This window comes from Phalacrocorax carbo, chromosome Z (assembly GCF_963921805.1).
Source record: "Phalacrocorax carbo chromosome Z, bPhaCar2.1, whole genome shotgun sequence".
Classification (NCBI taxonomy): domain Eukaryota; kingdom Metazoa; phylum Chordata; class Aves; order Suliformes; family Phalacrocoracidae; genus Phalacrocorax; species Phalacrocorax carbo.
Genome location: NC_087548.1, coordinates 63,685,072 through 63,757,160, shown reverse-complemented (window position 1 = coordinate 63,757,160; position 72,089 = coordinate 63,685,072). Strand labels below are relative to the sequence as shown.

The window sequence follows — 72,089 nt, the reverse complement described above, 5'->3', positions numbered from 1 at the left end:
TTCCCTGACCAAGCTGGGCTTGGTCCTGCCAAACAGCAAGTGCCAACAAACTGGCACCGGCTGGCTGCAGGTACTGGGGGAAGTCCTCAACCATCACCGTGACACCTGTGCTGCATGGCAGTGACATCACAGCCTGGCACCCATGTCCTGGCATGCTGCAGCAGCAAGAGGGGGAAGGTGCTGATTAGTGGTTGTTGCTTGTCATTTCCAGAGCTGCAGGTGTTTGGAGTTGAGATTTGAGCAGTAAATCCAACTGTCTTGAAAAGCTGTAGGCAATGCCAGGGCAGTGCTGTGTCCCATTGGCTGCAGGAGCTGTTGGCCAAGGAGGAAGAGGGAAGGCAGCAGCGTTAGGTATCAAAGCGCCCCAGCTGTGGAGGTTATCCAGCTGGGCACCTCTCCCACATGCAGAAGTGTCCTCGCCCTCTTTGCTGTAGTGGCAGCTTTGGAGCTCCCACCTGAGAGCCTGCCTGAGCAAGAGTTGTGATGGGCTGGGCTGGGGCTGCAGCCAGAGCCCAGCCTGCAGGGTTTGTGGGGTGTCTGTCCTCTGGACATGGCTTGGCCTTGGCCATGTGGTGCCCTGAATAGCTGCCCTCTGGCCTCCTGTATTTCCCTCTGGGTTCTCCAGCTGTCTGTGGAAATGTTTTTCCTAAGTGCTGATCCCATGAGTGATTACAGGGAACACATCAGCCCAGCCTTGTTTCTATGCCCCAGCCCAGATCTGCCACCCAGAGGTGGCCCTGCACACTCCCGAACCAGGATGGCTACAAGACAACACTGGGGCTGTTTCTTATCTCATCACCAAGGGAAACTTCACTGCCTTACAGGGATTCCTTCTGTCTCCAACATCTGTGATTGCTGCCAGCTTAACCCCTTCTTGTAGTGAACCTTCTTGCATTCCAGGCCTGAGCAGTTAAAATTTTAATTTCCCCTTCATATTCCCTCCTTTCATGAGCAGTTATTACTGGCACATTCACCATTGCAAGCCTTTCAAATTTCTCCATATGCTTGCTCTCAATTACCATTTCCAAATTTGCTTTGCCTCATGTAGCTTTATTCCCATTTCTCTCTTTTTCATTTGTTTACAATTAATTCAGACACCTTCAGATAAGGATTTCTTCTCTTAAAGATCTAGAGTATGGTAGAAGGGCCACAGGCACCCAGACCAGGACTTGTGGGAGCCCAGGATTGATCACTGCATGGGCCATGCTGTCCCATCATCCATTCCTGCCACTATTTGAGAGGCAAGACTAATCATTTATAGTCATTAGGGCAAGCATTTCTTCCTTTTCATCTTCCTTACCTTCTAACATATTCATCATTTTTGTTAGAGTCACATACACCTCATAATCTTCCATTCCTTAAGGTCTTTACCATGTAACAATTCTTACAGGTTAGTAATAATATAAACTCAAATGCAAAATCCTGACCTGCAACTTCCAAAAACGATCAACAGGTTCAGATGACGATAATAGAGATATCAAAGACTATTTGCAGGGCTGTAGACTGTACTTCTGTTGACATTTGATTTAAGGAAGTTCATCCAGATCATCCAGCTCAGCTGTGACAGGTGATACTTTCTGCATTGTGTCTGAAGATGGTGTGACCCTTTTACCCTGGGAAACATAGATCCATCAAGCAGGCCCTTGCACATGACTACAGCATTAGTAATTACCGGTACCGATAAAGTCCCTTAAAGTGCAGCTGAAGCACGTGTTCTCACTGGTATACCTAAATGCAGACTCAGTCTCCTGATTTCAATGAGTGACAGGCTCCAGTGGTGTGTTGTGGTAAAACATCTTTCAGCAGTCTGTGGAAAGTCCTTAAACATTTCATTAATAGCTGACAATATTTAAGAAGAGCGTTATCTGTTAGTTTTATGTTTGACTGTAGGGAGTGCTGGGTGAGACAGTCACACAGGTATGCCCATGAAAATCTCGTGAGGTGACAGCCCATATTTTCTCTTCACAGTGTTTCTTACATCAGCGGGACAGATAACACATCCAGACACTTCAGGCCAGCCTCTGCACAAATTTTTGCCAGCTGTGTTTTAAAATGGGAGTTTGTCCTCCCAGCCGCCCCACTGGATTGGGGATGATGGGCACAATGACACCTCAGTTCTATTTGTGGGGCTGCCCATATTCTTTGCATTACTTGACAGTAAAACGGGTCCCCTTATTGCTCTCTAGAAATAGGGGAATAATAAAGCAAGGAAATAATTCTCTCAGCAACATTTTTGCAACAGTTGTTTCATCTGCATGTTTACAAGGCCTCCATCCTGAGAACATATCTAAAATGACACAGACATACTCAAAATTACAGCATTTAGGCATATGAATAAAGTAAATTTGGAAATTTACAAAAAATGCTCACAGTTAAGGGTGTGCAGCTATACTTGTCTTCTCCTTCTGCCTTTTATTATTCTGCTGAAATCTTGTCCAAACAATATGAAGATTCCAGAATGTGAAGAGTTACTTTGCTGGCAAGCCTCAGTTGTTTGCACCTTAACTTCTGATGAAATGAAAGCCCCTTCCTAATCCTTCAAGCTATAGAAATATTTGACTAAATAAAAATGTGTCTAAATTATACAAACCCTAAATTTGTGTAGACTATGAAAGAAAAAGAAATCATCTTTCAATTCTTTAACTTCCCTTTTTCAGTATTAAGCTGTATCTTCAGATACACCAGCATTTTAATGGCGTAGTCATTAGCTCAGTTTGGAACGGCATTTGAAACTCTACATGTGGAACCGCAAAAACAATTGGTCTTTTAAGTACAGCAAGAGTGCATTTTTTCTCAAAAGAACCAGAACAACTGTACAGCGACTGAATAAGATAGCAAGAATAAAAGCCAAAGCCTCACAGGGCAAGCATGCATTTTAATGCTGTGCCCTCCAAAAATGAAAAGCAACAGAGGACCCAATGCAACCTTTGCCATGTACCTTCAGTATAAACAATGCAGACCTGGACAACTTTGCTTTCTTGGCTGCACCCCTTCCATCCTTGCACATTTCACCAGCAACCCCTTTAGCCTTTTAAAGACTGGGTAGTCTGAACCCTGGAATGAAAGCAAGGCACCATGAATATAATATGCCAGCTGAAGCTCCTCTGGGGATAAGTAAACACAGGCATGTTCAGCTAGCAGCTTTACCTATTTTTATAACAGGCCTTGGAGATTACAAACCACCACCTGCACACTTTGGATTTAATTTCCATGGTTCGGGACAAGCTGAAAGGCCAATTTTCCAACAGCACACAAATGCCTGCATTTTGATTGACTGCCTGATGAGGGAAGTTTTGTATTTACTAGAATGAAGTCCATTCAATAAGTAAGATGGGAAGCATTACCAAAATTAATAGTTCTTTTTTACCAATAGTGTTGATTGTTGCAAGGAGTGTGCTGACACCCTTCTACCTTCCTGCACACACAGGTTTCATACAATAAAATCAAGCATACTCTGAAATCAAAACATCTCTGAGTCTTTCCTAATGTGCATCACCACCACATCCAGTTGTTACCATAACAACGGCGAAAGACGCCAGGGATGAGACGTTATTTTCAACACTGAAGTATATTAAGAACTGCTTTCCTCAGGAAAAGAATCAAAAGGATACTGAATGTTCTCTTCTTCACTTGTGATGTGATTGTAAGCTCCTACAGGCTGAGAAACTGCTTTCAAAGTGTTCCTGTGTAGTTTTGGGTAGCACAGACAGACACCAAAAAAAAAAATCCCCAAAAATTAAAATATTTGAAACTGTACAAGTTTACTTATTTTAAAAATCCCAGGGTTTTTACTTACTGAAAAAACAGGATTTTTCCTCAGACACTTTTAACAACCAGATGTCAAAGTAAGTGCTATGCAGGCTTTCAGGAGATAGGCTACTAAATATACACTTTTTCAATGTAATCCAACCAGAAAATTAATTTGCTATTAGAGTTTAGCCAGTGTGCAAGCCAGGAATTCCAGATAGGCCTTTAAGTGCATGACAAACTGAATACATTCTTCATATCCCTAACATAACACTTAAGATCAAGTTAAAGCACAAAACCAAGCAGGATGAGTGTCATGCATATATAATCTTTTCATCAGTTAGATAGTTAAAAAGATGTCCCCCGAAGCAGTTCAGATTAATTTGAGAGCTGCTTCTCCCTCCACAGATGTTATATACAGATATGTTATAGACTGAAAAATACTCTCTTTTTCAAATTCCTTTTATAATTCACTGACAAACATGTACATTCCTCCTGGTCAACACAGCGCTTGCTTGTGTTAATTTTTAAAATATGTTTCTAAATACTCCCAACACATTATTCTTTTCAACAAAACTTGTGAAAAACTCTGAGAAGGAAACCTACAGGAATAAGGATGCAATTTAATGGGGGGTGGGGGGTGGGGCATAATATACTAATATATTAGGAAAACGTGCAGTAAAGTTTCCTGCAGCCTCAACACTCTTGCTGTGGTTAAGGTCAAGGGAACCATGCCAAGACACACTTAATGTCCACTAAAATGATGTGTGGTCCCACATCTGTGTAACTAAACCATGAAATTTAGCACTTGTGATGAAATAGAGATCAAGCACATTCAATCCTTATTTTACTTTGTGTAGTATTGTTTCTCAAGCCCACGAAGCTTGCTCTTACAAGCAAAAGTATAAAGTGTTAAAGGTAGATATGGTGCAAATACAGGCAGTCAGCAATTCTAGTGATACAGAACCCTGGCTATGGACTATGTGGCTATCCATGTGCAAGAGGCAGAGCTACTCGCTATTTAGAAGAGAAGTTGAGCGGAAAAATTCAGTCTCCAGATCAGAAGATTAAATTAGACACTGCAGAATTCTTCAGAAGCCATGGTTTCATAAACAGATAGATGTAGGAGAAGTAAAGGTAAACTAGAACACCCCCGCATACTTCATGGCAAAGCTGGTATTTCTGATCCCTCTTCTATTCATCCCCTTTGAGAAAGTGTAGAAAGTGTAATTTATAAAATGTTGTTCAGAGGTTTTTGGTTCCAAAGATGCTAAAAGCAACTTTGGGGCCTTCTTTTTCTCAGGGGGTGAGGGGCTCTTTTAAGCATATAAAACCCAAGCAAGCAAATCACACAAACATTTTTTTTTCCTCATAAATAATTCTAGTACATTTCCACTGATTTTTCAGAATTCAAGATGCATACTCAGTTCCACATGTAATTTGAAGTACTCAGTGAGTAGCACTCCTTGCTAATATCAACCAGCATTGTATACATTTCTACATCAGCTTCAGGACTGTGTCACCTCTCCTATTTTTCCAGCTTCAAGTGGGGCTGCATTCAGCTATGCAAACTCAATGTTTCCAGTAGAATATTGTTGCAAGACTGTTATGCAGGTTTACAGCCAGAGAATCAGTTTGTCAACATGTTCTACCACTATCACACTCCTTCACCTTTTAGCACTAAGGGGAACTAGGAAGGACACATGAAGTAACCAGAATAAGTGCATCTCTGTATACGAAGAAACATGAGATGGACATTCCATGTGAAACAGGTGAAGAGCTTCACACTGTTAGGTATATCGCTACAGGGAAATAAAGCAACAGAAGTCAGAACAATTAATTACTCCCAGAGGCCTCCCACCTACATAAAGTAGGCTCTACGTCCTGTTCACGTTTCTGCGCGCCATCCTGGCAAATGAAGCACTGTTATCATCGTGCCCTCTCCAAACGCAAGACTGGCAGCAGCCTTCACACCAACTTTGATCCGCTGTCAGACTACTGCGTTATCTGCAACTGCAAGCTTATATCATACAACAGGCAGTCTGGATTAGCGTTCATCATTTCAACAAGTGTATTCCAGAAAGCAGACAAGCTATGGATCACACAGTTATCAGGAAAGGTTTGTGACTGAGCATAAATTCCCTAGCATACGCAAAAACAATTCTTCTTTCTAAATCCAAATTCTGGAGCTAAACCTCCTTTGATTACACTTTTTTCCCCCATCATATTCAGGACGTACTCAACTCTCGCGTTTCACAATCAGATCAGATTAGGATATAGTATGTGTCACTCTCCATAATTCATTTCAGGTGTGTGATTTAATACACCAAACACCTAATATTTTAAAGCTCTTGCATATGAATTGGATTATGAGAAATACTCTCCCAGAGGACTGGGAAGAAAAAAAAAGCACATGGCAACTAAACCCTGCGAGCTGATGAAGCTAAAGCAGAGCACAGACTCCGCAGTTCTGTAGCTAACTAGCCTTCTCAGAACTATACGCTTGCCTGAATGTTTCCTTTCCCCGCCTTTTCTCTTTTTCTTTGAAGCTGAAGCTATTAATTCAGAGAAGATGGCTGCTATTCTCCACAACCACTATGCAACGTATGAATTATTCACCAAAACTTTTATAGCTTCCCTTATCATTAACAAACCACAAACATCCACATCACAAATGACCTACAGTTCCTGCAGGAGGATCTCACTAGTACTCACTCATAGCAGGTGGACTCGTGCTCTACTGTTATCCAATAATCTCAGATGTAGAAAATACAATATTGTCACAGAATGTAGACAACGCCAAGTAAGAAGCAGCATAATAAACATACTTTCAGTATACAGAAAACATATATAAGGCTTCCTTCAAAGGAAGCCTTACTGTCATTTTGCATCAAAACTAGCAAATAACTCACAATGGGTAAATAAGCACCTGTTTTGACACCTGGCTGTTTTCAGATCTCAACTTTCTCATTTGTTTCATCATTCTTGGCTCAACCCCTTAAAGTAGTTTTAAATTCTATTCTTGCAAAAATAAACTACATTTAGGCATCATTTTAGGAGAGCCAGAGGACTAATAGATCACAGCTGAGTAAGTTTTCTTTGGAAGAAAGACCATTGCTGAAAAGCTGTGTTAATAAGTGCACTGCAGAGATAATCAAGAGCATTCTCAAACGGGGAATATTTGTATGAGATGCTCGTTAACGGAAATGTTATCAGAATAATTTTTAGAATACAAAAATGGATTATTAAATACCCTGAACTCGCCCCACGCTGTCGAAAATCCACGCACTAAATTTCTGCAGCATTGTTTTCAAAACTGACTGCAGGGCCTGCAGTTTGCCGGTGGTACTGGCCGCCAGCCCGAGCAAACGGGACGCCGCCGCGGCGGGCGCGCGCCGGGCGCGCGGCGGGCGGGCGGGCGCGCGGCGGCGGGAAGGGGCTCGCAAACGCCCCCCGCACAGGCCGCGGCGGCGCCGGCACCCACTAGATGGTGCTGCTCCCCCGCGGTGTGGGGACATTCTGAGGTGGACTTCAAATTAAGACTACGAAAGTACTCACTGGGGGGAGCGGGCTTTTTTTTTTTTTTATAAAAAGAATAAAATACGATAAAGGTTCGGAGGAACATTTTATCCGCTTTCTCCTCATTACCCGTGTGAGCGGTACTGGCTCCATCACATCTTTTTCTTGAGGCAATGTTAAGAGCAGAAAATTAAACTCTGCCCAGTGTCACAAGCTTGTAGATGTGTTTTCTCTTTTTTAATTGTTTTCTGAAATAATTCAAGGCCTAGACTGGTCCAGTGATAATGTATATTATTCAAGCAAATACTAAATGGTTGTATGGCAGATTCTTCATACTTTATTAATTCAAAGAAATAATCAACGTTTGAAAATAATTTACACAGAAAAGATAATTTACATTGTAGGTAAAAAAAAAAATAATCAGATTGTAGGGAACAGAACCTAACCTTTTGTTCCCTGAACTTTTTTCCAGTTTATACACTGATAAATGTCACAAGTTCACTGCACACAAAGAGAAAGACTATTTTTTCCAGATGACCTACTCCATTTTGTCTTCATTTCAAAGTAATAGTCTATGCCCTTCCATACCCCTTGAGGGTATACTGGGTGAGGGGGCGACACACCAAACGAGGTAATATTTTCAGACAATTGTGGTGTAAAAATGGCAGTTGAACCACAAAGGGTGGTAATTTTCTCGTGGAAAAACAATGTTACACACAGAAAAAATGAAAAAAAAAAAAAAAAAGACTTATCCACATGTAGGATTACAAGGGGAGGAATAATGGGTTGAGTCAAAGGGAAGCTTTACTGAAGTGGGGAGGCAAAAAAGTATGGGAAGTACTAAGCCAACAATGCACAGCAGACTGCATCAGAAAAGATATGAGTCATAATAAAAGACAGTGGAGATTTAATCATTAGCCATCTCAACAGAATTTGGAAAATAGGTGTCTTATTGCTGAAGGCCTAAATAAAGTTAGCAGAGAAGAATTCAAGGCAGCAATTCCAGATGGTCAGTGAAGAATCACATTACAATCTACCTTTCTTAGCTTATAAGGGAAAGCTCAGAACAAGGCTGAACCCAAAAGCTAGGTGGAACATATGTTAGGCAAAGAACAAACCCAGTGCTTGCCTGAATAACAATGCACAGAAAGCAATCTGCTGATGAAAACTGCTATTATACGTGCAAAGTTACCATCACACCTCAAGAACCTAGTATAAGACAGTGAGTTTTAACAGCATTTTTAAGGGCATAGGATTAACATCACATTAGAATGGCTGATGTAAAACTAAACTTCTTAAACTAAGCAATGATTCTGATTATAAACCAAAGTTGATTCTAAGTACGACTGCAGAGCTTTAATTTAATCTTTTAGATATATAACTGACAAAAAATGTTACAGGTTACCAACAAAACTAGCAATTAAGAAAACAAATCCATGTATTTGTGATATTTTCTGTCTTTTTTTATCTAAAATAATTTACTGCCAGATTAGATCACTCAGAAAGGAAATTAATAGGTAATATTTATTATAATTAAAAATTGCTAGTAATTTAAAATAGTGTTAGAAATTTAAAGCTAGATGCTAAAAAGCCTAGTTGTATTGTTTCCAGGTCCACTGGGACACTGGGCTGTGTCTCCTGTTAAAGCACAAATAGACTTTGTTAATTTACAGTACTATTATGTTATCAATAACAAATGGATAGCTTGTCATAGTGAACTGATCTACTAATCTATATTTAGGCTTAAACATAAAAGATTGTTCTGGACCCATCAACTACTTATTTGGGCTTTTTATGCTATTAGCTTACAAGGTAGCTTGTTATATTTTTTGTTCACTGTAGAAGCTGTTTTTCAATACAGAATAATACAGAGTAATGGTCTGGATGGAAATCCTAATTTTAAATTATAACCTGTGTAACCACTGGAAAGTACAAAATGCTTGTTGCGTAACGCCAGATCTAGTAGAGATTTTAGAAGCGCTTCCTTATATTTTCAAATATGTTTCTGCGTACACTAGTGATTAATACAAATGTTTTTCTTGCAAGTTGCCAGCATTGCTGCATTAGTCTGGTTTTACATTTTGTTCAGTCTCATTCAAGGGATAGGAAAAATTGCTTTGAGAATATTAAAGCAAGATATGTAAAGGAGGTTGCTAAAAACCTAACCCCAGTTACCACCATCCGAGGAATGCAGGCAGAAGTGAATGGTCCAAAATTACCACGGTTCAGCTCCTTTAAGCAATGCTACCTACTGCAAATTGAGCCAAACAATAGCTTTAAGTAATTCATTTGAGGTATTAGGGACTCCAAGGACACGGTCCTGTATTGCTGGTCAAACTGAAGTTTTGAAGGCTCTCCCTACCTCACTTATCTGAATGACATGGGCAGCTTGAGTAGGCTTTTCAAACACTCAGCATTAATTGGTAACAGAGACTAGATCAAAATCAGCCGACTTCCTTTAACCTCTCCCAAATACCCTCACATCTTCAAGTTTCACTTAATGTAATTGTAAAAACAGGACTACTGTTATTCAACTCTCAAGGGTGGCATTAACTTCATTAGGCGCTGTTTGTACAGTGTTTTAAGCTCCTCATTAGAACATGCACAGAGGTATTCTAGACTAATGAGGCACTATTGTTATAACCTATCACTGCAAAACTGCAGTTTTTTTCTAAGTAGCTGACGTGGCGCAAACCCTCTTAAATGGTAAATACTGGCACAATTCGTTTTCAATGATGTGTACTTTAAAATAAACCTTCCCATTGGGCTGCAGACTGTATGCCTACTAGCTCCAGGTAAAAAAAAAATATTTTAAAAAGAAAAAAAAACCCACTACGCACATGTGACCCGCACCTCACCCACTTGCTAAAGAGTGCTGCAGCCTCCTTCCTGCTCTGGGGCCCCGGGCACAGCCTGATGTGCTGACACAGCAGCAGCAGCAGCAAGGCTCTCCAGCTCACCCAGCCCGTGCATTCTAGCAGCAGCCTTCATTGACACCCTCAGTCAGGTCTTTCACTGTCCCCTCTCACACTACAAGAGAAGCAGCCCCAGAGGACTGGATAAACAGCCTGCTCTCTCACAAGGGCACGGTCACAGGAGCTAAACCCTGTTACTGCAACTGGGCTCGCCGTGGCAGGAGGCACAGGTGGCACCGGTCAACTTGGCAAATGCAGCAACTAATGCTCTAGGCAGGATGAGTACGTACAACAACTCAGGGACAATGCTTAAGAGTGTCTTGAGATAGAAGATGTTAAGCAAATCAAGGGAAAAACAAAAGGAAAACTGAACGAATAAATATCCACGTTGCAAACAGAAAGTTTGCTTCTGAAACAGTTTGTTTCTGAACAATGTATTTCCATGCTCTTTTTTTTTTGCCCTGCAGGAAGAAAAGACACGAGGCTTATGTAATTCAAATCGTGTACATAGCTAAATATAATAAGACCTTCAAGGGAGAAGAGCCGTACCTAAGCCTTAGTTCCCCTTTTGCCCTGACAAGGCTCCTTCTAATTGCCATACTTGGGCAAAAAAGTTCTGCTTTTAGCACAGTTCCACAGAGAAAGACAGCAGATTAAGAGAGATACTTGTGCACACAGGGACAGAAATTTACCTCTGAAAAGATATTCAAAAAGGAAAAAAAGCTTTTAAAAAAAACATTTTTATTTCACTTTCAGGAAGCACTCTACTGTGCGATCGCATAAGATTAAACTTGTCTCTCCAACTCTTCCTCCTTTTGTGTTAAACACAAAAATATACGGTAGGAGATAGGTTTGCCCAGTGTGCAAAGCACCAAACTAAACACAGAGCAGAGGTATTTTATTTAATTCATGTTTGTACAAAGATGGGTGCTAGGTGGTAACCCACAAAGCTAAAACACTGCACCAAGAAACTACAAGGCATTTATACAGTTAAACGTGTCAGTCACAGCTAATATCCACATGCTTCGGCTAGTAATTGGTTAATTTCTTTCTCACTTTGATGTAAAGGTACACTCACTTTTAATTTACCAGGCATGCTCAGAGAGCAAGGGACTTATTGGGGGTGGGGTGGGGGGTTCCTGGCCTTTCGGCCTGATTTTTAGTATTATACTGAGCCTAGTTCCCCTAATGGGCACTTTGTTTTAGTTCCTATCATTATCCCACTTAGTTTTCTCCTTGACTCTACACTTTATCACCCTGTTCTCAGCGGCTTCTGAGAGGGGGTGTTTGCTTTGATCAGTCTCTTGGCTCTCCTCAAGGATATAGTCGTAAAACAAGTGCTTCTCTATCTCAAATTCTGCTTTTCCAAGCTCACCCATAGTTCATTGTTATGGCTTAGCAGAAAATTCCAAAAATTCCATTTTCTCTAGGATAGCAAGAGCAGTAAGTTGCCACTTTTTTACAAAGAAGAGAAAAACAGGTTTGAAGTGCTTAAATTTCCTCGATCTGTTTAGTTTCCTCATAGACTAGTCATCACTTCCTAAGAAAATCAAAGTAACCAAATCCATGATTTGTTCAGACCGTCTATTGGTTACTGTAGGCAAGTTTCTATCAAGCGAGGTTTCTTCCATACTTCCTACCTCAAAATTAAGTTCACCATTGCAGCACAGGGTTGTACGACAGGGATCTGGTTAGAAGTCTGATGAAGCTTCTGCTCACCTCAGTGGGGTTTTGTGTAATGTCTCAAATGCTCTTCCTGTTTTAAGGATTTGCTACACTGATATATCGGAGTTGGCCTTGTTGGAGTTTTATTCCTATTACCACTTTGTTGTTGTTTTACTGACAACTGCCTCACCAGCTGCCATCTCACTGACATTACTGTCTCATGCATATTCCTGGTGGTGCTACACTAGCTAAATGTCCCTGGAATTCCCTATTTTATTCACTAGTGCCTTTTGCCGTGCAGTCCTTGAGAGGGAGCGTCACTACACAGTCAGCAACGGTATTTTACATCTGCAGACCAGGACCTCGTTTACCAAGTGAATTGTTTAGTAAAGCAGAGGTCTAGATAGAAAACAGCTAGCATAAGCTCACCTCAGAGATGACGGTACTATAGGTAGGCAGAAATTTTCGATATTTCACAATGCTGCTAACTATATTTACTTTTTCTTTCATGTCAGCAGCCACAGCTTGGTAAGATTTGTCACTTCGCATTCTTAGCAACATTTTACTCCAGGCCTGGCTGTAATCCTAACCGTTACCACAGAAAGTTTGAAAACATGACCTTGACAAATCTATCGGCTTCAAATGCACAAATAAAAAATTGTTGGCTTTTTTTCTTTTTTTTTAATTATCTTCTTACACTACTCAGAGAAGAGAACAGAAAGAAAATCAATTCACATTTTTCAATGCTTGGACTGATTGTACTGCAAGCCTCTAGACATCACTTCAAGAATGAGAAATGCAGCCATTTACAAAGCTGATTTTTTTTTCCTTTTTAAAGCGTATGCTGCAAACATCCATAAGGCAAAGAATGAGCCATTCACTCAAATAAGCAGCACCCTGCAAAACTCAGATGCTAGTAGCCTATTTGCTTCGCATGCCTATGTTCTCTTGTTTACTTCCACAGAGTCTATACTCTCATTCTCACTCAAGGCACTCAGGCCAGGCATTATTAATAGCAGGAATCCTTCAATCAACCAGAAGATGTGGTTTTTTTGTTGTTACTAACAAAGCCAAATCTCTCACTCACACAGGGCAACAAACTCAGACACTTTTTGTCTTATATTTCCTCATCAGCCTCTGGTGCTCAAGCACTAAAGCTGTACATACACCAAATTTTTAGACTTCAGCATTTCCTACTGTTACAAGAAAATTTTACAAAACCCCACCTTTCAAGTCAGAGTTGCGTTCTGTAACCCCACCACACCAGACTCTCTTCTTCACCCCAATGGCTTTCTTCCAAATTCATTGGGTCTGGGTTTGTTTTTTAAAAAACTCTTTCCTGCCTGGAAGTAGAGGCTCCCAAACACAGATAAGCCGGAATACTCCAAGTGGAATAGTATCTCTCATGTATGTGGTCCCAGGAGTTGAGCATAAGGGAGCTCCAGGGGGAGGAAGCTGAGCATTCATGTGCTGGAGTAAGCACAACAGCATCCACTGTGTCACCACCATGCCAGAGAGCAAAAAAAGAGTTTTAAGTGCATGCTCCTGCAACAAGATTACTGAGAGAAAAACAGCCACTGGCTTCAACAACTATGGTCACCACACCATTCAGTTCATTCCTATATACCTCTAGGTGTCATTCTTCTATGCTACATTTTCATCTACCTCTTTCACCGCACCTGACCAGTTGAAGAAGTTTTCTGACTCGCTACTCTAATGTAGTTGTGATTCTACCAGTTCTGCTTTCATCCAGCATTCGGAGCAGCACAGAGGATGCTACAGCAATCCTAGGTATCTGCTTGTAGCGTCCCTCATACTCAAGAAAGTACTGGTGTAAGTTTAAGCAGAAACAGGCACAACTCAAAACTCACTGCATACAAGCAGAGTGTATCTCTGTGTTGCAGATTAAGCATAGGGTGGAGCAGATCAAACTCAAGTTCAAGAAGAAAACCAAAAAATCTAAGATTAGAAAGAGGAGCAGAACAAAGGAACCTAGATATAAAACTTATCTAAAAATGTCCAAACTGATTTTATAGTGAACTAGATCTGATCCATATTTCATTCTGGAATTATCTGTGGAAAGGTGCACTTTTCAAATGTACAATTCAGAGAAAAAATACTAGTTTTTGCACAGGCTTGGTCCAGCAAGCAAAAAAGAAAATAAAAACTGGACGCAATCCTAACCATGAAAGACAATGTCAGATCTGAATCAGAGCACCTGCTTCTTTATATACCATAGAGAACAAAAATTAGGTGAGCCAAATGCAAAAGCAGGAACTCTGTGCTTTAGGCTACTGGTTAAATGTTGTCACCTCCCCCCCCCCCCAATTATTCTAGGGATCATAACAGACTAATCATGCACAATCTTATTTCACTTTAGAGTCCTGTAAATTCTGAGACTCAGAACAAACTGATTAAACACCTACTCATCCATTCCCCTGCCCTCTATTATAAAATCTATAAGATTTTGTGGCTCACTCCAGCCAAGATGTTCTAAGATTGTACATAAAAACATTCACTACCATCTCAAATCCCAGGTATGACATTCTGCCACACGTACAATGGCTGGTTTGTTGTTGATTTGATTCTTCTTGGATAGTAATAAAATTGCATGTTTTGTTCAAACATCTTTCCAGCTATCTCTTTACCTTTTTTAACAACGCCTCCTACTTATCATCACATCAACCTGCGACGTCTATGTAGTTTCTTAGCGGTTACCTATCACAAGGCACAAAGGCTTTCCTAGCATAAATAAAGCCCTCACTCTGAATACCCAGAATCACTTTTTTCTTCCTATCCGATAACATGAGGTCATTTTAGTAAAGACATATGGACTTAAAATAGGTGCAACACTATTGGCATTGCTAATATATTTCCCGGTATCTCTATCTTCAGAGAAACATTTCGGTAATTGAGAAAGCAAAAATAAACTACCATTTCTTTTTCTGGAGTAACTCACTTGGAAAAAACAAATTCACAGCAGTCATGAGGATAAAGAAGAGAATCGTAAATTTTTCAGGACAAATTCTAGCCTTTCAGTTATGGCTGTTGTAGACTGAGAATAAAATTATATGAGGTTCAAAGGCACCAACAACTTTTTTTCCCCTGTCTGCTTATCAGAAACAATTGCAACAGTGCTAGACTCCACAAGATATAGTCTAGCAGGTAAGTGATAACAGAGTGTCAGTGACAAAGGTCAGAATTAAAGGGCATAGTTGAGAAAAATAAGGACGCACCTGGCCAAATACACATATGGAGTTCAAGAAAAGATTACAGGAAGAGAAACATGAAATAAAAAGCTGTTTTCATTATATGGGACAGCAAGAGACAGTAAAAAATGTATTAAAGCTTACAAGCCACTGAGCTACCAATTTCTTCAGAACATAAAGAACAATTCTCTGGGGAGATGTCTGTGTACAGCAGATAGCCACACCATCAGGAGTATCAACTTCTCCCCACACCTGATCCACTGCATCGGACAGAGAAAAGATATTGGTGTCCGTTAACTACTGCTAAGACATCTGAAGCAAGCAAGTACTGTATCTGCCACACGCCTCTGCAGGTGAAATTTCTGTAGGTATCTAAACCCCCATGAAAAATTTTATGGATACCAGTAACAGGGAGTGATTGACTGCTTTAAAAATTTGCATGGTGATTTATAAACTACAAGGTTTGCATATGATTGCATCAAAATAGGGCAATGCTGAGGATGATCATACAGCTTAGATCCCTTTCCAATAAAAATGGCATGAATTCAAGTCATATCATTTATACAGGCACCATCAGGTCAGTCCTTTGGGGCTCCTAACTTCAAATTACCATCTCCTTCTGTTCCAGCCCCAAAACAATCTGCAAAACATCTCAAGATAACAGTTGTGCAGAGGGACTAGAAATCAATAGTAAACTCAGTTTGTCTGAGCCTGGCAATACGAAGAGGAAAGGTCCATCCCTTGGGCATACAATGACATTGCTACCACCACTGTACCTCTCTGCTTCCACCAGAAATGTATCTTGTAGGCCAGGTCCTCTTCTTTCTATCGCTCCAGCAGTCACTGCTGCAACACTCAAGAAAGGTGAGCCTTCTTAATAAGCAGCAGCAGTGAGAGTCTCAGGGCACTCTCACACAAGCCTGTTTTGCTTCACATGGCCAGTGCAACACGTAATGCCAGTGTCACTGCAACAAAAATCAGGTGGTGGGCTTGGCAGCATTAGGTTTACAGTTGGACTTGGTGATGTTATAGGTCTTTTCCAACTTAAATGATTCTATGATTCTACATAGTCAGGTCTAAGCTGGTCCTAAACTAGCTCAGTAATACCAGCTGTGTAGCCACAAGAGCATTTAACTCACCAGCGAAGTACCTGACCTGGTTAATATAGCACTAGGATGGGCAAACCTAGAAGCCCTTCAGTACAGGCATACGTGGTGTGGTCATATAATTTCAGGCTGGAAAGCATAGACTTATTGTGTGGTAGAGGTTGATGGAATACAATACTTCAGAGGGGGGCACAGTGCTGTGTTTGAGAATTTAACTGTTTTGTGGACACCAGCAAAGATGCATACGCTTGAAGGAAGGAAATCGTGTCATGGTTGGTCCTTGCTAAAAATGTTCCTGCAATTACCCATTCAGGGAAAAATTCAATTGCCCACTCTATGTGCTTGCTCTTTAACAGAAGGAACAAAGTTGCCATTATGACTTTTAATGGAGGGTTTTCATTACATTTTACTGTACTAATAGATTGTTTTCAAAGATAAATATTACATATTAATGATTTATGAGCTCACTATGTCACTTAAGTTTTCTAATCAGTTTTAAGGATGTTTGTTTCTTTGAAAAGAACAGACTTCCTATCCTAAGTGGATAGATGTGAACAACGTAACAGAGCCAAGGCCAATTCTCCTTGTGACCAGAGGAGGAAAATAGCTTTTGTTTACTGTATTTGTTGAAGGTTATATTGCTTGTTTTATGGTGAAGGAATAAAGTACAGAGACTTTGCCTAGCTAGACAGCCCTGTATTTATAGACTATGATCGTGCAGGATCAAGGAGAATCAAAGTAACAAAAAGGCCTAGATAGCAGGAAACCAAAGATGTATAGCATAGCTACTGAAGAAGGCATAAATTCAGAACATTTAACTGGGGAAAAACAAGAAGACCAACCCAATTTCCAAGCAGCTTACATACTGCTCCTAAGTACAAGTGTTCCATTTTTTCCATTTCGCAGGGAATACCTAAAATGATGAAGAGTGTGTATTTGATTCCTTTTCTGCTTTTTTTCTTTCAAGGCGTTTCACATTTACTCAGGATTTTCACTTCCAAGGAAATTACTCTTTCATCTCTACCTTTGCTTCTTAGCTATTATGCTAATCCTATATTTTAGTAGTTACTGTTTCTCCTGTTGTTTCTCACACTTACAGATTTCATTACAGTTTTCTTAATACTGATCACAAAATAAATTTTATATTTTAAAAAGCAAAGTCCAGGTATTTAGTCATGTAAAGAAACGAGAGACAAAAAAAACCCCACAACATGGAGAAAGCCATCATAGTTTGACTAGGTGTCTTTGAGATTATGAGTAAACCTGGGAACAGTCCAAATGCATTTGTATTGTTTCACAATCTATTTATAGAAGCTGAGAACAGACAAAGAGCACTACATTCCGTGTGTTTTTTCAGTCTCATAGACTTTATTACCTTATTATTTACTAGCTTATTGCCATGCAGGCCCTAAATGAAGTTTAACAGAATTTCTGGAGGCCTTGAGGTGCTAATTCAGTACTATAAGAGGACTGGCAATCTAAAGAAACACCACTTATCATTTCCTTGACTAACCTAATCATTATACTCATCTTCAACAAACAGAAAACTGTTTAAGTTTGTAGTTAATGTGTGCCAATTCCTATGGAAAAAATGGCTAGGCAAACTGGTTTTGTTTAGTTGGGTTTTGGTGCACCAAGAATTAAAAGATTATCTGTATTTAAGCTGAACTGCAATGATGGCTTTATAGCGGCTCCATGCATAAATCTGCACCAATTTGTCAGTGGAGAAGTGCAATATAGTAATTTTGACATGTCAGGATGGGTGGATATAGTCACTGCTGAAAGATATACAATTATGTTATTCAAGCTTGGGTAATTAACGATGGGTAGATGATTCACAAAGCAGAATTTAGGACAGACCATGTTACAGTTTTTGGTACAAACCTGTCAGTGAAACTTCATTTGAATTAGAGTTCTTGTTTTACATTCTTACTTCTTCTTAATTCATCAAAACAAGTTATTGCTATTAATAATGACATTCCAAAGACACAGTGCACCTAGATTTGATTGTTTTTGTTTGTGAACCTTCCAAGTGCTGTAGATAAAAAAGAAAACCACCTTATGATGTCACATCAATAAGTTACTCATTAATTGATTTTAAAAACTAGCCTGAGCTGGATTCACATCAAGATTCCATAGCAGTGAAAGGCTTTGTGTTTGAAGGATCGCTCTAGAACTGAACTTACTTAACTCTGCGGTTAACTCCATTACAATGATGAGAAAGGGGAATTCCTTGGAGGACTCCGTTTTTCATTCTGAAAGTCAGAACAGCTTCCAAATGTCATGTAACGACACGCCAGTCAGCCCTACAGAGAGTTTTGGATCAGTATTTATAAGGTAAATCCTGATGTGTTTGAATGTTCAGTATGTACTTGATGCTGGGGGGGACAGGGCCACAACACAGGAGGGCACTGGTACAAATACACCGGTGAAAATAGCCTGAAGGGGAAGCTTAAAATGAGAAGGCAATGCATGCAGGAGTGATAATTTCACTCATGCTACCAGCTGCACTGGGCAGGGAGTGCTACTGTAAAGGAGAAATTTTTAAGGGAAGATAGGAGGGTGTAGTTCTCTCTTTCTTTATCTATTACACTGAAGTAGGGCTTTGATCGTGTATAGCACGGTACACTAATACGCTCAAGCCTTAAAATGACCCCTGCGAGGTCATAAAATACTATGTATTATATTTGAGTGGATCTCTCTACAAAACAAATGTAACGTTTGTTAGAATAGGGAATGTAACAAAATATTTTCAGGTGTGTTTAGGCCTACATGAATGCTTATTAAATTATATTTCAAGAGAAATGCTACTGTAATCACCAGGACTATCCGTGAACATTGAATGCTTGCATGAATGAACACTGCTACAGAGTTTGCTGATACAGCAATCACAATTTTTCAGGGGAAATCTATTTTCTTAATTTGGAAGGGTGGACTTGTTGGATTGTGGACCTAGAGTGAGGTGGAATTCATTGTAATGAAATGTTCTGGATAAATCATGCACATTTTAGCATAGCTAAATGAGGGGAGGCAGTATCAGAGGGTTAGTGGCACTTACAACTTACCCTTCACCATCTACCACAGGAGAAAGACAAGTAAACATCCATAGTATTTATGTCAACCCATTATCAATTAAATAACTTTAAAAAGCTATTCAGAGTACCTTTAGAGATATTGGTTCTTAACCAACTTGAAAACTCTTTATCAAGTGCTGTCCTTAATATCTGCTTAGTTCCCAGCCGCCCTGAAGAGTGATTTGGAGGGAGCACCTCTACATAGTCTTTCACAGAATTATTATTACTAAGGTTGGAAAAGACCTCTAGGATCATCAAGTCCAGCCATCAACCCAAAACTACCATGCCTCCTAAACCATGTCCTGAATTGCCACGTCTACCCTTCTTTTAAATACCTCCAGGGATGGAGACTCCACCACCTCTCTGGGCAGCCTGTTCCAGTGCCTGAACACTCTCTCAGTAAAGACATTTTCCTAATATCCAATCTAAACCTCCTCTGATGCACCTTGAAGCCATTTCCTCTCATCTTATCGCTAGTAACTTGGGAGAAGAGACCAACACCCACCCCACTACAACCTCCTTTCAGGTAGTTGTAGAGAGCGATAAGGTCACCCCTCAGCCTCCTCTTCTCCAGGCTAAAATAACCCCAGTTCTCTCAACCTCTCCTCATAAAACCTGCTCTCCAGACCCTTCACCAGCTTCATTGTCCTTCCCTGGACACGCTCCAGCACCTCAATGTCCTTCTTGTAGTGAGGGGCCCAAAACTGAACACAGTATTCAAGGTGTGGCCTCACCAGTGCCGAGTACAGGGGCACGATCACTGCCCTGCTCCTGCTGGCCACACTATTCCTGATACAAGCCAGGATGACATTGGCCTTCTTGGCCACCTGGGCACACTGCTGGCTCATGTTCAGCCAACTATCAACCAACACCCCCAGGTCCTTTTTTGCAGAGCAGCTTTCCAGCCACTCTTCCCCAGGCTTGTAGTCTTGCATGAGGTTGTTGTGACACAAATGCAGGACCCAGCACTTGGCCTTATTAAACCTCATACAGTTGGCCTTGGCCCATCGGTCCAGCCTGTCCAGATAGCTCTGCAGAGCCTTCTTACCCTCAAGCAGATCAACACTCTTGCCCAACATGGTGTCATGTGCAAACTTACTGGGGGTGCACTCCATCCCCTCATCCAGACAATTGATAAAGATATTAAAAAAGATGGCCCCAAAACTGAGCCGTGGGGAACCCCGCTCGTGCCCAGTCGCCAGCTGGATTTAGCTCCATTCACCACAACTCTCCAGGCCCAGCCACCCAGCCAGTTTTTTACCCAGTGAAGAGTACACCTGTCTAAGCCATGAGCCACCAGCTTTTCTAGGAGGATGCTGTGGGAGACAGTGTCAAAGGCTTTACTGAAGTCCAGGCAGACAACACCCACAGCCTTTCCCTCATCCACAAGGCGGGTCACCTGGTCATAGGAGGAGAAGAGGTTGGTCAGGCAGGACCTGCCATTCATGAACCCATGCTGGCTGGGCCTGATCCCCTGCTTGTCCTGCACTTGCCTGGTGAGCTCTCTCAAGATGAACTGCTCCATGATCTTCCCCAGTACTGAGATCAGGCTACAGGCCTGTAGTTCCCTGTATCCTTCCTTCTGGCCCTTCTTGTAGATGAGTGTCACATCAGCAAGCCTCCAGTAATCTGTTAACCAGGACTGCTGATAAATGATGGAGAGTGGCTTGGCAAGCTCCTCTGCCAGCTCCCTCAGTATCCTTGGGTGGATCCCACCCAGCCCCATAGACTTGTGAGTGTCCAGGTGGGTCAGCAGGTCGTAAACTGCTTCCTCCTGGACTATGGGGGTTCATTCCACTCCTGTCCCTGCCTTCCAGCTCAGGGGGCTGAATACCCTGGGGATAACTGGTCTGACAGTTAAAAACTGTGGCAAAAAAGACATTTAGTACCTTGCCTTTTCCTTATCCTCAGTGGCGATGTTCCCCTCTGCGTCCAATAGAGGATGGAGTTTCTCTTTGGTTCTCTTTTTGTTGTTAATGTATTTTTAAGAGCATTTTTTGTTATCCCTTACAACAGTGGCCAGATTGAGTTCTAGCTGGGCTTTTGCCTAATTTTCTCTCTGCAAGACCTTACGAGAACCTTGTACTCTTTTTGAGTTGCCTGCCCCTTCTTCCAAAAGTGGTAAACTCTCCTCTTTTTTCCTGAGTGCCAGCAAAAGCTCCCTGTTCAGCCAGGCCAATCGTCTTACCTGCAGGTTTGTCTAGCAGCACATGCGGACAGCCTGCTCCTGTGCCTTCAAGACCTCCTTCCTGAAGAAAGCCCAGCCTTCCTGGACTCCCTTGCCCTTCAGGACTGCCTCCCAAGGGACTCTCCCAGTCAGGGCCTGAAGTCCATGGTAGTGGTTCTGCTGATCCCCCTTCTTACTTCACCAAGGATTGAGAACTCAGTCATAGCTAAGCCCAAGATGGCCTCCAACCACCACATCTCCCACCAGCCCGTTTGTGAACAGGAGGTCAAGCGAGGCACCCTCCCTGGTAGGCTCACTTACCAGCTGCATCAGGAAGTTATCTTCCACACACTCCAGGAACCTCCTGGATTGTTTCTCCTCTGCTGTCTTGTACTTCCAGCAGACATCTGGTAAACTGTGTGACTGAATTGGACTTCTTTGTAGTGGCGCACAAAATCTTTATATGGGGTGATGGCTCATATCACTAATTGGGTCACAAGCATAAATAAGGCTGCTGGCCTCATTTTTCCTCTTTTGAAATGTTACTAGGTCGTTTTAATATTTTATCTGCGTAATGTCCTTTCTTCCAACTCAATGTCAGAGAGATAATGTCCAACAGTTTGAGCAGAGAAGAAGGAATCAGAAATTTTAGGTTTTAATTAGAGCTCTCAAAGGCTCTTACCTAATCATTTAGAGCCTGTTTTTTAAAACAACTTCCACATGTATTTTTGTATGCCTTTCTTGATCTCATTATCCGACGAGGCATGGGACATGAGTACATACAGTGGCATATGCAGTGTTCAGCACAAGGAGGTGATGTTTAACCATTTCTAATTTGGGCAACAGAAAGTTTGCTTTTTTTTCTCTGTCCAGCCAGGAACACTGGGCAGGCAGATTTGCTTACTTTGTTATTTACCAGTAGATAACCAGTATGCAAAAAGCTACCATATATGCTCTGAGAGCAACGTGATCAGACCTTACAAAGAACAGAGTCCTTTGCCTCAGATTTCTCAATAATCTACCTGCTGCCAAGTAGGAAGTGGCAGGGGCGGGCCTTCTAGAAATCCAGTTTGCTCACCTGTTGTTTCAGGAAGAAGGATAACATGATTTCAAAGCCCTGCTTTGAAACTATACCTCTATCAATAGCAAAGATGGAATAGCAGGCTGCAAATACTAGACAATCTAATAAGAAGAATGCAAGATTGCACACAATGAGGTAGTAGCTGGACTGAGCTCCCACTGAACTTGCTTTTCATGTGTTTGTCACAGTCATAATACACCTACCCAACATGAGACACATGAAAAAATCAGGGAAAATGCTTTTGGGAAAAAGAAATGCAGGCTCCGCATTTTTAGGTGCTATTTTCAACACAGTCCTATTTACTTAGAGCATATTTCCCATATATGAGGATGCATCCACAGAGAAAATTTACTATATTAATCATTGCTTGTTTATCATAACTATTTATGCCTGAGGACAAAAACTGACTATATGCCTAAGTTTTTATATATCTCTGTTTTCACCTCACTGTAATTGGCACCATGTGGATGAGCACAAATTTGCCAGAATCCAGGGGTTATTAACATTTCAGACAGGGAAGCTCACAGTTTATCACCATGGCAGCATGTTATTCCTGACACAGAGCGGAACTGATTTCAGAAGCAAATTAAGACTCTGGAGCTGTAGCTGAGGTGTCAGCCATGCATAATAGATCAGAGATTTGTACTGATAAAAGTATTGGCCACTGTATATACAGCTTTTTATCAGCATCAATGCATAGAGTTGTTCTGACATTAGAACAAAACATTTTCCAGCAGTCCAGATCAAAATATTGGGAAAAACAATAGAGACCTCAACCTCCCCTTTGGAGCCCTTCCCTATGATGTGAGTCAATACCCTGCATCCAGATCTCCTAATCTTTAGAAAAATCTCGAGCCTTGTGGTTTTGACCACTCTTCAGAATGACCCTGAAAAAAATATATTGAACACAAGAGAATGATATTTTTAAATAATTTAGATCAGGACTCCTGACCACCAGCTCTGCGAATGTCATACAGCTACATATGTTAACATCAGCCCTAGCAATAATCAAATGCAGATTGTATATCAAATGCTTGTTTAAAAAGGAAGAAAAAGTAAAGATTCAGCATTTGCCAGTAACATTGATATTAGGTAAAAAAATAAAATAAAATAAAATAAAATAAAATAAAATAAAATAAAATAAAAAAAATAAAATAAAATAAAATAAAATAAAATAAAATAAACCCAACCAAAAAGTACAGTATGGAGAAGTATGGAGAAGTCATGGAAATGGAAGTCAAAATGGTCCTGGACTCTAATCCTGGCTTGGTGGCTCATTTGGTACATTGCAATGTGTAAATCAATTAAATTTGGGGGCAGGCGCTGATCTCTTCTCTCTGGCAACTAATGACAGGACCCGAGAGAATGGCAGGAAGATGTGCCAGGGGAGCTTTATGCTGGGTATTAGGAAAAGGTTCTTCCCCCAGAGGGTGGTGGAGCCCTGGAACAGGCTCCCCAGGGAGGCATCACGGCACCAAGCCTGACACCATTGAAGAAGCACTTGGAAAAGGCCCTCAGAGACATGGTGTGAATTTTGGGGTTGTCCTGTGCAGGGACAGGGGTTGGACTTGATGGTCCTTGTGGGTCCCTTCCAACTCAGGGCATTTTATGATTCTAAATACAATACTTGTGTTTTCCATCTGTGATCTGGCATTAATATTTACCTGTCTTTTGCATACAGCAGAAAAACAGAAAAAGTGTGTGACAACTTATAAACTGTAAAGATTGTTGTGTTGCAGTTGGGTTTTTGTTTGGACACAAGAACGGACCTGTACATTCAGGTTTTCTCTCTGAAGATTTTTGGATGGGAATGTGAACTTTTTTAAAGAAAATTTACTTCTGCATTGAAATTATACCCCTCAGAAGCATCCAATGCACTGCTGTAAGGCTGAGGCTTAGTTCAGACTAATCCAAGCAGTCATGCTAAAGAGATAAACACATGCCTACTATCTTCTAAAAGGTGGATTGTCTTTATAGCTCAATTATGAGCACCTGAAACACTGGCAACCACTTTACTGCTTAAAGGCTTGCACCTGGGATTTGGTATTCACCCTACGTAGCCTTGATATGCAAGACGTATCTATGGGGTTTTTTTCCCCCAGAGTAAGGTAGCTCCTAGTTTTAAATGAGACAAAACAGTAAGTCTATCCAGCTTAGTAGAATAACTTATTATTCACAATAACATCTAATGTAAAGACTGTGAGAGAACTGATAGCATGATTCATTCTTTCACATTATCTTGTGTCCTTCACTTTAACCTTCCTCTTCTCAGAGTAAGAACAATCCTTTCCTAAGCTCCTGGAAAGTCTGAGCACTATTTTTTCTTGTGGAATATTTAATTTATCCTCAAAGGAGCTGTGCTAAGTTCCCCTTTCTTACATACTTAATGTACTATACTGCTGCTCTTCAGAGACTGCCAGATGACTAAAGGTTTCTCCCAATAAAATGATCACCATATTTAGATATATCATGAATGTTTGGGTGCATGCATGCATCTCTCATTCAAAGAGGTATCCATATATATTCCTTTATAATACACAGTTTCAATAATTACATACATGCATGCACATTATTCATTAGACACACGTAATCTGGCGTCTGAAACATACCAGTGCACCTGGACTAAAATCTTTGCCCATGTAATCCATATACAGAGATGTCACACTTGGATGTCACCCAGGATTTCCTCTGGACATTTAGAGGCAGAGAATGACAAATCAAGCTAAGCTGATCCATCAGGTTAGAAAAAGCAATACTTGTATTAATCTTTTCCTGCCTAGCTGGCCAATATATTAAATGATGGTTATAAATGCAGAAAAATGGATTTTACTGCCATGGGATTTGGTACTGTAATTAAAAATTACAAGATCTAGGCACCACAGCATTCTAACAATGCCTTCCATGAGGCATCCAGGGCAATACATTGCTTGGGAAGTATGGCATGACTGCTTTTTTTCTCATGAACTAAAAGGAGACACTGACCTGTGTTTTCCAGCATAGTGCCAACTGGCTGAGGGCCACATCACAGGTAGCAGAACTGAACTATTACATGTCACAAGGTTGCTTTGTTCAGAATATAAGAAAGTTGCCGTGAACAATTTGGAGGGAGATGAATGCTCCTTTACTTTACCAGTTCCACTGCGTTTTGCCATTAACCCTCCTTCCCATACTGTCCTTTTGATCAGTATTAGACAGTTAGACACATCAGTAAGATGCACAGTATGCAGTGTGTCTTCTGTGACTTGGCACAGTAAACTGTGTGAAGGTCACTGGTATCAAAATGGCAGTAAATGTGCTGATGGAGTACATGTACAACATGTTACATGTTCATTGGGGGGGAGGGGGGGCTGACACCATATTACTATTACCCCAGATGCTTTGGGTGAGAATTTCTCTCCTTTTTCCTGCTGGGTGCTACAGTACCTAATTGTAGTGTAGTCTGTTTCATCCAATTGCTTTGGTAGTCAACCACAACAAACAGCCTCAGCATGCCTAACCATTTGTGGCGAGAAATGTGCTCTAACTTTTAGCCAGCTTACTTCATATGCCCTATGCACTTCCCTGTCCAAAGGGGAGCTCAACTGATACAGTAATCTAGGCTCCTGTAAACAAAAAACAGGAACAGATAGGCAGATAGGACTTCTAGCAAACTGCTAAGAAACCAATCACAAGATATAGGTCTCTATAAAGCAATCTCACACTTCTAGAAACAAATTAATTACTAAACTTTTAATCCAGGCAAGGAACGGGGATCAATTGGCCAAAACTGCTTTTCCCTCCTTACAAAACTGCACCATTTACTGCGTTCTGGCCCTAGTTATCTTACACAGACTATTTAGAACCCTGGTTTACTCCATTTATTTTGAGCATACTTCAAGTATGCTGACTGACTTGCAGGTATTTCGGAACACTCCTGCTTGAGGCAGGAGTATCACTGACACCAGATCAGATCAGGTATGGTTTTGTCTAGCTGAGTCTTGTGAGTACCTCCAAAGATAAGGGTCTACAGCCTTTCTGGGCAACCTCTTTCAATGCTGAACGACTCTTTTTATGCAGGTTTTTTTTGTCTTTTCTACTCTGTGTTTCCCAAGCTGTAAGCCTTTTCACTCTGGCTTGTGGCTGGCTTGCATATATTCTAGAAACCAAAGTTTTTCACTGTTTCAACATCTTCCCAAATGTCTGTTAGTTTGTAATTCATACTATCATAGCTCATATTTCTATGGTAGCTAACATAAGTCTGCTTCCTCTGCATATTTCAACAGAGTAATATAAGGACTTATTTAGGGGGTCTTTCATCACTTAATGGCTTCTAAGGCATTTGAGTAGCTTTCACAGAATCCTTACCAAGGCAGAATATCATACAGAAAACTGAAGACAAGACATATAAGGACCTATAATCCAAAAGTTCCTGTATTCAGGTACTGTTAAGAGTGTATCAATTTGTACCTTTTCACTCCTGCAAAGAAGTACAGAAGAATTCTCTACTGAGAAAAAATGTGCTCGAAGCATACAAATGCCAAAATCCCTCTACTCATTTTCTGCTTTGCTCCTTCCCAATGAAGTTTCCTCATGTTTAGGCATGCTGATACTCACCATATAAACTGAGAAATTCTTTATGAACAGCCTTGGTGACTGTACTGAAATAAACTCCCAAGACACATAAATACTCATTGGCTAAGACAATCTCTAATCCTGTTTATTTCCAGCTAGATTGTCTTTTTTTATCATTCATCAGCAATATCCTATGCAAGAATGGGTAGCAGTCCTACTGCTTTTTGTATTGACCTTTCCAGTGTGTCTGTTTGGGCTTCTTCCTCTTCTCACATCATTCCACACAGGATTCATAATTATTCTGACAAATTGAAGAAACAATCTGAAAAAACAAGAGTGAAATCAAAAAAGGATATGTAGAAGGTCATACTTAGCCAAATCTAACAATCAGCTGCTAATATATTAGAGAAGAACATCTCAGTTATCCTTTATAAAAGTGTCACCAGGTCATAGTGGTTCAACAATTAAACCTGAGCCAGCCTCACACTGCTGTGAAATGCGTAAATATGTTACTATGAAATACAAACAACAGTAGTGTGTATAGGACAGATAAAGTAATCCTTTAATTTTGCCTCTGCTCAGCCTTCGTAAGGCTTCTAGTGTCCAGCTTGGGGCACTGCACTTCTGAAAAGATCTGAACCTATCAGAGAGTTCACAGATAAAAAAGAAGTCCTGAAAACACCCTTTATAGATTTCATCTTAGGCTAAAGAATAGAAGAAAAGAATCTTTTCTTACAATGAAAGTTTTTCCTATTATTTCATTTCTAGTTTTTCATCCTTTGCTGTGCTATAACGTAATGTTGAAGGTCCTGATGATCAAAATCCCTCAAATCTTTCTGAGGCTTAATGCAGTCACTTCAGAGCAGGAACATGTCAATTTTTGCCTATATGACATCACCAGTACTGCACGCATTAAACGGTAATCAGTAATTTTATAGTACACTAATACCTCTTTCTCTCCCCAATCTGGACTACACCAATTAGACAAAAACGAGGTCCATATTTGCACCAAACATGGGTCTCTCTTGCTGATAGCTTGATCTTCACATACTTGCTTTATCTGTATACCTGAGAAATTATAACTGTACAGTAAAAGGTCCTTTGTGCTTTTTTTTTGCATATGTAAGACTCACCAGAGCATACCAAAATAAAAGCATACGGTTTTCAAGTATATTCCACCCACATGGGCAGCTGCATATTTGAGTGTTTAATATAAGGCACACCTCATACATATTCCTGAGAATCCTGGCATTCAGGACTCGGGAGTGTCTCTCTTGCTCTGGAGTTGGTACACCATGCACCGTTTGACAAAGCTTGGCCACAGAGTTTCATTTCTCTTTCAAATCCTCCAAAAAAACACAAGCTATAGTTACTTGCTTATTACTTTCACTGTACTAATAGATAATAACAGAATGTACTGGAGAGGCATGCATTTAAAATTTGCCAGAACCAAGTCTCTGTCAAAAGTTAAGATATCATGATATGGAACAAAGTATTTAGTAAGGATTAATTTCTATTGTCTTGGCTGCATGCATCAATTTAAGTTACTTCTACAGTGAATACCTTGACTAATTAAAACAGAGAGCTTTTCAGACCTTGAGAATGGAGTCAACCAAAACTATAACAGAGACTAAGCTCCAGGGACCAAGCAGCTCCTTCCCAGTTCTTGCACCACTCTGCTAGAGGCAGGAGCCTCTGGAGATGAGTGAACAAAACTAGTCAGCAGTAGCATTTATTTCCTGTAGCTAAATCTGCCAGAGACTGAAAATCTAAGCACTCAAAAGGCAGCTGATTTTATTTGTTTAAATATCTAAAAGTCAGATTCTCACCTACTCTATACCAGCATTGTTCTGCTGGAGTGGTTAGAGCTATACGAGTGTTATTCTACCACAAATCTGCCTTCAGCCTCAGTGAGGACTAAAATAGCTACTGATACCTTTCTAGTGCAATGAAAGGCCTCCAAAAATGAGATGAAGGGCAGACTCTTTTCCTACTGATTCCAGACATGCTGTGCATGCCTTGGTAGTGCACACTGATATAAGAACAATTCCCAGGGAACCCAAAAACCTCATACAGGTTGCTACATGCCAGCAAAGGGTCCTGGGTCCAAACAGATGCCAACCCTGCCTTCCCTGACTCTTTCAGTTCCAGCTCTACTAGCAGCCCAGACAGCAGGAACAGGGCCTATTCTGTTGTCCCTTGAATAAATGGGATGCCGCTACTCACAGGCTGCACCTGGCATAAGGTAGTCGGAGAGGATCTGTAATGCAGTGCCAAACCTGCCCTGGTGCTTCACAGGGGACCATGAGGCAGCAATCAAAGTTTCACAGGTGCAGGACCTAACAGGTCTGAAAAAAATATTTCTTGTAAACTACATCTCATTGCTTTTCCTTATGTACCTTGGTTTCATGTTTAATAATACATAAGCATTAGTTAATCGTGTCTCCCAGAAATACGGCCATTTTAAATGTTTGACTTTCTATGCAGCTTGGCACACAGTCTTAAAATTTTATTGGACTAGAGCTAATGAAAGCCACCTGGCCTAGCTAAGACCATAGAGCAACCTCGCATTTTCTGCACAATCCATGTGCCCAAGCAGCTATGGCAGTCCTGAGCCTTTTCACCCTTAACACCTCTTTCTTTTTACTTATTTCCTGAATATATTGCAACAATACCTAATGCTTAGTCCTTGCACCTTCAAAATACTGTGTTAGTATCAAGCAATCCTAACACTGCCACAGGAAAGTTGATGTTCTTCATACATCTTTTAATCTGAAATGCACATTAGTATCTATCTCCTACCTTTACGTCTGCTAAGATACCACTCTCCTGTATATATTTTTCCCTTACTGCCTGTGAACAGTCCAGCAGTTAGAAAGAAAAATTAAAATCTTCTGTTATCAATTCTATTAATATGTTCTAACACATTAAATATACCTTTTTCTAGAGATGTTACTTTGAAATCTCACCCCAGGGTTGGCCTTCCTTAGATTGTATTGCTACAGCTGCAGAGTCCATCTTTGCTTTGTGAAAATTATTTGCTCAGCAAACTGAACCTCAACTCGGGTATTAACCAGGCAACAAAAACATTTTTCACATGCACGTTCACAATTTGTGCATGTGATATGACTCGTGCCAAAGGCTGCCATTTAATGCTTCTGAGGGCACCCAACTTCCAGGACAGCCCCACCAGCTTAAGCCGCGGGAAGACTTTTGCGCAACATCAGGTCATTTCCTGGGCAGACAAACCAGCCCGGGGTGCCGCTGAAAATAAACAAAAAAAGCCACCTGAGGCAGCCACAGATGGAAATACCAGCTAATCACCACAGAATTTCACGTTAGTACAGCTGCCTGTAGGCCTGCATCGGTATTGGGGCTACCGCCTGCTTCACAAAGAGGCCAGGGCTCTCCTCACCGGTCACCTCCCCTCCCCAGACCGCGCCTGCCCGCGTGAAACCGCATCTCCCGTCCCCTACGTATAAAACATTAAGGACAGCCTTTGTTCGAGCCGGCGGGAGGCAGCCTCTCACGCCTCAGCGCCCTGGCTAAATAATTTAAGGCGCGTAACGGATCGGCCACGCGGGGAGCGCGGGTTCCCGCTCCCGGGGCCGCCTCAGTCACGTCACGTCGCGGCCGCAGCCGGGGCCGACCCGCCCGCCGCGGCCCGGGGCGGCAGCCAGCCCCCGGACAGACAGACAGCCCCAGACTGACCGGTGGAACCGGTTTTTAGCGGCTTCCCACCGCGGGCCCGCGCTCTGACTCCAGCCGGCCCAGGACAACGACGACCACAGCGGCGGCGCCCGCCCCGGGGCGGAGCGGGGGCGTGGGTGGGGGCGGGGTGGCCCGGCCCGCCGGTTGAGCGCGGTGGTGCAGCGGAGGCGACGGGGCTGTGTCGCGCCGTGCGGTGCCGATGGTTCTCATGACCGAGCAGCGGTGCGACGCGGAGGAACCGAAGGTTGCGCGGGCCGCCGGGAGGCGGGAAAACAGGGTCGCTCTGCGGCTGTGAGTACTGCCCGGGCCGGAGGGGCGGCCGCCGGGGGGCTGCTCGGCGGAGGCGCGGCGGCGGCCGGGCCCTCTGACGGGGAGGCGGCGGCGGAGGGCAGGAGCGGGCGGGGTGGGTAGGGGGAGCCCAGTGGGGGCTTCGCGGCGCCAGGCGTTGGCTTTGGGTGGAAGTTCATAGGGAAGTGTTGCCGAGGGGTCTCCGCCTCCAGGCTGAGATTAAGCGCGAACATCTCCGCTTAGGCGGCACTCGCGCTCCTCAGGAGGCGGCCCCGAGCACAGCCTTAAACTCCAATGCCCTACTTTTAGGAGCAAGGCGCATACATATTGCTTCTAGTGCTTTCATGCAGCAGCATGGAAATCCTTCTCTGCCGTGGCACAGAAACTCAGCAGCTGTGCTTTATCGCTTACAGCAATGGGTATGGGCTCCAGTGGGAAGCTGTGATCCTCTTCTCTCCGTGCCAAAAAAAACCCAGAACTTTGTCAAAAGTTCCCAAACTTCGATACAGGCAAGATGGAGTAAAACGGGAGTTCGGTCTGACTTCTGTCGCGGGCAGGGCCAGGCCGGGCCATGCCAGCGAGACGGTGGGCTCCCCACCACGCTCCTCACCCAGCCCGGCCGTGCCTGCACCCGGCCTCCTCCTGGCTTTTAACCTGACAGGTATTGTAAAAATAGAGCAGATGAAGAGATCAAAAATACTTAATATTTTTCATGAGGAAGAGGAGGCCTTGCTGGCTGGTAAAGGCTGCTTAGGCTAATTGATGGAAAGTGGGGAGTCGGAGGGCTTCCCATTCCATGGGCAGGAGGGCTCCCTGCACACCCCGAGGCCTGGGGACCTTAGGGGTTAAAGACTCCATCTCCTGCATTGGTCTTTGGCTTCCTGTGGAGGTCTCAAGTTGTTTAGGTGCTTGTATGCCATGGTAATGACCATCATCTGAAAACTGCTGGAATCAAGCAGCTGTCTGGTTCCATACAGGGCTCCCAATTCATTTGGGACTTGGCAGTCCCAAGGATGCTCTTTGAGAAGTTAAGCATATGTGAAAAAAGAAACTAAAAAAATCTGGGGCTTTCTCCTCCAAAGAAAAATAAAAGGTGACTTTCTCCTAATCTGGGATGATTCCATTCCCCAAAGAACTTTTCTTCACAAAGGTTTGATTGTAAACAGCGTCCAGGAGAAAGGAGAACAAGTTACCAGCAACTAGCTCTTCCTCTGGACAGAAATTCTTGAGAAGGTCTGTGCATTTCTTTTTTTCCAACTGGTGTATCCCTGGTCTCTAAGCAGGTGTATTCCCAAAGTATGTATTGCAGTGAAATCTGTTGCCAGAAATAACTTGCTTGTTAGCACTGGGAATCAAAGTGTCTTCTAACTGTCCTTTATCCTGTATGGTGTAGTCCCATCAGTGACTTCACATTAGAAATGAAGTGTAATTCCTTGGCCTTCTCTAAAGCTGCCTGACTTCAAGCCTTGGGTCATGATTCCCCACCCCCCCCCCCCAAATTATGCCAATAAACTTAATAAAGTTCTTCAGGTATGCAAGATCTGTATCTGATTTTTCTCTTGAACAGGACTAGGAGTCCAAGATGAAGTGTAGAAAGCTTGATGTCAGAGACACTGCACATACAGCAGCTAACTGACCTGCTTTGTCCCCAGGTGTTTCAGTGCTGAATCAGCTACAATTGTAGAAATGAGGTCTGTCTTAAACAGGTGATAAATGGGGAAGTCTTGCTCGCTATGACTCTCCTTTTTTTAGCTTCAGTTTTTGCTCGTCAGTAGAAATCAGGTGTCATGCAGAGGAGAGCTAGGTGGTCTGTTGCGCTGCGAGCTGCAGTGTTCAGCAGCACTAGCCTGGGCAGCAGAAGGGTGAAAAGAATGGGGTAGGCAAAAGTTTAAATGCTTTGTCTTAAACTAGAAAATTGTTTAAGCATTTGCTGGCTGGAAACAAAATTGGAATTTATTTGCCAATCCCATCTAACTGGTAGCTGGATCCTTCTGAGAAACTGCTGTGTTCATTTGACTGTGAGTTAATCTCAGAAACCATAACTTTGGTTTGAGATATGTGAAGCTACAGGGGAGATTGTTCTGCTGAAGAACAAGAACAAAATCTTGGTTTTGATTCAATTAGAAGTGAGCTTGCTGAAAGTTGGATCACTGAAGATTTGGTTTTAGAAAATTTCGTAAATAAGTGTGTGTGGTTGTGGAGCTTCATTCCCTTTGTGTACTTTTACAGAATGCACAACTAACAGAGTTCATACTGACCTCTATTGGAAAATAATCCTAGCAAAGTAATAGAGGCTTAGGGAATCTTTTAGTGTTTTCCAAAGCTCAGGGGAGAGAGGTTTATGTTTGTACTGTAAGCTGTACTTCCTGGAGGTATGGTTAAAATGTTGTTTTGTTTACTTTTGTAGCTTAGTATGCTTCTGCTGTTATGCTTCCCCAGGTGTCCCTGGGGGATAGGTGCTTCTGAAGGATTGAAGCTGTAGAAGTTTTTTTGGAGTTTTTTTGTTGGATTGATTGTTTGGTTTTTTTAATTATTTCAAGGTTAGATCTGAGAAGATAATATTTATCTGCCAGTCATACAGGAAGCTTTATACAGAAAGAGTTAAGTACATTCATACTGATTTAGAAAATGGGCTTCTCTGGCATGTTTAGCAATAGTTATATCTTTACAAAATTCGGAGTACATTTCTGTGGGTTGTACAACACCAGAGGTAACATCCCGTGAAAGACGGGCACTGTTATTATGCACACCCAAAATAGTGATGTGCCAAGAGTTTGTCCTTATGTGGAGTTCCTCCCAAGCAAGTCAAAAGTTCCTGGATAGAGACATCTTCAGAGTGGTGTTCCCTGACCGTTAAGTCCTGATGCAGCCTTGGACCAAAACAGAATTAACCCATGCATTGTATTTAGAGGATTTTTATTTTTCTGACTTGAAAGTGGGGTGTGTTATGTTTGTGGTGGTGCTGGACCTGCCTCAGAAGCTGTCAGCCCCAGTACAGGGACAACTGATGGAACAGTTATTGCATTGTTGAAAACTGCGTGTGGGACATTAAGGAGAAATGGCAAAGGTGTAATAAATAACAAGCAGTTCATATTCCATGTCGGCATCCTTCTGCTTTCACACACGTTTGCATCTGTTGAAGTCCGTATAGCATTTTCTCGTTTCCACAGATAGTATTTGGCCTGGTACAATTAAATTTGTCTGTATTAGGGCAACATGCTGAGCTACTGTATGGTAAGATACCGCCAACATTAAGTGGCACATTCTGTCCTCTTACAGTTACAGCATAAGGTAATGTCCAGTTACTGAGTGTAACTTAAAGAAATGAGGAGGCTGGGACTTAAGACTGTGAAAGACATGGAAAGTTTTAGATGGATTTTTTTTGAGCAAAAATATGTTGCAAACACTGGGGGAAATATGCTACTGAAAGCAGTGGAAAATGCTTACAAGCAAATTACGTACTTCTGGGAAAAGAGAGAATGTGATTTTTATGGTTTGTTTGTCTGACGTGTTACGCTCTCATAACAGATGTTTTCTAATAACTGTTTATCAGTTGGTAAATTAAGAAACAACTGACTGACCGGCACATAGTCACAACTCACTAACATTTCCCTCAACTCTCCTACTTCACAGAAATACAAAATGCAGAGAAGAAAGGGGAGGCTGTTTATTACTGATTCAAAGGTTTATTTCAGCTTTGATCCAGGTTAACTCCTTTAAAGCAGCCAAACTTACACTGTTTTTTTGTGAAAGGAAAAAGATGTAGGTATGTGCCTATGTTATCCATGTGCTGTACATTAAGTGGATGAAGATATTAACACATATTAAGTATCATATTTTTTTAATTCTTCCCTGGTAGTTCTTCCTGTTTTTATAGGGAAAGTCGTAATGCGTGATCTGAAAAGAAGTATGATCTTGCAAAGTGAAACATTTAAATTTGAGGTGTGAGAGAAAAGAGGTTTCCAATCTGGATGACCTCCATTTGTTCATGATGATGTTTAATTGAGATGATTTTTCCCTTTTTCCCTGTCGTTCTTGGTTTATTCACTGTATATACATGCTTAAGTTACAAAAGCAGCTTTTTAAAAATAATTGTGCTGTGTTTAAATGCATGCCATTGATCTGAACAGCCTTTTCTTTGAACCAAAGTGCTTCGTTGGCTAACCAGAAATACTCCCAAATGTGCTGCCTTTCCTGGTTATATGCAGTCTGTTGGAAATGCTTGTTAGGCGATATATACTACAGATAAGCTTTGGGCAGCAGGATTTATTGCTGGTATTTGACAGGTGATGCATAAACATAGTATCACAGTATTGTCTTCTTATGGCCATCTCCATAAATGTTGCAGTCATGTGGTTAGAAAGTATGTGCTTATCTAGTGATTCCACTGCTGGGACTAGTTACCTTCATGCTCTGTACATAGCTGTTGCAGAGTCCATATATATCCTTTCCAGTTAACCTTTTTTGAGTTGTGTTACTGTTACGCCAGAGAGCTGTAGTGTTTTGTCTAGCAATCTTTACAGATCTCTTTTGTAGTACTTATTTTAACCAAAATTCATGGGTGTCTGTCTGCATCCAGCCAGGTGGATCAGCGAAGTCTCTTCAAATATTGTTGTCACAGAGCAAATCATTTCTATGAGGATAATAGTACATCAAGACAAGTTGTCTTTCCCTGTTTCTCCACTTTTCCTTGAAAAGAAACTTCTTGCTTTATCTAGAAAATCTCTTAGCTACCCAAAATTACAGAGAGATTGCTTTCCTGCCAGAAAGCTGTAAACAAGTATCTAACACATGCATTTTTCCATAATGCAAGGGTCAGTGGGAGATTCTAGGAGGTCATGGGCAACTGCTGCCTGCCAGCCCATTGTGTAAGGCCCTTGTCTCCTCTTTATAAAATGGCATGGTGTGCTGTCTTATGCTGGGGTGATTGTTACGGTAATGGAATTAAGTACTGGGAGGTGGGACACCTGAATAAAAGGGAGAACCAGGGATTGTAGGGTATGTACAAGGAGAACACCGTTGCCTCTTCTCAGTTCCCTGGTAACTGAGCTTCAGTGCTGTACTGAAGTATGCACTTCCTTTAACTTCTACCTGGCACTGACTGCCTTCTGCCCCCATCCTTGAAAAATAGCACAGAAGGTGTGGGAGGTTAATCAGCTTCCAGAAATAGTGGCAGGAAATAATGTGCAGGTTCTGGATAGGCAGCAGAGAAACTCAGCAGGGTAGAGGGTGTAGAGACAGACTGAGGCCTTCCTCCTCCGTTGGTAGATGGGAGAAGCCTTGTATTTACCTTACTATGAAACAACAGTTCCTGACATCGCCCCAAAAAACAACCATACCTAGGCATGTCCTCTACAGAGATCCGTTCCTGTAGGTGCTTCAGTGGTTTAGCCCTCTGGGAATCTCAGTTTAGGCTGTTTGTGAAAGATAGGCAGACTAGGTGAAAGACTCCTGATGGTAATTTTGTAGCTAACATTTATGCTATACTAGTTCAGGAAGAGCTGTTTAGGTCTGTTCAGCCTTCTTCTGGGCAAGAAGAAGTGCTATGGTACAAAAGTCCAGTAAATAGCAAAATTCTATATACACCCATTGCTTTTGTGAAATTTTACAATACATGTGAATATGCTATGGCCAGCATAGGAGAGAGCGGGTGTTGCCATGGAGGACAGCGTGTGGACAATGGAAAGGCTCATACTGAAGGAGGAGATTTACAGAGCATTCAGACTCGGTGTCCTGGTGACACAGAAAATAAAAAGTCAAGCTGGCCCTAAGAGGGATCTGACCACCATGTGCCACATCTGATTCTAATAAGAGTATCTTTTTCCAGGTCTTAGCAAGAAAAATCATTCCTTATATGCAGTGTTGCAGTCAAAGGCACTGTTGTGATTAGTGTCAGACCCACTGTTGGAAGCTAATGTTTCCTACTGTGAAATAATAGCTCTTGTATTAGGTTATCTACATTGTTCTGGTCTTTTCTGTGAACACATAGATGGGTCTTCAAGAAAAATCACAGGTTGCAAAGATATAATTATGGGAAATTCAATATTGCCAGACCCTTGGTGAACAGTGACCCTCAAGCAGTGATTTCACTTTGATCAGCTTCTATTCTTGATGGAAGGTGTGATGAAACAGGGTAGACAGACACAAGTAGATGCTCCTTTTCATCTCAATGTTTTCCATTAGGCCTTCTTGTGCACTGTTCTTGCTGGGGAGCACACAAAAAACATACTCAAGCATCCCTTGAAATATCTAAATTTTCTCTGCTCAATTAGTGTTGCCTTTTAAACAGAGAAACTTCATTAATGATCATGGCTTATCTGTTGTCAATGCCAGTTCTCAAAGAAACTGCTGCATGATCAAACCTAACCATCTTTCTCTTTGTTTATATCCTGTCTGAAGAACCAAAATTATTTTTTCCCATATATTGATTAAAACACTTCGTGCGCAGCATATTGACTCATTATTTATATGCAGCATACTGAGTCATTATTTCTAAAAGTGCCATAAAACAGAAACTTCTCATCAGGTGATCAGTGGCAGCTTCATTTTTTAACTTTGTTTTTCTTAAGCAGCAGAGAAAGGAATAAAGGTGTTGATATGACTGTTCCCAAACCTCTGTTATCTTCTCTAACTGTTCTGCATTCTTAATAGCAGTTAATATAATTGCTGGTATCAGCCTTTTTTTTCTTTTTTCTTTTAAATCCTAATTCAGGCTGAAGAATTTTTTTTTTTCAAAAACACAGTTAATGCTGGAAAACTGGCAGCCAAGTCTTGTGTCATGTGGAGGCATGTTGCTTTGGAGTTCTTCTCCCAAAAAAGGGAGACGTAGCTTCAGGTAATGAGGCCAAACCTTTATGCTTATGCTCTGGTGATCAGGCCTTATTTGTAAAGATGCTTATGTTGTTCCAGAGAGAGTTTTGTGTTGTTTCTGCCTGGGTTATGAGTTACGGAGCAGATCTACTCGATAGATGCCTACGAGGTCATACTGAACATGTAGACTATGCATAGATGCTGTATTTATCCTTCTTATGGAATTCTGTATAGAACAATTGGTAGACCTGTCACTGAAGTGCCTTTGCACTTTTTTGCACCCTGAACAAGTTGTAGATCAGGAATTCTTCTTTCTCCTCCCTTTTTTCTCTTACTTCTAGAAGCTAAAATAAAATAAAAATGCGATCTGATATAAGGCTGCAGGCTTCCTTTTCAGTAGGAATTGTGATCCTGTTTTTTGTCTTGTTCTGGGTTAGAAGATAAGGTAGGCTAGAACTAGGAGATAGGAAAACCTTTCCCCCTAAAGGCTGCCAGTGAGTTGGAGAATGAAAAGAATGCATATTCCAGTCCAAAGTAGATGTAAATGAGTGTCTCCTCTAAGGTCTTTTGGATTTGGCCATGCTTGTGTTCAGTTAAATAGTTGTTGGTCACCCTGCTGAGATGGCCATGCAAACTACATCATGGGTATTTCATGCGGCTGAGTGAAGATACATACAACAGGGCTTTTGCTTTTTGAAGTGGATATCTGAAACAGAAACTCTTGAAAGGACAAGAGAGCTAAATGGCTTTTGTTCCTGTTCTAGTGTTAACTTAATAAAATATCTTTTTATAGTGTCTCATGTTTCAGAGCACAGGGAATTCTTCTGCATGTTTTTTTTTTTTCCTACGGAACTTGATAGCAGTCTGGTTTTGATTAGACAGGGAATACAGACAGTTAATAATAGATTGTATTTAAAGCAGAGAATTTACATACTTGCTAATGACGTCTGTGGTGTCACAGTGATCTTGCTGGTGTCCAAGTGGTAAGGTAGTGTGAAACTTGATCTGGTTATTAAGTGAAATGTCTATTCAGTTGAGGAAAAAAAATTTACTTCCTCAAACCTTAACAGTGTTGGAGGGGCTCCTGTTCAGACTCAAAAATTTGATCCATCCTTCTAATAAAGACATAGCAACACAGGCTTATGAAACTACTCACACATGATCAATTGTGTTGCAAGATGTAGCTGTAAAACAGAACACAGTAAATATTCCTGAAACTAATTTCCTTCGTATATATATAAAAAAAAATTCACAATTTAAGAAGTCTTTTAACAATCAGGTTGGTTCCTCTTTAGTGCTAGCTGACCTCAAGATTCCACCTGTCCCTGCCGACCTGTTTCATCCTAGGCATTCAGAGAAACATGAGGTGTATATGCATGTGTGTCCATCCATATGGATATGATAATTAATGTGCAGCTTTGTAACTTTGACTCCATTATGCCAAGTTTGAGTGTGGTATTGTGAGAAGAGAGTTAGCCTACACCTTGAACAACCTGAGGTAGTTAAATCTCAGTCTGGTTCATACCTATTCATATTAAAATCCCAACCTTTTCCTTCGTGTAGGCTTTCGCATCTCTGCTCCTTCATTAATGCTTTGCAGCTCTCCATATTTGGTATAAATACATCTGCTAGCGCTATATCTGTCATACAAAATCCATAAGAAATGCCATACTTTCAGAATCAGCTGCTTTACTTCCTTTACTCTTCAGCCTTAAGTACAGGCTGCGTACTAAGCATATGAAATTATACAGATACCAAATGCATACATTATGGCTATCCTTAACATCTGTTATAGCAGCTGTTATGCAGCTCTCTGCTCCATTGTGGTTAGGGTAGCTCATTTTCTACCTGTTTTGATAGTTTTTGAGTCTCAGTGATAGTCAATATTTGGCTTTCCATTTGCACAGTAAAAGTGATACTTGGTCATAGCATTATTCTGAGGCATGTTTTTTAGGAGATGTATTTTCTCCCATTAACATTTCTGCCATGTGCCACATAATACTGCAGCATGGCTGTAGAGCTACTGGAGGCATTTTGCCTCTGAGTGACCAGAATGTGTAGGAATAGACAATGTCTAAGTTCTTTACTTGAGCACTGTTGTTAGCTTATCCAGTACAGAGACCACTCTAATCTGCTATGAAGAGGACAGCGGGAGAGTTTACAATGGAAAAGTTATTTTCTTCCATGCAGGGATATAATAATTCAACTGCGTAAGGTATGAAAGCAAGCTGATCAGACAGAGCACTCCAGATTCTGATTACACATCCAAAAAAGATTTGTTCAGACTAGTGTGGCATAGAAAAGGTGTTTAGTGGAACTATGGGACGTACCTTCTGAAAGAAGATTTAAGACTTAAGACAGTCCTAGCAAAAGCAAGGTTGAGATGATTGCTCCTTCAGGGTATGATAGGTCAAGGAAGGTCTGTGTTGAGGCAGCCTCTGGCCTGCAGCGTGCTTAGCAGGGTGTCCTTTCAAGCGTTAGCACATTTCATCTTACCCCCTTGCAGTCACCTCTGCTTGAAGTGTGTTGCTGTTATGTCTCATGGATTCTGCCTAGATAAATCTCTTCATCCTGCTCCCTCTCCTCTGCTTTCAAGCCTGCCAAAGCCTGTCATCGTGATTTGGGATCCTGAAATACTTGGAGCCTGTCCCTTTGGCTTCTAGTTTCTGAAAGAGTAACCAATTCCATTGTCTGAAGAGACTCAGTCTGGGAGTAAGAACAGCTTAAATAACACTATCTGTTAGTATTTGGGCCTGTCACACTACTTTGATTCCTTTGTCAAATCCTTTCATTCTGCTAACAGCTACCCAGTAAATCCAATAGTACCCAACAGAACCAAAAGATACGGAATGTAATTGTATTTGTGACAGATATTTCCACATATGTTGTACCAAGCATGGTTGTGGACAGTAGGGGAGAAATTACTCCACACTCTTGGTTAATCGTTTACAATAATACAGCACTCTAACTACTGTTGCAAAATTAATCCTTTTCGTATAAAAGAGACAAAGCAGGATAACAGGGCTTCTAAGGTAACATGATCCATTATGTAGGCTCCATCAGCAGAGGGAATGTTGCAGCAATGCTGGCTCACATAAAACCCTAGGGAAATATTGGTTTGGCTGCAGTTATGCAAACAATTGAAGTTGTAGCTAGCATCTCTAGTTATTCAAGATGCCTTTTTCCTCTTATGTAACTGATCTGCAGTTTGTGAACTGGGGGACTGGTTTGTCACAACTTCCTGTGGCTTCTGAACTTTTTATACCTGTTATCATGTGGACCAAGTAACATGGGTCTCCTTTGGGGGTGGATCTGAGGAAGCTTTGGAAAAAGGTTTGTATGGTTGTAGGGAATTAAAGACAGTTGTGGAGTTTTCTGTCTCTCTTACTTATAACTGAGAAGTAGTCATGTCTGGTAAGACTGTATTGGGGTTGTCAAAGACAACAGTTGTTTTTTAAGGCTCACCTTTCAAACCGTGGCCTATTAGCACATCTCTCATGTTATTTCTGATCAGTGCTTCTTATTTTGAAGTTTTGAAAGGAATGGGAAAAATTTATATTTTAGTGTTTTTCTTTTTTCCCTCCTGAAAAATCCCCATTAATATGGCACAGCATAATTTTAACAAGAAGTCAGAATTTTTCAGGTCCTTAAGAAGATTAGCACCAAACAAGAAAACTTTTTAAAGTTCAGGAAACTTTCTGCACCATGAGGAACTTGGCACACCTGTCTGTCAGAAAGTTTCACAGAAGCCATTCAAATCAGAAGAGGTGAAGTTCCTCTGACTTTTAAAATACATTGATGAATAATGCACTTCTGAACACTTCCTGAGAGTCAAACTTAGTTCACTTATTTGGTTAATGTATTTCATAGTACTTTCCCTTTTCTGTGATTTAATGTTAAATTACTCAGTTCAGTTATTGGCGTATATTTAAAAAAGGAAAATAAACATTTATTGCAAGAAGTTTAGAGTGCTTGCAACTAGCGTTTATTTTAACTTGCTTAGATACAAGATATGATCCCATAGTAAGCACAAGCCTTGGCTTTGAAAATACTCCCTATGACAACTGTTCTCTATTTGGAAAAAAGAGACAACTTTGGGTTTTTTTTTTTTAATTTTAGCTGCTGTTTTAAATAGGCTTGGTAGTAGTACCCAATACACAATATATTCTGTATATTTGAAAAATCAGAATCACAGAATGGTGGGTGTCAGAAGGGACCACTGGAGATCATCTTGTCCAACCCACCTGCTTGAGCAGGCACACCCAGAGCAGGGGGCACAGGAATGTGTCCATGCAGGTTTTGAATGTCTCCAGGGAAGGAGACTCCACAGCCTCCCTGCACAGCCTGTGCCCCTGCTCTGGCACCCTCACAGGAAAGAAGTTTCTTCTCATATTGAGGTGGAACTTCCTGTGTTCCAGTTTGTGCCCATTGCCCCCTGACCTGTCGTTGGGCACTATTGAAAAGAGCCTAGTCCCATCGTCTGGAGACCCACACATTAGATATCTATAGGTATTTAGGAAACCCCCCTCATTCTTCTCTTCTCCAGGCTGAATAAACCCGAGTCTCTCAGCCTTTCCTCATAAGGGAGATGTTCCAGTCCCCTGGTCATCCTTGTAGCTCTCTGCTGGAATCTCTCCAGTAGTTCCATGTCTTTCTGGAACCAGGAAGCCCAAAACTGGACACAGTACTACAGATGTGGCCTCACTCGGGTGGAGTAGAGGGGGAAGATAACTTCCCTCAACCTGTTCGCCACACTCCTTTTAATGCACCCCCAGAAAATGTTATTTTTCATATCAACAAAGTCCTGTTGTCGCAAAGTTTACATGCTTTGCCTTGATACTTGCAAATGCAGTTCAATATACGTGACAATTGCTAACAGGTGTAGTGAGTATCCCTTTGTTTCTTACGTGCACTTGATCTAATTTTTTTTATGGATTGCTCACTTTTGTGCTCTTTTTACAAAGCATTTATGAATCCTGACTCACACATCAAAATGTAAGGAATGCTTTAATTTGCTTGTGACTTGAACAATATTGTACTCTTTTTAGGTTATACCTGTGATCTGGCCTTCTCTAGGTCAGCTAAGATTCTTCTGATACTTTAAAGACACCTACCAGGAACTTAGCTGCTGTGTGGAGCTATAGTTATCAGAAGTGTAAGGACAAATCCTTCTGTAGTTTTTCATTATGTGAAGGGGGCATATGGTACGTAAGGTAAAGGATAGAAATAGCAAGACCATATCAGCTAGTAGGAATACACCCAGTTGCTACTGTCAGTAGCATGTGTTAAATGGATGAGGCTCATCACACCTGAGATGTTTTGTATGAAACTTCTGCTTTATTTGGGTACATTCTCCTGTTCTCAGCTGCAGAAGACGATCACGGGGAGGTGTCCAGACTGACATGAGATTCCTCAGCACTTCCACACACAACACTCAGCAGGGTTAACATGTTCAGATGCCGTAGCTCTCCACCATCTGAAAGCAGCCAGAGGGAACAAGTTCAGACAGTAGAGGTTCAGTAGTGGTTAATAGGGAAGACAGACAGGATAGGTAGGGCTTATAGGTTTAACTGCAAAGTAGGGATTAATTTATTGGTCAGGGAAAAGGAAATATGAGTGGTAAGTAAATAAAGCATTTAAGAGCAACAAAACATCTATGTTAGCAGGTCTAAGTGAACACTAAAACCTGTGTTGTAGGTATTTTTGAAACAAATTTGTGGGTGTGATACAGGCTGCTTTGATCAGTCAATAGCATTGCTGTGTAAGAATAGAAGGCTGCTCAAGGCAATGATAGACACCAGTCAGGCTCCAGGCTGAAGCAGCTACGTCTTCAAAATGCTCTATGTCTTGTAGTCTTATTCATTTGGGAGTTTCCATGGTGCCTTGCTCTTTTGAAATGCAGGTGTGATTGAACACGACAATTTTGCCTCACCCTGTTCCTCAGCAATGGGGAAACAATTGGTTTTTTTCCCTAATGACTTTATTATGTAACGCTTTCAAGTATACACAAAGTCTAACTTGGGAAGTGTCAATTGTGTCCCTGTGGTGGGGAGTGCTAAGGGTTGAGGAAGGATTAGATAGGGGAATAGTTGCTGTGCGTAAACATAAAAGCCCTTGAGGACAAGTCTCAGCACCAGTAAGGCGAAACTCTGTGGCTTTTGTCCTGTGACATAAGCTCTAGTTTAGCTGCGAAGCAGGACTCCACATCATTAGGTCTCAATTAAGATGCTGTGAGGTGTATCTTCTAATCTTATTCACCAAAGTGAATCAAAGCAATGGATCTTTTTATGCCCTTCCTAAAAGAAAACGGAGATTAATTATTCTGGGAACCTCTGTCAGCAAAACTTTTGTCTTTTTAGGAAAAGAAACTGTTTATTGCCAAGACACCCTTACATGACGGCAGTGGCTGTGTTGTTGCCATAAAATTGCAGAAAATAAACATTATAATGGAAAGCTTCTGGTCATTCAGGCCTGGCTTTAAGTTAGTGAGCAACATGGTTTGACTTTCTTCTTCAATGCTAAGAGCATCCTGTAATCTTTCTGAGGCTTTAGTCTTCTGAGGGAGGGTGTGTGTATATACTTGTGATGTCTTCTTTTAAAGTACTGTCATTCTTCATTTAATTGTTTATTAAACTGCTATTAATGACAGCTTTTTTCCCCTCTAAATTTTCTGTGTTAACATTTTATTAGAAAATTATGAAAAGGGAAGCCAGGGAAAGTCTCTGATGGCACATGTCTTAGCCCTCAGACTCTAGTTCCTTAACATGTATTTCTGAGGCAGTGGCATGTGCTATGAAAGGGCAATGCACTGTAGTGGCGGTGCTGCTTTTGTAAACTAAACCCAGCACTTTTGATACTTTGAGAGGACCCTTTATTGTGAAAATCCTGCAGGTGCTCTCTCACAGGAGAGGTAAGTGAGAGGGAAAATACTACCCAGCTTCCTCTTGCAACACTGAGCCACAAATAATCTGCTAAGTGCTAGGTACTGTCATGCAGGATGTTTTTCTCCCAACTTGCCAATCAAATTAATTTCCATTAGTCATCGGGCCTGAGTACTGAACATGGAATGCATTTTTCCTAAATGAGACATTCTCTTTGGAGCGGAAGCTAGAGCTACAAATTTTGTGAGCGCTGAAATATCCATGGCAGTATTTCAACTTTCCTCTCTTCATTGCTGAAATTCCAGTACTGGAGCTCAGAATACTGTTCAGATGTGTAATACTGTCAAGTCAGTAGATGAAGGCCTTTCAGGACCTTAATATAAAAGTTATGTTATGATTTCGTTCTTTAATATGTGCTGTATTGTCAACATGTTGCAGTGGCATTTGACATTGGTATGAATCCTGCAGTACATATTTCTCTTTTCTTTTCTTTTTTTTTCTTTTCTCCCTCTGCAGTTCAGATGGAGAAAATGGAACAGATGAAAAAAGAAAAGCAGGAAGATCACCTACTCTGTTGCTACAGACCCCTACCGGTGAAATGGAGTATTTTGATGACCGGAAAAAAGTTGATGTTGCTAGGTAATGTCAGAATTGCTGTCAGTTTTTCTTCTAGTCAGATAATCAGAATGGTTACAACCCATTCAAGAAGCTATGCTGAAAAGCAAGATTCATCAGACATCCCAGTTGCGGGTTAGCTTGCACACTATGCAAGTAAACAGGAATCAGAGCCACCTTCCAGGGGTTGTTCCGTTACCTACCACAAGCAGTCACAATAGTGGGAATTTAGACTTTGGTCTGGCTTAGCTTCACTGTTCTAGGAAAAAATACGTTGCATTGTTTGGTGCCACTGCCAGTTACATGCCTTTCACAGTCAATTTGACAGGCAATCAAACTGAGCTGCAGCTTGAGTCCTAAGCTCTTCCCAGAACACTTTCATGCTGGAATATTGATTGTCCATGGTAAAGATATGACAGAAGTTGCATCAGATTATTGTAATGTCTGCAAAAGTAGTCATTCTTCCTTTCTTGAAGAACTAGAATGCATTTGAAACTCCTTTAAAAAGAGGAGGGCTTGAGTACAAATTTTGCATCCCTTTCACTTTGTCAGCTGAGCAGCCACTGCAGAAGTCAGCAGCCAACCTGTCACTGTGGTTTTGGTCACAAGGCAGATATTTAAAAAACATCACTTGATTTCCTGAAGCATCTTTGAGGAGAAGGTATCTGAAGAAAAATGTGACTACTTTGTTGTTTTTCTTGCAAACTCTCAGTCTTACCTCTCGCATACAGTGTAATTGACTGTGTGCTGGTGAGGGGTTGGCATAAGTTTTTTGTAAGGTTCACTGTTCATTTCAGTTTGACCTGTACTCTACATAGGTACACAAATAAATGTACACATGTATTTTAGAGTTTTCTTCTGTGGGAGACCACCTGACACATGCAATCAGACCCCTGCTATTTAAATCAGTCGTAATGTACAACCACTTCCCTAAATCCAGCTATATCTCCATTACGCTTGGGGGTTCTTTCTATCACCCTTACAGTTTTTACTGGAAATCCTGAACCTCTCAAGTTTAGGACAGCAAAGAAGACTTATTGTACAGGGTAAGGTGCAGTAATGGAAACTTTTGTAGCACCTTTCTTTCGCTGTTGAATCGTTAGTACAACATGTTCTTCAGGTCATTCAGTACAGGAGTCCTGTGTTGTGTTTCTTTTTCTGTTCTTCAGTCTGCATCTGAAGGCCTCTAAAAAAGAGCTACCTTATTTTTATAGCCTGTTGGTAATGCTTTTTTTTTGTGCTAAATAGCTCTCAGAAGTAATGTTCTCTTCTTAATGTATGAAACATTGTTTTCCCACCTCTGCATTTGTTTTTCTGAACAGTCCATGCCATTAATATCTCCTGTATAAAATGAACAAAACTTGTTTTCCCAGCCGTCTGCAGATTCTTTCTTCTGTACTTGTTCTGCTCTAGACTTGTTGGGGTTTTGGCTGTTTTTCTTTTTCCAATGTGAGTGGCTAGAGCTGTACAGGTACAGCTTGCTACACAACCAGCACTCACAATTCCCTTTCATCTTGGGGATTACTGGTTATCTTAATTATTTCATTGTACTGCACTACACTGTTCATAGCCATCCTCTGACTCGTGCACCTATGTTTCTTCCCTGTTGCATATTCCACATGGTCTCACATTTTGTAGTATACGTTCATAGTGTTCAGTACGCTACCTTGCACTCTCAGCTACTAAGTTTAATCTTACTTGCATTAGTAAGTAGCATGCTTAGTGTTAGTATTTCACATGTCTCCCAGAAACAAATGGATGTGGAGCTAAGGACTGTGATAATTGATTAAGTTACAAAAATGTCTTGAACGTTTTCACTTCCTTCCAACTAGTAATTTAGAAGAGTCCTTCTAAATTAAAAGACGACCTTCAGTGAGGGCTGGCATGGTTTAAGAATAAGATATACTCTTCATTGCTGCATAATCCTTGATGAATCAGATAATAGTTATTAAAGGCTTAATATGTTTCATGGAAAAACACATCCTGTTGATAACTTACCAAGACTAATGAACTGAGGCCAAGCTTATATGGAATGCCTTTTTTAATCTTCAGGACAAAGAACAGCACGGATAGTCCACTCCTGACAATGGATATCAAGAGTGACTCCAAGATTGAAAGGAAAAAGCATGCCTCAACTCAGGTAGGGCAGAGGATGGACTTGTTTGTTTATATATATTAAGGGTAAATACATTACTACCATGAGAGCCCCCTTGTTTAGCAATATTATAGTTCATGGTTGTATAAGGACATAGAGTGCCTTTCATCACTGTGTTAGAGTATGGGGAAAGCAGGATACAGACTTAATATCCACATAGCAAAAATGAGGATTTATTATAAAACAAGTGGGCAAAATGAGAAGGTATTGGGAGGACAGGAAGTGGAATGGATCACTTGATTGTAAGAATATCTAATAAGGTGTGTGTCTCTGGGTGTGGGGCTTTTTGTTTTTTAGCTGAAGGCAAATGCACAATTTCATAAGCTGTTTCTAGATGTTCCCATGGATGAGCCACTGAAACAAAGTAAGTATTAACCCCCCTTGTCATTGCTGGCTATGGGTCTGAGCTAATGTTGTGACCTGCCAACTGTGGTGATATACAGGAGGGACTACCTAAATTTTAAAAATCTTAAACTCCAGCTGCCTAGAGCTACAAGGCCTTCATCTGCATGCAGTGGGTGTTTTTGTTGTAATCTTGTAAAACTTAGATCTTCAGATGCTGGGCATCTTTGGGAATTGTAGCCCACTTTGCAATTCTTAGCAGAATAACCTAGTGCAACATTTTTGGTACTGAAACTTCCTTACTAAAGGCACTACTTAATTTTGATGGCACTGGTCAAGTGACTAGCGTGACTTTTGCTGCTGCTCTAAGATTTAAAAACACTGGTAGAAGAGGTAGGAGAGGACTTTAAATGTTTAAAGATTCTACTGTTTTCTGTGGTAGTTATAACAGGTGAATTCTACAAGGTATGTGTAAGAAAAGTTTCTTGAAAGGAATACGAGGGAAACATTTCATGAGTGAGAAATGGTTTGCTCAATGGCTGTGAAGTAAAAGCAATATTACTTCATGTGTGCTGTACCTCTGTTGGTCATCTAGTCCCAGAAACTGCTATAGAGCTAAAAGTTTAAAGCTAAAACCTTTTATTAAGCTCTTCACTTTTACATAAAATAGTTACCTGAAAGATAGTCAAAAAGTTTGTAGGAAGCTGGGTAGTACTCTTTAAGAAAGTATTCTTGGCTTCTGGGAGCCAGTTGTGTGTTATTATGCATTTCAGTCTTTGTCCTTCAGGTATTTTAAGTCTAAACTTAGGCCTGTGAAATCTTTTGAGCATGTTGGTATTAGTTAAACTTCTTGACTATTTCAAGGTTTGACAGTGTTTGTCAAAAGGTATATGCTTAAACAAACTATGGCATTGCAAAAACAGCACAAAAGCCAAACTGATAACAGTTGGCTTGGGTTGTGGTTACCTTAAAGATGATAGAGTATCTATTTGTTTCAGGTTTTACCTGTGCTCTGCAGAAAGAAATTCTGTACCAAGGAAAGTTATTCATTTCTGAAAACTGGATTTGCTTCCATTCCAAGGTTTTTGGTAAAGACACTAAGGTTAGTAAACACTTTAAATACAGAACAGTAATGCTATTCCTTAACAGTTTATTCATCACCAGAAGTTCGCTTTATTATGCAAGAATACTACTAATACTTCTAAGTATTATTGAATAGAGTCACTGTTCAGAAGCGATGCCTGAAAGTCACTCTATAACAGGACCACTATCATTATTAAAGATTGAGTCTCTTTCTTAAGGACTTCCTGTCTGAAAAAAGTAGTTGAAAGGAAAGGATTTGACATGCAGCAGTGAGGGCATTGCCAAGCCCATGTAGCATAAACTGTACAAAAATGTCTCTCTTGAGGTAAGTATGCAGAAGAGAAGGAGGAGGAGGAAGGAAGGCTGAAAAATATGAGACTCTATCTGGGGAACTGGACGGAAAGCCCAAGCATATGAAGACAATTAAAGAGGAAGAACTAAAACTGGCTTCTGATATAAGTGACAAAGGTCTTTGAGGGATTCTTCTATCACTCCTTCTGTTCTGTGTAAACAGAGAACAGGGAAAGAAAAACCAGTTTGCTAGGTTTTTACTTGTGAGCCTGATATGAAGTGCAGAAAAGGGACATGAACAGTCCTAATTCACAAGATTGTCATTTACTCCTTCGCAGTGCAGATATGACCCACCCAAGTCTTGGGCCCCCTATTGTGAATGATATGCATACAGATGAAAACCAAAGCCTTTCCCAAAAGACTTGTGTTCTGATTCTGTTGATTCGGAGCTTCTGGAGTGGTTTTCTTTGCTTACATAAACTCTACTTTGTTTTTGAGCTTTTATTGGAAAACAGCTCAATTTGCTGCAAGGATTTCTTCGGCTTCTTTCTCAAATACTTCCTTGAACAAAATTCCTGGTTAGATCCAGACCCTCTGTCAGTGAATTGGGTGCTGAAGCCAGTTTAGGAGTTGACAGTATGACATTTCTCTGCTGTCAACCATTTTGATGGAACACGATCAATCTTCGAAATGGCTTCTAAGAAGGTGGAATAGGTTTAAAGAATACTTAAAATTATTAAGAACACATTGCTCGTAGTGACCTTATGGGTTATTCTGTTCTACTGCTTGGCCCAGGAAACTGAGTTACTGTTGATTCCTAGTTAATGGGTTCTATTAGTTATAGGCAGTACATTAATGCAGATGGTGGATACGCCAGTGAAAGCCATGTGACACAAACAAGGAAATCAAAATTAACAAATGGTTAGGTACCGTCATTCATAATTAGTAACAGCTATCTTAACAATTGGCTTCATTCAAATTGAAGCTGCTGCACTAGCAGTCTCCTGTTCATCACAAAGGTGACTACTTCAAATTGTGGGAAAGCTTTCTAGATTCAAACTAAGCTAATATACAAAAATCTGGTAGAACTCTACCAAGTAGACTAGAAAAACCTGGAAAAAAGGTGCAGAGGTGCAGAATGATAATGATGTATTACCAGGAAATTATCTTTGTCAACAGCGTTTTAAATGCAGGACTATATACATATTTATGTGTGTGATAAAAAGGGAAAACCTATTACAAGATAGGGTAGAGTCAACAGTATTTGTAAATGTGTCTGTAGTGATAGTCCAAATTATTCAATTCTGGGTCATTGTTTTCAGAAAACACTGCAGGGAAAATGAAGAATTAAGGGGATAGGCCTGATCATTTACTTCCAGCTGTCTTCCTCTACCCCTGCAACACACACTTAAAGCTGTGTTCAGTCACATACAGCAAGCAAAAGCTTTTAGGAATACCATCAACAAAAAAGCAGGAAGATCAGGGATATAATGAAAAATAATGTAATGGGAGGGGGAGGAGGAAATCAAGCTTGACAGGAAGAGGAACCTTCTTAGCAGTCAGATACACTGACAAAGTTTCCAAGACACAAAACCTCTATTGCTTAGAACTTGTAAAACAATTTAAGGTTAATGATAAAGTGTTTTATTGTGAGAAATAGCAGCTATTCACATTCTAATAATTTTTTCAACAGTAATTCTACCTGCAGAGTTTATTTTGTTGAAAGCTCTGGTGGGGAGAATAGCTGTGCAAGTTGGCAGATTTGAATCTGCAGTGTACACCATATTCAAAAGCAGAAGACTGCTTCTGCAGGACTGAATAGGCTTTGAAAGACATCACTGTCTTTCCAGGTAGTTCTGTTTTGGCTATATGTATTGGCCTTGAGTCTTTCCTGGACCTAAGTGTTATCTTACACATTTTAGTTGCTTCCCAAGTTGTCTGCAGGTAAACCTTGTTTCCTGAAATAATTATTCCTTCAGATAGAAAAAAAGTACTTTGATTTTGCCATTTTTATCTAACGTTGGGGTAACAGTGCAGTAAGCAAGTACTTAATCCCACTTTAATACACATTAGTCTTGATTACAGTAATATTATCAGTCAAAAGTAGCATCCAGTAGAATGCCATTAACATCTCTGATTTAAGGTTCTTCAAGGTGACCTGAACCAATTAGAAAACTTCTAAGCTGCTTTTTTATCATTATTATGAGCAGGTTTTCTGCTGAAAAATCTTTTGTTTTGGTTTGGTTTTTTGGTTGTTGTTTTTTTTGTTTAAGTGATGTAGATTCTGTTCTGAGTACTTGAGGATTCTGGGTTTTTCCCATCAAACACACGTAATAGCTGGTCCCTTCTCCCCACTCCCGGAAAAAGCTGTTTTGAAAACTCCTGCAAAAACTTTGAGGAACAATACAATGTCCAGTTTAGGAGGAAAAGGTATAGTGGAGGACCTGTTTAATTACCCGTTTTCAGAAGACATGCCTTCTGAAGCAGGACAAATAGAGCTGATATTAAAAAAAACAACAGAGCAAATGATGGCTAGATTTACAAATTCTTAGATCCAGGTCTGCAACTAAGATAATTAAAATTAGTTGGGTTGGGTTGGGTTGGGTTGGTTTTTTTTCTGCGAGCATACTTTTTTAGCAAAACTAACTACCAACTAAAGAGAGAGTTTCTAGCCCTTAGATAACAAAAAGATAATACTTGGCCAGCCATGCTTAAACAGTGGCTGGCAATCTTGTGACTAACATACACAAATATATCTTTTTTGTTACCTGAAACAATTTTTCATTTCATGACTGTGTTGCTGTTCTGAACAAAATTAACAATGTTATAGGAAACTGGGCACAAAGTAACTTCATTCTCCTTCTGTGCTAACATGTCTTTAATTCTATGCTGTGATCACTTGTTGAACAATCTTTAGACACTTCTAATCTTGCTTCCAAATTTGTCAGGGAGTTGTGATAGTGTGTGCCAAAGCAATTTTTAACAGGAGCTGTATACTAATAGTATATCCGGGATTATTATAGTTGCCTAACTCACTAAGCTCTAGGCTTGTCAAATGAGGTATTTGGTCCTTTGTAATATGGAGTTTACAAGAAGAGCCTATACAGAATATCTGAAGTGAAATAGCCTGAAACTTAGCAGGCATTAAGCCAATGGGATTGGCTGTAAATACAAAGTGGGAAGGAAAATTGAGAACTTTTCAATGTAAATGTAGACAGTCTGGATGGCACACACAGGAATCTGTTAAATCAGTGGGTGTGTGGGTATTGCATCTTTCAACATCGTGGAAGGATGAGCTGTTTGCTTAGCTGCTTGTTGCAGACTATGGTATCTGTAAGTGGTGAGAAGACTTTTATGTTCGTTTTCAACAAGCCTCTCTTATCTGATGTGTTCTGAAATGTTTTGTTTCTAAACAAAGGAGCCCAGCTTTAAGACTGGTTTGTTCTGCAGATCTACAGTGAGCTAAACCTGTAGTCTTGTGAGAGCCAGAAGGGATCAGGAAAGGAAGACACAAACAATAGCCTGGAGTGGCATCTGATAAAAGTAGAAGTTAAAATAGTAATAAACTGAAACCATACCTGTTCCATGTGAAATACTAGTAGTCAGGGACATAGTAGAGAAATCTTCAAGTGAAGAGTGTTGAAGGTCTGGCTCATCACAGTTGGTAGGCTGGCTCCTTGTGAAAGAGCATGCAGATTTGTATGTGCATGTTGAGACCCTAACACTACATTGATCTTGTTTCAGATTAGTATACCTGTGCTCTCAGTGACACTTTTGAAGAAAACCAAAACTGCCCTTCTTGTGCCAAATGCTCTGATCATAGCAACAGTCACAGATAGGGTAAGTACTGGTAAAGGGCAAAGCTATTGTGCTCTGCCTGCTTTCTTTTTCTTTTTTTCTTCTACTTTTATTTTTTTTCCCCGCCCTACTCACTGGCAGTAATATGAGGGGTTCTTGGAGGTGCCAAGTGGCCATTTAAACAGCTGTAGGAATTGGTTATATGTGGGCATTTAGACTTAGGACACTGGAGGACTGGTTTCTTAGGGGATGATTCTAGCTTCTTCTGCCTCCTCTCTTGTAACAAACACAGACCATTTTTATTCCTCCTACTAACTCCCTGTCTTTTTCTTTGGATCGGAGGTAAACAAAGCTCTGTGGAACTTGGTGAGAAAATAAGAAACAGAACCTCTGGTTGCCACCTGTTCTGTTGTAATCTATCATCCCTATTCTCCAAGACTGCTGTGTAGTAGCACTGGGGGAACTGAAACAGCTGGGTCAGGAAGTGCATGCACCTGCCTTGTTGGCAGCTCTGATAGTATCCTTTCATTTACTTGAGTCTCTTACCTGACCAGCAGTACCTTAGATGCACAAAATACAATTGCTTCCAGTGATACTCAGGAATAGTAATTGCATCAATCATTAAAAATTTGATTGTGCTGAGATCAGCTTTAGAACCAGCCCATTTTCATTGCACAAATATTTTGTGGATGCAGGAGACTGGATAAAAATAAGTTATGGTTGGTTTGGAGGTTTTTTCTTTTATTTTTTTTTAAAGGGGTAGGTAAAACGTAGTATGCAAAGTTGTTTTTTTTAAAAAAAAAAAAAACACAACCCACATATTTGGACTATGCTCTGGTTCCTACAGCAGAACATGGTAACTTTTTTGTGCCTGTTCTGTTTTCCTTGTGGTTAACCTCAGGTAATAGGCTTAGAAGGAGTGGAGGTTTTTCCTGCTATATGAAAGTTCTTGAAAATAGTTACTTGATCAGCAAAACCACCTCTAAGTTTTATTTAGATAAAAGGAAGCTTGTGCTGCATGCCTTTTCTCAAACAGTTTTGGAACTTCTGTTTTTCAGTACGTGTTTGTCTCCTTACTCTCCAGAGATACCACCTACAAGCTATTAAAATCTATCTGTGGACATCTTGAGGTAAGTACTAGTGGGAGTGAAGATGGTATGTAGCTTTGTGTTCATTATTACTGCTTTCCTGCTTTTAAATGCTAGGTAGTTTCTGAGTGTGTTCCTTGTTAACACTGCTGCTTTTTTCAGGATACAAGCATGGGCAACAGTCCAAGTCCCTTTTCTGCAGAAAACAGCTTCAGGGCTGATCGTCCTACAACTCTGCCCTTGGTAAGTGGCTTAGGTGTTCGTTCTTTTGTTGTGTGGCACCTTTTGTTGCAAGTATTACTTACAATGTCTGAAGAAAGGAAACTGAAGGAAACCATGACATCTGTTTCTAAAGCTTCCATACGTATTTTAACATTAGGAAGCAGTGGGAATTATTGGCATAGGTGCTATTTGATCTGATGACATGCAGTATATATATATGTGTATGCTTTGGATATATTCCAAGGTCTGCATGCTCTACATATCTCTCTTTAGCAGTCAGCTTTCACAGCATTCTGTACTGACTTAAAGTTGCCGTGAACAGTTTTTGAAGTGTTTCTAATGCAGTCCTTCCGCTGTGAGGCAATTCAGACATCTGAAAGAGCTGTGTAGCCACTTGTGATGACCAGTCTAATTCTAGTAATGTCTGTCCTGGACTTCTCAGTTTGTCTAACTTAACAGTATCTTTTGCACACAAACTTAATCTCTTCACTTAAATGAAGGTAGAGAATGAGGCTTGAATTCTGGTGATCATATGGGGCTTATTTTACTATCTTGATCTCAACGTCTTGATATCAGAGGTCGTTCCTGGTTAAACAGTTTTAAATCTGTAATTGTTCGTTCACTTTCTAGAGGGAGGTCAGAGGAAATACATGATTTTAGATTTAGAACAGGGCTGAGCTCTCTAGTGACTCTTAATCCCCATTAGGATTTCAATGAAGACTATTCTGATCTGGATGGAATAGAACAGCAGCAGAGGCAAGAGATGGAAGAGTCCAGCAGCACAGGCTCACAGACCCCAGAGCTGGAATGCTTCCAAGGTGAGTGGGATCATGGGACACCAAGAAAATGAGAATGCCTTAGCTCTCAGTATTACTCCTCTAATCCCCTTCTGATGTGGAATCTACATTCTCTACAGTCCTGATGAATTACCTGGTTTTTTAAGGTCTTCCTCAAAGCCACAGTAGCTGTGTTTCCATTATTATATCCCTTTGCAATCCAGACTCAGGCAATGACTTGGTCAGCAGCAAATTAGATTTGTCACTACTGCCTCCAGCTGCTTATCCATGTGCTGTCTGGTCCCCACGTCCCCCATCAGATATACTAGCAGAGATACAAAGTAGGAGATGCTTCTCCTTTTTAAAAAACAAAAACAAAAAGTAAACAAACAAGCCCCCTTATTTTAAAGTAGCTTATGTTACAGTGTAACTTCTTGTAATCTATACAAATAACATTCTGTACTGTGATGGCTTTTGTTTTTTGAGGTGGTTTTTTTCTGGTTTTATTTTTTAAACCCTCATTTTATTTTTTGCAGTTATTAAGAAACTCGAAGATGCTGTCCAAAGTTGTTCTTTCTTAATGCTACTGTTTAGTCTCACATGCCTCAAGTCCTTCACCTAATTAATAAGAATGCTGTTTAGAAACTCGCTGCATATAAGTTCAAAAGTACAGCAGAACTTGTTTTATGTAGCACATGCTGAATGTTATTAGCAAAGCCTAGGGTATTATTCTGCTTTACAATTAATATATATTAGCATATTAATGTTTTGTTATGCTGTTATTAATGCAGGTTCTATCTTGACTATAAAAAACGTGTATAAGGAATTTTTATCATTACTTTTAAATTAAATACTACCATTTTTTTACAGCAGTTTCCTGTTGCATTCATTATATTTAACTCCTGTTTTTCCCTGTGTGTCTTGTCCAGTAGTATGATTTGGGGCTATTTGCTTTCTTAGGTATTTACTCTGTGTGTATTTTTAGTTGTCTGATAGTGTTTGTGAAGAAGTAACGAAATTGTTGTGTCATCGCTTGCCACATGAATGCTTCTGAATAATGATTTAATTTGCTGTCTTACTTCCTTACAGCTAATAACTGCTTCAGACCTTTCCATTTTCCTTTTCCACAATTAAACAGCCTCTATCCAGTTAAAGAATCATGCTAGAAAAAGGAATTGAGGAGTGTGGAGGAACACATCTGTCACTTGTGGTTCTGTTTCTTGTGCATTGTTAGAGTAGTCCAGGGTGTGCAAGTAAAGCATGAACAAAACTGTGTGTGAGTGGATGTTTCTGTCCCATCTCTTTCAAGACATCTGCACTTAAAAAACAGTCAGGAAAGGGGGATATAATCTCCCTTTTAAAGTAACAATGCAATGTCTCCATTTGATGTTGCTATTAAAGTTGTTTGGAATCATTACCGAATTCAGTCCTTTTGACAGATGACTTCTGTGTGTGTATAATCGTCTGACGGGAGATTGAGTTATAACCTTTAAAGTTTGCACAGGCTGTCATCTTTCAAAGGGTCTGGAAGTGTAAATGCAGCATACATCATCCTCTTCCAGTCCAAGTGCTTTGTATTTTGTGATGATGTGCAATTACTTTGCAAACTCTTTTAAGCCTACTAAACCAACTGCTGCCTCCTATCCAAGTTCAGAAATGCACCTTTTAAAATCCTCCTTTTCCATTACTCCTTGACTATCTTAAGCTACCAACTTTGGCTTTGTATTTCAGCTTTATTAAAAGTCTTGTTTTTGACAGATTATCATGTTGTTGAGACACAGACTCACTTGAAAGTTTCCAAGACTGAGGCAAAGTCCATCCGTTCGGATGCACACAGTAAACGTGGACCTGACGGAAAAATCCAAAACAGTCCTCGAAATGGTAAGGAGTAAAGGAGAGATGTTCAGCTAGAGTTAGTTGAGATGGTTATGTCACTTCATGTAATTTGGAAGATCTCTTTCTTGTTTATTCCTCTGTTTGTATTATCTGATGCATGTGTCAAAACACTGTGTGCCGTGGTCTGCTTTGATCAAAGTAACACTTGGTTCATTTTCTTACAGGCAATTCTGAAGCCTTCAGGCTCTTCCACAGAGTGAAGTCCCAGAAGCTCTTATCTCTGAACCATGTACTCATATTTTACGCAGTTCTGTAAGTTAGAAGTTGATACCAAGATTGTCAAAATACTATGATTTTCTTATAATCTAAGCTTTACTTGAAAAAAGGAAATTATTGGAAATTGTGGCCTTTATGCTTTTCAGAAGTAGAAATGCTGGGGCAGGCTTTCTCACAGGCCTTTTACTTTTAAAAGCAAAGGGTCTGTTGGTTCAGGACGTGTTAAACTTGCAAGTTCCTTTTACATGCCACATAGCCAAGCCATACTCAAGGCTGAGATTTTCATTACTGTCTGGATGCCACTGATGGGTATTCCTGAGGTGTTCCTAAGAATGATACCATTATATTCAACATGTACAAGTAACAATTTAAATAGCTTTTAACGTATAATTTTTCAGGTACCTCTAAAGTTTCCATTAACTGATGTACCTTATTTTTCTTTTTTACAGTGTTTGTGCATTAATATTTTCTACCTTCTACATGAAATATAAAATCAGTGTCCTGGAGGAACGTCTTATTTCCATCACATCCTTTGATTCACATATTAAGGAGTAAGATACACTCTGTAAAATTTGGGGGTTTAAAAAATCCTGTCTAGTATCTGTCATGTTCATCTATTTCCTTCAGAAACTACTGTGCTACTGTAGTGCCCTTGTGATAGTTCAGCGTCCTGTAGTTCTTGTAGTTCTTGTAGTACTAGTCTCATCTCACAGCTTTCTGTTTTAGACTTCTAGTACAAATATGATATATCATGGTGTACTGCTGCCTTGAGAATGTTACAGATAGCTGTAACATAAATGTGAGATGCTGAAGTGAGCAGTTCCTTTCCAGAGCAATGATTCTGTAGAAAAGGTGTAACTTCTGTCTCCAATCGTAATGTCATTTCATTAGCGTAATATGACAGAAGGTAATTCATAATCTTTGGGCTAATACACGTGACTTTCTGTATAATGTCTTCTGAAGCTTTGGCCTGCCTCTGTCCTCTTTAGAAACTGATATTCTGTCTTGCTAAAATAAAAAAAAAAAAATAAATCCCTAGACCACAAGAACAAAACAAAATATCCAAATACACTAAGTCAAGGTTCTTCGAGTACTTGAAGAGGAAATAGGGAAAGGGGCCATAGTTCCACTGACAGTTCCATTCTGTAGCTAGAGCCATGGATGTCATCTGCTCTTTCATATTTTTATTTTTTTAGTCTCCATGTTGCATGGATAGGAAATATGCAAACATCAAATGGAGAGGCAGTGCAGGGGCATACACCACAGCAGCATGCCATTGTAAGTTTTATCAGCTTCCTGTTCCTCTCTTAGGACAGAAGGCAGTAAACTGGATACTGCTGAGAATACTGATCAGTTCATTCACCATTAAATTTTGCATTAACTCTTCTCCCCTTCGTATAGCTGATTTTTGGGTTTTTTATGAGCTGCTCTGAAAAACATGGCTTAAAAAGTCATTTATAAATCTCACTGCAAAACCTGCAACCACATGCAGCATGAGCAGGAATGCTGACAGCTGGAGAAGCACCACCTGAAAAACAGAGTAGGAAAATAAAATTCAAAACAGCTGTACCCAGGCTGGGTGGAACAGTCGGCAAAGTGTTTCAAACCTGTAGCAAGTTCTTGAATAAGGGTGCTTCTTAATTCAGCTCTCTTTGATGACCCATCCCTGACAAACAGGTCACTCTGACAATGCACTTGTGGTCATATTGAACAATGACCATGCTGTTTAGGATACAACTGCACTCAGCTGTCCTCTGTGGAAAGCAGCAGGACCTGTATGCATGTGTCAGAAGACAGAGCTAGATTCCTGATAATAAAGGAATAGGGAGGAACTGGTTCTTTATATTAAGCAGGCTTGCATTTATATTTTACCAATAATGCAAGGAGGTGGATAAACCTACCTCTAATATTAGGCAATGCCAAAAGCCATTTCCCCACTTTTTAGCATATTTTGATTAGCAGGGTGCTGTGCCTGTCTTCTGAGCACTGTCACATGAGAAAGTCCTGTTTTCTGTTGCTCTGATCCCAAACAGTACAAGATACAGGATGATCTAATGTGCATTTTTACAGCATCAAGGGGTTGGGCTTTTTGATTTCCTGCAGGGCACAGGTCATGGAACTTACGCAACTTTACAACTTACTTCCACTGCAAATAGGTGTAAAGGTTTCCATCCAAGCTTCTGGAGTATGAGGCCACATAAAGAATGTAGTCAAGAGTACAAAAGTGACTTAGGCCTTTGTTTCTGCAAACAAGTACAGTTCACGATGTCACCATTGTATTCCCATCTAATGTATCTCTCTGTTCTGTTATCCTCGTTTTCACTTCCATCACACTGCTTCATTCTATTTGACAGACATCCAGTGCACCAAGGTTTGGGATCTCATCTGCAAATTAATGCTGATGCCCTTTGTGATGAGTTGACTGCTAATCTTATAAAATTGGAAAAGGTAACTTCCTACAATATAATGTAAATGCTCATACACTAATCAGATTCTTGCTGAATTTCTGTGGTCTGTATTTTGAAAAGTGCCAGGTTACCCCCAGATTTTATACCAGAAGCTCGCATGTTTTTCTAGACAAAGGAATAATTTTTTGGACTATAAATTAGCCCAAGTACAAGCATTGGTATGTGTAAATGTTTTGCCTTGAGCTGAGGCTTACCACCAGGAATACTAATAAACTGGACACTCCAGGGGCCATTATTGCGTGTAAAGACCTAAATTTTTTTTGTTGTTCATCAAGGCTAAGGATTCTGAACTTAACCTTTATTACTATTTGATGAAATTTTCTGTCTGGGACTTCTGTTTGAGTTTTGGGGTTTTTTGATTAAGTGTAATGATTCTGGCTTTCATATATAGTATGTTACTCATATGTAGTCAGCCTCTTCATATGGAGTGGCTGGAATCTGCCTGTTTCACTTTACTAACTAACAAATGCTGCTGCACCAGCTGCATACTCCCTATACCTGACCTTTACTTTTTACCATTCTCTAATTGCAAAACTAAATGCACCTGCTGGCTTAAATTGGAAACCTATGCAAAACATTAGTGGGTGTGTAGACCTTATTTCCACTTTAGGTGTTGTGGTGGGCTAACCTTGTCCAGCAGTCATATGCCCAACCACCTGCTCTCTCACTCACCCTTCCTAGCAGGGCAGGGGAAGAAAATAGGATAGGAAAGCTCATGGGTCCAGATAAAGGCAGGGAGATTGCTTACCAGTTACCACCTCTAGGCCAAACAGACTCAACTTGGGGAAAATCAGTTTAATATCGTGTTAGTTAAAATAGATTTGGGTCATAAGAAATAAGGACAAATGATAAAACAATACCTTTCATTCTCCCTGTCCCAGGCTCAACTGCACTCCTTTGCTCCTCACTCCTCAGACTATTCTCTGCCCCCCAAGTGGGGCTGGTGGGGGTTACAGTCAGTACATAACGATTTTCTCTCTGCTGCTCCTTTCTTCCCCCATCTTCCCCCTGCTGCAGCATGAGTTCCTCCACGGGCTACAGTTCTTCAGGAAATAACCGTCTGCTGTGGTATGGACACCTTCTCTGCCATGGAGCACCTCCTCTCCTTCCTCCTTCTCAGACCTTCATGTTCCTTCTGCTGTTTCCCTCCCTCTTACTCTCCTCTCTCTCTTTTATGTTCTCCCCTTTCTTCAACACATTTTCTCGGAGGCTCCACCACCGCCTTGGCTGAGGGGCTCAGCTGTGCCCTGCAGTGGGTCCGCTGGAGGCTGCTGGAATGGCTGTGTCCAGCATGGGGCAGCCCCTGGCCTCTTCCTGCAGCAGTTGCCCCTGTAGCCCCCGTCCCACCCCTACCCCCAAACCTTGGCAGCTGCACCCAGTACAAGTGTATGAAATGTTAGGCGTTGGGAATACATACAGTGGTCAAGCATGAAAAAAGTATTAGTGGAGGGAAACAAAAGTTACTTGAATTCCTATGTGCATAAGTCACAGGGGCTATTTTTGCCTCTGTTTCTAATAGTGAGTCTAAAACCTAGGTCTTTCAACACCTTTTCTTCCCAAACCAAGTTTCTCAAATAGCATAAAGCTAGGGTTATATAATATCACTGTTTACCTGTGCGGCATAGGTTTTACAAAGACTGCCAGAAGAGGCTATTCCCCCCACATCTCCACTCCCTGGGTTGGTGGAAGTCTAGAGTAATGCTAGCATAACCCCTCTGTGTGCTCTGAATAAGAACAATATGAATATGAGAGGAAAATGTTTAGCAGATGATTACCAGATACAAACTTTAGCCAAATTAGGTCATTTAAGAGGTTACTACTTTCCAGCTGTCTGGGACAGGCTGGCAAGATGGTTCATAGGAGACCTTCACTGCATTTAAGTGGGAAGCCAGCCAGCCAGCCCTTTGCAGCAGGGCTAAGCACTTTCCCACTCCCTTATATAGTCTTTGCTTGGAGACAGAATAAAAGGCAGCTGGATGGTTGGATCATTCAGCTATTCCCAGAGAAGTGACCCTCTGTCCTGAATTAGAGTCTTAACTCATGTGCTCTTTTCAGTTAGTGTCTACAGGAATGGACCCTTAAAGTCTTACCTTGTATTTGCCAAATACTCAGGACACAATCATCTGCTGTGCATACAAGCTGCATGAGTATTGCCTGTAGCTGCATATTGCCACATCCTGGCCCTCTCTAATCTAGATGAGCAGTGGTTAGAACAGGATGTTTGACCCTACTCTTGTCCTGCAAAATTGCTAGAAATCTAATAGCTTTGTGTTCTCTGAGCAAAGTTACTCCAGTTGCTTAATTGTTTCATAGGCCTCAGTGAAAAGTACTAGTAATTGGCTGCAGCTGGCTTGAGCAGCAAAGGTAGCATTAAAAGTTCCAGTGTAACTTGTCTCTCCCCTCACTTCCTGTGCAACCGCAGCATTGTAAAGTACAGCACAGAAATTATCTAGGTTAAAAACTAAAAATTACTCTCCAGTCAAAAAATGTTCAGTACAAGAGTATGTTGCAATGACTCTTTCAGTGTGACCTTGTGATTTTTACCAGTTCCACTTCAAACTGAGAGCCAAGGAATTACCAGGGGTTAGCAGAATTTTGCATTGGCATTTAAGTGTATTTAACAGGTTGTTAAAATGCACCATGTCTATCAGAGGATAAAGCATTGAATCGGGGGAGAGAAAAATGGCCTAATTTATTTCTTCCCTTACTCTAATGTAGCCTGTGAAAATGAAGTTCCTGTGTATGTGCTAAGTGACCTTTATAAAATTAGGTGCTTCTTACTGTTTTACTTTCTACAAAATGCCCCTCTTGAAAAAGGTGTGCATCTGGCCTAGAAATCATAAGGCAGGATTAAGAAGTGTTGTCCTTGAATGAGAAGTACAATGGCCCCTCAAATTAAAGCCTGAAAGTAGCTGTAACTACACCTGCTGTAGCTAGTGACTGCTATTTACTAAGATATAGAGAACACATGTGCCAGGGGTTGTGACCCATTATATTCCCCACTCCCTGCGTTTAAGGACAAGATGAAAGGTGGATAAATAGGCTGTGTGAAATAGGTTTGTGCAAATCATCCCTGAGGATGTGACTGGCTGGCATTGCCTTCAGCATAACTAAGGGAAGATAACTCACAATCAGTGCACACATCTGGCAAATGGGACATGTCTGCTGATGGTTAGAAGACCGTATTTTACTGCGTCATAGCTGGCTGTGTAGCTGAAGCTGTTAGAAAACTATTTGAATTTTCCACCTAAACTTAAGAGCTGCAACTTTGAAGTTTGAGGCTTTTACTGGGTTTTGATCAAGTCCAAAATAATTGGGTGTCCTGCCCCTGTCTTTCTAGCTCTAGTTTTTTAATACCTTATTTTCTCTTACCTAATGAAGCAGAGAATCTATAGGAGGAAATTACAGGAGATACTGATAATGTAAAAGCGAGGTGTCTGCTGGCTGATCATATCCAGATGTTTCCTTTGCCTCTAATGCAGAAAGCATTTCACATGAATACCATGGGTATGAACGGTTGTGACAGAATAAACGTGCACACAGCAAGTAGTATATTGAAGAGTATGTCTTGATTATTTTTTTTTTTAATTAAATGCAGTATAACACTTCCTGCCTCCTAATTATTTTTCTCTCTTTTTCTAAGATACAGCACAACTTACAAAAACTACTTGAAGATGGTGAATGAAACGCCAATGTTCTTGGACTGCTTCAGACCTCATTCTTCTCTCTTCACAAACAGTTCCAAAAAAGCTCTGCTGGCCAGAGTTGAAGCTTCTTTATTTTCGATCCAAACCGAACTTAAACTATGGTAAAGCTCATGTCATAATGCAGAAAGTCAGTTTATTCTTCAGCTTGTGTCTATGTTTTGAAAGCATATATGTTTTGATCTACATGTTTTAAAAATAAGGGGATTTTTCCTTCTCTATTGTGTGTGAGTTAATGGATTTTATAGCTTGCTTGATTCTATACTTACACCAGTGCAAATCTGGTGCAACTCCTTTTACCTCAGCATTTGATTTCTGCCTTTTGTCATTGAAATGTAAATGGGAAGAATTCAGTCACAACTTGTGCTGAAGTATCATGTGAATGAGCTGGTATCTGTCTCAGCTATGGTTATGGATCGGTGCTGTGCTCTTCATTTTTACCTATTTGTGCCCTGGCATCCCAAAGATCAGATAACAGACACCTCTGGGTTTGGTTATGTGAAGTTCTGAATGTTCAAGGTGTGTGCAGTTTTCAGGAGCTGTAAGAAGGCTCAATTCTACTTTCTCTGGCATTGCATTGCCACTGAGAGTAAGGTCTGTTTCTGCTGGGCATTCAGTTTCCATTGGAGTCAAGCTTGAAATATGTATGGACTTGCCAACTTGACTGCAAGTTGCTTATGAATAGCAGTATGGGTGTGACATATCTGCACAACTTAGAACTGCTAGGTTTTTTGTCTACTTGTATGGTCTCTGTCCATGAAGTTAATCAGTGTGAAGACCTTCAGTCAGCTTTCCTTGGAGTTGCATGGGGTTTTGGTTGGCGGAGCAAGTGCAATTTGTGTTCCAGTTGATGGAAATCTGCTCTTGGTATGTGACTCCAGGGACCAGATATTTCCACGTAACAGGAACTTGCGAATTAATGATGTAGCAATACAATCGGTAGAGTAAATGAAAAAAGTGGACACCTGCTTTCACAGTGCCTAAGGTGTGATAACTGGGGATTTTAGCTTTTGCATTTCTGATTAGTTTTCAAAAATCAATATTTAGGATAACAACTAGTATCTGTGAAGTAACAGTATTGTTTATAATATGCTATGCATTTTATAACCATTTCTGTGAAATGTACCTACTTTGTTTAAATAAATTTTTTTAAAACGATTGACTTGGAACTATAATTTGGATGAACCCAATTCCATCCTTCAGTTTTAGTCAAACGTGATACTCATGATCTGAGTAGGCTCATACCTCACTATACAAGGTTTGTGCAAAACAGTAACCAACTCAAAGGGTTAGGAACTGCATCTTGCTGATGTACTTCCTCTTACTCAGCTGTACTCGAGGTCTTTCCAGATTGCAACAGTATGAGCAAATTTAGAGTTAAGGAGGTATCACCTGAGAGCACTATTAAAGGATATTGGGTGAGTATTCTAATGTTAAGACAGCTGAGAGCGTCTTATGTGTTCTGTAATGCACTGGCGCAAATTTCCAGCTGAGCATGGTCTGTCAGAAATCTGTGAGATTTGACTGAGCTCCCTGTAGCAGCCTCTGCCTTTCATTCCTCAGCTGTCATGAGATTATTGTGATACTTGGTTCCACAGGAAAGCTATTGAAATAAGTTATTTTTTTTCTTCTTTGTCCATCCTTTTCCCTGCTCTCTTTCAACAGTTGCAACAGCTTAAGCAACATTTTGGACTCTGATCTTATCTTCTCCCTTCTTCTCTACTTCCCTCCCTTCAATTCTGTATCAGTAACAGAAGTCTGTAGCTCTGGTTATGGTTTAAAAAGTTGATGGCACAAGTCACCTTTTACTCCACCACATCAGCAAGGATGTGCTTTGCTATAGGAAATCAAAGGGAGAGAGAGTATTTGGCATGTGCCGTATGAAAAACAGGCAGGCTAAGCCTTCATCATTAGACGTAAGCAAGTGGAATAATTACGAGAATGAACGAGTAATCAGAGGTGGATGTGGCCCTTTAGCCCATTGGGGCAGCATGCCAGGGGAGGCAAGTCTGGACAAAGGTGTAACAGTGTCTCAAATGGAGGAGAAGCAAATTACGCTCCAAAGAAAGTAGTGGCAACTGGCGCTTGTGAACCTGCGGTCACCTCAGTTCACCGATGCAATTCAATGTGGCCACCTTTTCTCTGCTCCTCAGTTGTTACCCTTCTTTTCCTGGAGGAAGGAGGAGGATGCCGTACTGTTCAGAACTCAGTGCACAGTTGGGCAGTGTGTAGTACTGCAGTACTTCCAGACTGGGGGAGACATGTATGGAAGGCAACAGGGTCACATCACTATGTTTTCTCTAGTTGTAATTGGTGACCCCATTATTTTTCTTAACAGTCTTGGCCCAACCTTCTTTGGTTGGCTACTTCCAAGGGAGAAAAAACACCAAACAAACAAATGGCTGTTCGATTTTTCTTTCTCACAAAATGAATTTTGAGGATGTCGCCAACCATATGAAGTTTAACAAGGGCAAGTGCCGGATTTTGCACCTGGGGCACGGCAACCCCTGGCTGTACATACAGTTTGGGGAACGAGAGGCTGGAGAGCAGCCCCACAGAGAGGGACCTGGGGGTTCTGGCCAACAGCAAGTTGAACACGAGCCAACAGCGTGCCCTGGCAGCCAAGAGGGCCAACCGTGCCCTGGGGTGCATCAAGCCCTGCATTGCAGCCGGGCGAGGGAGGGGATTGTCCCGCTCTGCTCTGCGCTGGGGCGGCCTCACCTCCAGTGCTGTGGGCAGGTTTGGGCACCACAGTACATTAGGGGTGTAAAGCTACTGGAGAGTGTCCAGAGGAGGGCCACAAAGTTGGTGAAGGGTTTAGAGGAGAAGTTACATGAGGAGCAGCTAAAGTCACTTGGATTGTTCAGCCTGGAGAAGAGGAGGCTGAGGGGAGACCTCATGGCGGTCTGCAGCTTCCTCACAAGGGGAGGAGGAGGGTCAGGCGCTGATCTCTTCTCTCTGGTGACCAATGACAGGACCCGAGGGAATGGCAGGAAGATGTGCCAGGGGGGGTTAGGTTGGGTATTAGGAAAAGGTTCTTCCCCCAGAGGGTGGTGGAGCCCTGGAACAGGCTCCCCAGGGAGGCATCACGGCACCAAGCCTGGCGATATTCAAGAAGCACTTGGACAAGTGCCTCAGAGACGTGGTGTGAATTTTGGGGTTGTCCTGTGCAGGGCCAGGAGTTGGGAGTCAATGATCCTTGTGGGCCCCTTCCAACTCAGGGCATCCTATGATTCTGTGAAACCCCCAAGACACGGTGGTGGTTGCGAGTAGGAGTCATACACCAGACCTGATTTTCCACATACATTCTGCAGATGTCCCGCAAGTGGAGTCCTTACATCCTGGCCTGGCGAGACTAATCTGAGGTGGTTTTATCCACCTCACTAGTATGAACACATACCAAGTAGCTGATAGTCACTGCGGGGTGGAAACCTGGAAGTATATTATAGGCATGATTTTCTGATGTTTGGGAATTCATCTGCCTTGAGGCTGCTGTCAAGGGGAAGAGTCCTTTCTGTTTCTCCCCTCCTCCATATTCCAAGTTCTTATTTTTTTTTGTGTATTTTTCACAACAGAATGGAGGGGGGGAAAGTAATGTGGGTGTGGAGAGGCTGGTTGGCTTGAGGGATTGTTGAATTTGTTTTCTGCCAAATTAGTTTTCTGCCATATTATTTGCCTGAACTGGCCTGGGCTGAGGGGTATCAAGTTTATGATACCATTGGTGTGAAGGATGCAGCTAGTACTCCAAGAAGAGGAAGCACCTCTCAGCAGAGCATAAAAGGTAGTAATTCCTGTTAACACTTGTAGAAAAGATGAACAGTTTTGTGTGTATGTATGTGTTCAATTTTAATTCTTTGCATTAAAAGAATTAATTTTTAGCATTGATTTTAATGCTTTGACCTGAGACTTCCTGCAGGTGTGCCATAATGCTTTCTGCTTCCTGCTGCGCCCGTACTTTCATTTCCAAGTTTCAAGCTCATAGTCAGCTGACAAACGCTAAATAAATCTCCTGGCTGGTGCTCTCCAGGCCTTCGCGGGCTATTGCTCAGCTGGATCGGCTGCAGCTGGTAGTGAGGTGTTACGCCCAAGAAGATATGAGATTTTGCATTCACAGAGCAAGTGTGACATGCAATAAAGATAATGAAAAAGCTGGCTATTTAAATAGAAAACTGAGCAAACAGTTTCTTTTGTGCTGAGTGCGTGTGCGCACGTGTGTGTGTGTGTGTGTGTGCTTCTGTAAACAGCAGAGGAATAATGTTGTTTGAAAGGATTTTGCCAGCACCTGCTTTCAGTTTGCCTGGTGAGACTATCTGAGTTTGACATGCAAATTTGCTCAAGTGGGAAAATTGACTAATCTCATCTGACACTTCCAGGTTTATGGTTTAAACCCCATGGAGCTTTCTGCTAAACATGGTTGCATGTAATGGGACTTTACAAAAGGGATGTGGTTTTTTGCTTTCTTGGGTTATAAAATCAATGCAATATAATTTTATAATTCTAGAGCTTCATGATAACGTGTTGTTCAGGGAACAGCCACAACAAAATACATGCCAGTAACTTTAATTTAACTTTCTCTTAAGTTATTCCCTATTTAACAGTAGCCTTCCTGAATTTTAACAAAAAATCAGTCAAATGGATATAACAAAACAGTCTACGCTATATGCAGTAATCCAGGAGCACTTTCAGGGGTATGCTCCATGAACTTTACCCAATGTTATGATGCCAGTAACTATTCCTGTCCAAAATACAGGCCTTTCACTGATACGTACATAGCTGGTTTTTAGACCTTCTGGTTTTCCTCCTGGTGGCTTCTACTGATATATAGAATAATCAGAAGCTTTTGTCTTTCCTCTGTACCTGGTATCATCTCTACTATAATTTACAAAGAACTGGTCAGCAAGCAGACTTCAGGCAGGGATTCAAGGCAATCCTATGTTAGCGAAGCCTTCCCCAAGCTGGTGTTTCTAATAAAAGAGTATAAGAATATTCCAGCTATCCCCTACTGAAGTTACACATGCTTTGCATGAATCAGTTTACCTTTCTTGCCTGCAACGGGCAGTATTTGTGCCAAAAACCTTCCCTCTCCTGGAAGGTCCAATCACCTTTCCAAGAGTGTTACGGTGGGTGGAAGGAGTAACTGCCTTGATTTGGATGTCTGTTTACTAAGTAGACATCTGTGCAAAAAAAATCAGAAATTAGCTCCTTGAAGAGAGTGTCCTAGAAATCATTGCCCTCCATATACATTTCATACTGACTAGGCTCGCTAGGTGCCAGCCTCTGTGAATTCAGCCTAGGTAGCTCTTTCCCCCTCCCATTTTTTTTTCCTTTTGTCCATTGTGTGTGGAGCCTGTGCCAATGTATTTTATTGTGTCTGTGACCTTCTTGCCTTGCCAATTTCTGTACTGTGTTCATTTGGATAGTGCTTAAAAGTTCATTATGTTCTTAAAGTTGAAAAGATACCTTTTCCCAGGCTTTACACAGCAAACAGCAAGCTCATGTTATGACGCATGATGGTATAGTAAGTGCATCCTATTCTGGACATGTGACATTCTATATAACCTTCATAACAAGGATTTATTAGTCTGTGGCAACACAGGTAGTTTGGCCTGTACAATAAAGGCCTCTTCAACTGCTGTTCTCACTTAATGGTATTGATAAGGTAATTTTCCACTGAGTAGGCATTTTAGCAGTGCTTAGCAGGAGATTAAAGGAAAATCATTCCAGTGTGCTGTCAAGCACAAAATTAAAAACCAGCTCTTCACATTATCTACAGATAGATAGATAAGGGCTCCTTCCAAGAAGAAAAGGTAATGAGTAACTTCATTACAACTTTACAGACTGGACCTGGCACGCAGGGCAAAACATAGCTGAACCCTTCCTGCACTTACAGCTTACTATCGTGGCAACATGCACGCGTGGCCACGTTCTGGAGCAGGGGCAAGGTGGAAGGAAAGTTGGCTTGTACTAACAGCTGTTTCTCCGATGTATGTAATGAACCATGAACGTTGTCTCACAGTCGAGTCATGTGAAAAATAAATGCTTTATGACACTAACTTAGATACTAGCATGAAGAGATACCCTATATTTTCCCACAAAACGGTTCTAAGCAATGCCACTAACAGCACACATGAAAGAAAAAAATCTGCCTTAGCTGATTTGGAAATGGTCAACCTTCTAAAGAGTCTGATCAACAGTAATGGCTGTAAGGAAGATGTGTGTTGAGCTGAAAGAAACTTCTTGATTGTGGGAACACATCTTCCACGTTTCTCTTCCAAGTCCCTTTGTACATTTCTGGTTCTAAAATTACTCTTTGACCATCACAGTAACTCCTCCCATGAAAACAACTTGTGGTTTGGTGTCTAATTGAACTAATGAAAGCACAAGAGTGGGACAGTGCTCAGAGCTGGCTACTGAGAGCTCCCATACTTAGTTACTCCCTCCTTCTGCCTATAGCCCATCCTCTGCCTCCATTTCCCTTCTTGTGCTGCCAGATGTAACCCAGATCCAAAAGTTGGTCTGCTAAATAGTAACCTGCCCAAAAGTAGTTAATTTTTCACCAGATATATGAAGAAGAGTCTGTAAGACAGCCCAGCATCGTAGAGAGGCCTGTTGATGGATGCTTGGAATCATATTTTACGAATTTTACTGACATTACTACTTGTTCCCTCTATTGCTTTCTGTAATTTTATTCTGTGCAAAGTGAAACAACACTGGAGACTGCAAGAATATTCTGAGGCAATCTCTCTGTACACCTGCCCTGTACCTCTGTGCTTCCCCAAGGAGCCATCGGCACAGATAAGTGAGACAGACCAAATGTGCCAGCAGCAATAACTTCGGCCTCCACACAACTCTGGTTGCACCCAACCGTGAGCATCAGAGAAAGCTGTATTTGTCCTGTAGTTTTTTTTTTATTATTTTAGTTTGTGTTCCCTCAGGAAGCAGATCGAGTCACCTAGTGCAGAGCTGTATTACTATTTCCAACCTATAAAAATCAGATCTCTTTTAAAGTTGTGACAGCCTTTAATGTTGAATTTGGAAGCATGTCTGTCATAGCAAGTAGGCCTCAGAATAAGGTGGACAGTAAGCTAAGAGCAATATTCATTTTTCTCCTGCAAAAGCGAGGTTATATGCTGACACACTTTTCCTCCTTGTTTTGTATAGTGAAATTAGTCTCCAGACACCACCAACAAACAGAAATCATCTCTGTCATCTCTCTCTCACTTCCTCTGCTTAATATTTTTCTTTTCCCATTCACTTATTTTTTATTGAATCAGCTCTACTCAGCTGTAAGAGGCAGAGGCAGTGAATCCTGGGTCTGTTTTAATGTTTATAATAAGCTCTTTAGGCTAATAGTAGAAATTCCATTTATGTTTCTGCATTTGGTGAAAAAATGTTGTTCTTTCTGTATTGGAGACATACAGTAACAACTGTACCATGTACTATACACTATACAGTATATACAGTGTTCTTCTCGAAAGCTTATTTTTCTGTCGGTCTGAAATCTACCTGCTTTTTTTTCAGCTCTCAGACTGAGAAATCTTTAAGCTAGTTTGATTTCCATAGTGTGGGCATTTAGTCTGGTCTGACTTGATACAGGCTTTCTTTTACAATGTGCAAGAATGTACTGCAGAAACAGCTGTATTCAAATCACACTGGAAAAACAAAGATGTTAATGTCTAAATCATAGAACAACTTTTTTTTCTCTCTGACAGTTTTTTCAACAAGTAAAAACTTGTTACAATACACCCCAAACACGGATGAGTGAGTGTGTAACAGCTATGCTGCTTTAGCCGCTGAATTATTACAGCACAGGATTTCCGCTACTGCCCTTTCCTGGCTGTGCCTGGGGAAGTGCCCCACGTAGCAGAACAGTTCCGCTCCCATCGCAAAGTCCTTCCCTAATGTACCTTCACTGGGAAAATTTTAAAACTCCAGCTATTTAACCACTTTTGCTAGCTGTTACTTATGGTGATACCACCACTTAAAGCTACATACCACTGCTGTTGGATGAGGAGATGTGCTTCTAGTGGTTGCTCATCCCACACTGGTCCCACCAGCGATGGCAGAAGTCCCAGGAGGAGGGGCTCCCTACACTGAACTTGACACAAAAATTTCATAAACAAATAAGCTTTCATGCAGGCTAACAGCCACCGCCTTGTGAGTGGACACTGCAGCATTCTTATGAATCATGCTGGGATAAAAAGTGTAACATTAAGTGCCCAGAAGTTTTGCTGTCATTGCGGAATAATGAGGACGTGCAATCTGAGCAAATGAAACACAGATCTTTTATGAGTCAAAATAAAGTCTTGATGTTTCCTCCAACATATTTGTCTTTGTATCTGTCATCAGTTTAGAACACATTTTGGCAGCCTTATTAAGAAAGTAGGTAGAAAATCTGCCCCGTCAAAAAGTAAATATTAGCAGCCTAGATTATCTAATCGATTCATTACCAAGAAATTATCCAAAGGACAAGTCTTTGTATTGTGATGGGCTTTATTTGGACTCCCAGGGCATTTCCCCACTGCTTTGCATCACATACAATTGTATAACACATACAATAATGTAATTTCAGTGTGATTTGCTGCAGTGAGTGAGTGTGTCCTGCCTCAGAGGTCTGAGCAAACAGTGGCTTTTGGCTCAGGGCACTGACAGCCTTTTGGCAGCAATGCAGATGACAACACCCAAGAAGCAACACTCTGCAAGCTGCTGCC

General features: G+C 41.0%; 1 protein-coding gene across 2 annotated transcripts; it reads left to right on the top strand.

The window, feature by feature from the left end:
* Positions 1–18,306: 18,306 nt before the first annotated feature.
* GRAMD2B (GRAM domain containing 2B) lies at positions 18,307–64,537 on the top strand. Of its 2 annotated transcripts, none has more exons than XM_064438341.1 (14): positions 18,307–18,498; positions 45,241–45,363; positions 47,392–47,479; positions 47,792–47,858; positions 48,835–48,938; positions 52,955–53,050; positions 54,067–54,138; positions 54,259–54,339; positions 55,025–55,136; positions 56,853–56,975; positions 57,155–57,242; positions 57,656–57,757; positions 59,561–59,654; positions 63,318–64,537. In XM_064438341.1, the coding sequence occupies exons 1-14, from the start codon at positions 18,374–18,376 to the stop codon at positions 63,357–63,359; spliced, it is 1,317 nt and encodes a 438-aa protein (XP_064294411.1). In that variant the 5' UTR covers positions 18,307–18,373; the 3' UTR covers positions 63,360–64,537. The 2 variants fall into 2 exon arrangements, with proteins under 2 accessions (XP_064294411.1, XP_064294412.1); XM_064438342.1 differs by lacking the exon at positions 18,307–18,498 and adding an exon at positions 30,847–31,036.
* Positions 64,538–72,089: the final 7,552 nt, after the last annotated feature.

Coding starts and splice junctions, on each gene's coding strand:
- GRAMD2B (XM_064438341.1), top strand. CDS start 18,374: ATGATGAGAAAGGGGAATTCCTTGGAGGACTCCGTTTTTCATTCTGAA. Junction 47,480..47,791: donor AAAAGCATGCCTCAACTCAG/GTAGGGCAGAGG, acceptor TTTGTTTTTTAG/CTGAAGGCAAATGCACAATT. Junction 56,976..57,154: donor CCAAAACAGTCCTCGAAATG/GTAAGGAGTAAA, acceptor ATTTTCTTACAG/GCAATTCTGAAGCCTTCAGG.